The following is a 61,787-nucleotide window of genomic DNA, read 5'->3' as shown; positions in this document are numbered from 1 at the left end:
CAGCTGTCAGGACAGGAGACAAGGGTGCATTGTCCTGGCGCTGGCACAGCCTGGTCTGAGGGGGAGGGGAGACAGGCCTGCTGGGTGTGGGGTGCTGCCTGGCCTCTGCGTCCCATGACCCACAGTCCCCCATCTGTGCTGACCATCCTCCCTGCCTCTCTGGTTTTGAGTCCCTGCTCTCCACCCTTCTCCCCTGTTGTGTGGGCAGGAGGGATAACCCTACTGCCGGTACTGAGACCCTCACTCAGGATCTGGGCTGGGCGTGGGTGGGGGGAGAGGGGGAAGGACAGACGGAGGCAGAGAAGGGGGAGCCAAGACAGAGCCAGCTTTATTCAGGAGAGAACACAGGGCTTCGGCCCCAGCAGAGAGGGGGAAAGAGACCTGAAAATAGAAGATGAGAAGGAAGGGCTTGGGGAACAAGTAGGCAGAGACAGAGACGGAGAATTAGAGAGAGGCAGAGAGACGGAGAGATGGAGAGAGACAGACGGAGAGATGGAGAGAGACAGAGAGATGGAGAGTTGGAGAGAGACAGAGAGACGGAGAGTTAGAGAGAGGCAGAAAGATGGAGAGTTGGAGAGAGACAGAGAGATGGAGAGAGACAGAGAGACGGAGAGTTAGAGAGAGGCAGAGAGACAGATGGAGAAACACAGGCAGAAGGAGAACACAGGGAAAGTCAGATACAGAAATGGAGGCAGAGAGACGGAGAATTAGAGAGAAGCAGAGAGACGGAGAGTTAGAGAGAGGCAGAGAAAGGGAAAGATGAGAGACAGTTATGGAAAGAGAGAGAGAAGGGAATCAGGTCAAGAGAGAAACAGACACATTGAGGAAATGTGAAAGATGGAATATTGGGCTGAGAGGCAGAGATGAAAGGAGAGAAAATCAGAGAGACAGATGGAGAAACACGGGCAGAAGGAGAACACAGGGAAAGTCAGATACAGAAATGGAGGCAGAGAAAACAGAGACAGAGACAGATGATATGTTGGGGGGCAGAGATGAAGAAACAGGCAGAGAGACACAGAAGGAGAGAGAGGATGGAGGCTGTGGAAGGTGGAAGGAACCGAGTCAGGAGAGGCAAGTGGACAGGTGGAGAGACACCGGGTGCCTTGTGGGCCACCACGGCAGCAGGACCCTCTCACCTGGCCTTGGTGTCTGCGCCCCCAACCCCAGCCCAAGCCCTGCAATTTAAGGGGCACCATAGGGGCGGGTCCTGTCCTTATCCACACCTTATCTGGCCAGACCCTGGCCTTGCAGCTAAATTGAGCCTCAGCTGTCAGCACAGCCAGGAGCAGCTGTACGGGCAGCTGGAGTACCAACCCTCCCCTTTCTATAGCCTGTTCCTCAGGCCCCTGGAGGTCAGCATGGAGCCCCATGTCCATGGGTATCAGGGAACCACCAGCTTCAGAACAGGCCTGATGAGGCATGTTAGGGCCAAGGGTGCTCTCCTCAGAAGCAGGGTGTCAGTGGGGCACCAAGTCAGCACTAAGGGCAAACAGGAGGCATTGAATGGGTGTGCAGGCCTGCACCCTTTCCTCCACAGGCTCCCCATTTAATACCTTATTTGGTCACCTGGGATGTCACAGGCTGCACCACTCAGGCCGAGAATAGAAACACCCAGGGAGTCCTGGCAGCTGTCCCCTACCCGGGACTGGACAGGCGACAGGTGGGGCGGGGGTGGGGGTGGACAGGAAAGAGGGAGATAGAGGCAGAGAGAAGGTTAAGAGGCCCAGAGATCCAGAGAGACTTCAGAGCCATGGAAAGAGATGGGGAAGTGCGGTGTGCTGGCACACACTTATAATTCCAGCACCTGGTGGATGAGACAGGAGGATCATGGCAAGTGTCTCAAAAATGGGGAAAGGGTGTGCGTGCACACACACATACACACGGGGGGGGTGTGTGGAAGTGTTAACTTGGACACATGGAGAAGGACAGAGAGGAGACCCAGGGAGGGGATGGGAGGTTGGAGAAGACAGGCCAGGGGCCAAGGGTGGGGTACTCCGGCAACCCAGTGTGTGTTTTCCACATGCTGCCTTGGTTTTTACTTTACAACTTGCCCTTTGACCTCAGAAGTCTTGGGGACCAGATAGCAGCAGCTTGAGCCTCTGCCTTACTAGCATGGTGCCAGGATGTGGCCTTCATCCCCAGATGAATTCATTACCAAGAATGGCTGTCATACCCCAGTGTGGGCCCTTCCTCACCGGTAATCAATATCCTAGGTCCCTGTCCCATCAGCGGAGGACAATCTTCCCCTTTGTTTCCTGCATGCCCCAGGGCTCAGGGCCAGGTCCTGCCCCCCCCCCCCCCCCTCGCCCCATGCCATCACCTCCACTGCTTTTTCTGGTGCTCCTATCTGGGCCCTCCTGCTGGCTCCAGCCCTCTTCCCCTCTGTCCCAGATAGGCCTGTCTGTCAACACCTCCCCAAATAACTGGTGACGACAGCAGGCCTGCGGCACTCTGGGGCCATCTGGGGCCCTCCAAGTTTCTTGGCCACGGCTTGGGTGACTGCGATGGAGACACCCCTCTTCTGCTTCAGTCTGTCCCTCACCTCCTTCAAGGCTGAGCCAACCAGACCTTTTCAGGCAGTCCAGCACACTGTGGGAAAATGGCAGCTGCTGTGGCAATTTCCTGAGGTTGCAGTGAGGAGCCCCCTTCCCCAAGCCCTAGTCACAGCTTCCAACAGCTCATGCTGGCTCCCCCTGTTGGGGGAGGGGGTCAGAAATTCTAAATGGGCTCCACTGGGCTGGCCTCCTGCTTTTTAGGACCATGTGACTTCACTTGGTCACCCTTCAAGTCCAGTTGTTCTGGATGGAGGCTGGTTATAACCAGTCCTATCTACTGCCCAGCATCCCCCTCTTCCCCCCTCCCCCCCCCCGCCACCTGGGAAGTCAGGGTCCAGGGTCATCTTTGGGAACTACTTCCTCACTGATGTTCTAAACCTTAAAGAGGAGTGATCCCTGCTCCATCATATGTCTCCCCTACTGATTTTGGGAGGCGACATGTCGGTCTCTGGTTTCTGTCTCCCTCTGGGCACTGTGACGAGAGCAGTCCCCTGTAGCTCAAGCATAGATAACAAAAAAGCAGATTTATTGAGGCAGCAGCGATGGGGGGGGGGACTTTGGGTCAGGGCGCAGGCCCCTCCTAGGCACTGGACACTCAGGACCGTGGTAGCAGGCAGCTGGTCACAGGCACTGGGTCAGCTCGTGTTCAGCCAGCAGCCGGCCTCCTCCACCTCCTTGGTCACCACCAGTAGCACCTCGCACAGGCCCTGGGCCAGGGCAGCTGCCAGGAAGGCCCTGAAGGAAGACAGGGAGACAGATCTGGACAGTGCAGGCAGGCCCGTCTCCTTGCAGGGGAGTTCCAGACTGGTCTCAACCTGCCACTTCCTTCACCGCTCACCTGACACCGTCCTCATCCCCCAGGGCTTCAGGTGCCCGAAGCTTGGAGTCCAGGTTATAGTAGACGCCATTCACCTGACGCAGGGCCACCCAGTGCCGGCGGCGCAGAGGCAGGGACAGCAGCCCCAGCGACACAGGAGAGGGCAAGTTCAGGATCAGGCCTAGCACCTTGGGGAGGGCCAGCTGGCACAGTGGTCTGGGGAGGGGAGGGACATGGCATGGAGCCCCAGAGGCCCTTGGATCCTGCTTCCTCTCCCAGAATGGCCACCCATCCACCCACCCACCCACCTGTTACTTCCTACCTGCCGAGCCCAGCCTTGGCCTTGTTTAGACAGGGTCTCGGCATCCCAGGTGTGCCCACTACAACAGTTCATGGGATGGAACCCCAGCCTCGTACATGCTGGGTAAGCCTCTGTCAATGAAGCCCTAGCCCCTCAACTTTTTGTTGTTTGCCCTTTTGAGTCAGGGTCTCCTTGCGCAGCCCAGGCTGGCTTCCATTCGGTTTGCCTTGGGTCAACAGGCTGGTCTCACTACTCGTAACCTAATTTCCGTCTTTCCCCACCTCACCACGAGCCCCTCATGTGGACCTCACACCACCCTTTTGACTGGCACCAAGTTTATCAGTTCATTTATTCCCGTCTGCCACAGCCACCAGTTCTCCCCTGGAAAGAACCTCCCCCATCTACTATCAAGCCACCCTCTGCTTCATCCCCCACATGCAGGGCCAGGGCAGCCCACAGCCTAGGCCCTACCTCCTCCTGTCCCACCACACAGCGGCCAGGCCCAGGCCCTGCAGGGCAGCCATGATCACGTTGACATCATAGTTGCCGGTGCCCAGGAGGCTGCGATGGGGGTTCAGCCGGGAGTCTGGGGCTAGCCTGGGGGCAAGGGGGAGCAGAGCCAAAGTTGGAAATTCTGGAAAGGCCTCCACCTTCCCACACAGCAGAAACCCAGAACCTGACTTCTGACTCTTCTCTCTCTTCAAGTCCTGCACAGCTTATTGGACCCCAAGGCCTGTTTTCCCTCTTATCCCTAATGCCGGTACTCTCAGCCTGGATAGAGCTTTTGTCTCTTTTCACCCAGAAGCCTTCCCAGTGTCTAGTCTCCCCCGAGCCCACCTCCAGGAGCCTTGGGCTGTCTTGCCCCCTCCTCCTCCCACCTCTCATGACTCCCAAGGGCCCTGAACAAAGTCCCTGCCCTTCCATCCACCCTTCTCATCATGGCCTCTTTCCAGACTGGCTTCAGATGTCCTTTCTTCTGGGAGAGGAGTCATCAGACAGAGCCCCCGAATGACAATGCCGTTCCTATCACCAGATCTGAACAGCGCCTCTTTCATTTGGTAATGCCCTGCTCTGCTCGTTCATGGCTCTCCCTGGTGTCCGTCTCCTCCAGTGGCAAGTGGGCCTTGCATGGCTATTCCCAGCTGTCCCTTGTGCCCAAGCCTCCCCTCTAGCTCTCTCCAGATGTGCCCTGTTGTTCCAGAGAGCAGTGACACGGAAGGACTGTATCCCCAGCCCCTCTCTTTATCACATCTGCCTCAGCTCTAGCTGTTCAGCAGGCTCTCGGCATGAAAGAGCTGGCTGCAGGGGAGAGGAGGATCTTACAGAGTAATCTACAGATGAGTGTCTTCTAACATAAATCTACAGTTTGAGGATGTTGGGTGAGCGGCAGTGAGAAGACAGAAGGGCTGCCTCTGCATGCGGGCATGCGTTGCAGGCTGGGGTGTCTGTGTGTCTGCAGAAAGGACCGTGAGGTGTATAGGTGGGAATAGGAAGAGAGTTTCTTAAAGTGATAGCAGAAATTCTGAGGGGCATCCAGGTGACCAAGAAAGAGAATACCTTGTGGTAACGGGGGAGCAGCCTGTGTAAAAGTTCAGAGACACCACAGCGGGGCCATTTGGGGCCAAAGAGAGCCATGAAGGATGAAGCTGCAGAGAGGCAGGCAAGGGCTAGAGCATCCAAAGCCTTGGGGTTCAGGCTGAAGGGCCTGGGCTATTCTCTAGGAGTGCAGGGGACCCACAGAGGGACAGAAGCAGAGGAGAGGCTGTGTATAGGACTGACAGGAGGAGAAACTCAGCTGGGGGCAGGCTGTGAGGAGCGGCAGGTGGAGGAGCAGGCAACAGCTCCGGGATCTGAGCCCTGGCCCTGCTAGTGCTCCAAGCAGGCTCTCCTGCCTCTCAGCCCTGCTCTTCCAGGGCCAGGACCTGTGGCTGTCACCTCTTGCAGATCTCGTCTGCAGCCTCCTGGCTAAAGAGCCGCTGTTGGAGGACGTTGTTGAGAGCGTGGACGGCACACAGCTCTAGTCGCTGCCGTTCGTGGTACACTGAGGGTGGGCTCGGCCGCGCTTCCGGGGCCTGAGACATACCCTCCTCGGCTCCTGCTGGGGTGGAACAAGGAGACGGTGTTAGGGACCCGGGAGCTGGATCAACGGCCACTGAGATGGGCACTGGGGCCAGCTTGGGAGCACATGAGGTCCCTGACCCTGCTACCTAACAGGTCTCCAGAACTAGAAGCATCTTCATGCCCCAGTCCTGGGGGAAAAGAATCTTTCCTACTCACTTGGTAATAGAGACCCATCCCCACTACATGTCTCTAAGCAAAAAGGTACGAATCACCGTAACCTAGCAACGGAGTACCGCCCCTTCTATCCTTAGGAAACAATACTTTTTGGTTCCCAAGCAACAGAGGACACCCCACCCCCTTGAAACCTGGTCCATTTTTCTGATCACCTAGTGATGGAGGACTCCTCCTTTCTCGTCTCTGGGTAACAGGGTCTCTTCTGGTCGCCTGGCAACGGAAGACTTCCCCTCGTCAATAACCAGCGCTCTCTCCCATCACCTGGCAACAAGGCCCTGTCCCAGTCACTAAGCAACAGGAGCCCCCTCTTCCTGGCAACCTGGCATGTTCCCACCCGCCTCCGTACGGGACTCTCCCGGCCCTCACCCCGTCAGTCTCTCTGCTCCCTGGGACCGACCGTTTTCGCATTCCCTGGGCAGCCGTCGGGTGGTACCACGCTGACTGGGCAGGCGGGACGGACTACAGCTCCCGGCGACCTGTGCGCTCCGGACTGCGATTCCCGAAGTTCTCCACGGGGCGCCTAAATCGGACGCACAGACCGGAAGTTCACCGGGGACGCGCTGCAGCGCGGAACTACAATTCCCGTCGAAGGACGCAGCCAGTTCTCGTGTACTCCCCAGGGCCACTGCTGCCTAGAGGTTGCTGGGAAATGTAGTAACTATGGCTCTCGCGATAGCTTCCAGGAAGTTGGTTTGTGTGTGTTTGCTCATGAACTCGCAGCTATGCCATCACACACAGTGTGTTGAGGCGTGATGTAATTTAGGGGAAAGGAACCAAAGAGGCCAGAGAGAACAGCGGGCAGAATTCTGATGTTTACTGAGACACATAGGGGTCGAGGTGACAGCAAGGGCAGTGTGGGGAGAAGACTTGTCAGCAGAGGTGGATCCCAGGTCTGGAGGGGAGCTGGCAGCAGCCTGTGGGGAGAATGAAAGACTAGAATGACGACACAGATATGCAGGCGGCCATGGCGACCGTGGGCTTTGGAAATCGTAGTGTAGTATAACCCAAAGAGGATATTCAGAAAGAGGCGTGGGGTGTGAATGGAGAGACAAGAGTCTGAGACTCAGGGAGAAGTTGAGCTGGGGAGAGACCCAGAAAACCTGGGAGTGAAAACTAACGGTGGGCAAAGACAGAAAACGGGTGGGACACCAACAAGTTAGTTCTGCAGAATACAAAGGCCAGGGGACCCTTGGAGGAGCCTGACCGCACCCAGCAGGCTGTGCCAGAAGGCTGTGACGGTAGCAGAGCCGGTGACAGCGCCAGGCTGGGCTGGGTTCTCCCTGTGGGTGTGCACGGTGAAACGGCGGCCTGTGGGGCCTGGGGGGCCGTTCAGCTCCACGTCCACCACGTGCATGTCTGTGAGGCTGCGGCCGGCAGAGAAGGAAGGGTAGTTAGTCCATCTGGCCTGACACAGCTGGGCCACCTACTTCCTTTGCTCACCTAAGGTCAGCCACAAGCACCCCAATGACACCGTCGAAGCCTAGACTGGGGGCAGCCAGGGCAGCGGCTGCCATGGTGTTAGAGTTTCGGGGGGCCAAGGGGCAGAGCCCACGCACAGGACCCTCGTAGAGTACTGTGCGGGGCCCGCTGCTGTGTGCTGCAGCCAGGGATCCCTCCAGCCGGAAGCCGTCAGGATGTGTGGCCATGGTGACTCGAAGGCTCTGGAAGCAGTGGTAGGGTCAGGAGTCTGAGACTCTTACATGTTCCCTCGGTTGCAGCCACGATGGTTCTCACCTGGAGGCCTCCGGCTTCATCCAATCTCCTAATGTCTTCAGACCCCCACAGGGCTCCTCGGGCCACAAACACAGTGTGACCCCAGTGGTTTGAAGCCTCCATGAGCCGCTGCTCTGTGGTCTGGTCAGCCAGAGCTGAGGGAGACCCCACCTTGGATGGTAGAGAGGGAAGGCCAAGACAGAACACTGTGGTAGGGCAGGATACAGCCACACAGAAAAGGACTTGCTGAGGGGTGAGGAGGCTCACCAGGAGGTTAGCGTGGCGCAGGATCTGTACCCCTGATTCGTGGATTATATTTGGATGAGCCACTTCTACCACCAGGTCAGGGTGCCTGGAAGAGGAGACATGGAGGGCCTTGGAGAAGAATCAGGTCTCCTCAGGGTTTGGAGGAAAACAGGATGGTGGGTGTGTTGGTGTTTATGTGCTCTGAGCCGCAGAGAGGGGAGGCAGATAGAAACTTTGGGAAGGCTCCTACTGTGCTGTGGGCCACTGACCTTTCCTCAAGAGCAGTAAGGTCTTGGAGCTGCAGGGCAGGGGGCACGCTCCCTGCCATTCGTCCAGGGTCACGGTTCCATACAAAAACAAGTTCTAGGCCCAGTTCTGTTCCCTGAGCCAGAAGGCGGGACACAAGGGATTGTCCTGCAGAGAAGGGGAGGGCTAGAGATCCAAAGAAAGTAGAGACTCCTCCCCACTCAGGGAGCTGGAGAGAGGGGTGGGGAGAGAGAAGGGAAGACAGATATGGGGTGGGGAGACAGACAGAATCCCAGAGAGAAAAAGAGAGCCTGAGAGAGCTACCCCAGAGACCGAGAGAGAGAGAGAGAGAGAGAGAGAGAGAGAGAGAGAGAGAGAGAGAGAGAGAAAAACCAAAGAAAGGGAAGGGGGACAGAGACCTAGAGAGACACACAGAGACAAAGACAGAGACCCAGAAAGAGACATATAGAGATGAGGCCAAGAGGAGAGATAGTAGAGAGAGATACCTTAGATACCCAGAGAGAAGACAGCGACCTAGAGAGAGGCAGATACCGCGACACACACACACACACCCGATAGACAGAACTGGAGAGAGGAATGCCCAGTGAGCGGGCAGGGCAGAAGGCAGGCTGGGCTGACAGATTGGGGTGAAAGATGTAGGAACAGAGATGTTTCTGGACTTTAGGGATGGGGCCATAAAAGGAGGCCCCAGGCTAGTTCTGACTCACCTAGGCGGCCATAACCTACCACCCCCACCCTCTGAGGGCCTCCAGGGACCATTCTGGTGGCTCTGGCCTTGAGCACGGTGACAGTGACGGTGATGTCCTGATGTGGGAGATCTTCAGTGCTATGCTGCCTCTACCAGGCAGAGGCAGTGAATGATCTTTGGAGTTTGACCCTTGACCCTTTCCACTGGAGCCAGAGGGAGGGAGCAGGATGGTGGGGGTGGGGTGCTTCTCTGTGAGCCTTCTGCTCTCCTGTGCTGGCTGGCATGGTGGCTTGGGAGCTAGGCCTGTGTGGTCCTGTGTGCCCACTACCCACTCCACGGCCTCCTGTGCAGCCCACACTCTTCCTCCCTCATGTTCAGTCCCCCCTCCTCAGGCTGGCCAGCAGGTTGTCATGGAAACTGCAGTTTGCTTGGGATAGGGGAAGAACTGGGGACAGGAACCACCAGGCCCCTTGCAGATCTCTTGATCTCTTTTTTGTCCTAAGGCCCAAGTGGAAAAGTCTGGCTGGAGTGTCCTGTGGTCCTCCATGCCCTCAGGCCTGGTCAGAGTCCTGCCCCCACCCCAGTGTCTGATTGCCCTTGAGCTCACCTTAACTGTGCTGTTCACCACTCATCCTCCCCCCCCACCCCCCAGGCCACAGTCTCCTGCCTCTTTGTATTCCTGGTCCTCTGCCCCCCCTTCCCTCCCCATGTCCCATCCATGAAGAAGGGGTCTGCATAGCTGAGGGAGTTCCTAAGTGCTCCCAGGATGAGTCCAGCCACTGCCTGGCAGGCTTGGCATGGGACATAGCAGGCTGCAGCAGGCCAGCTCCCTGCCCCCATTGCCACCTGGTACAGCCGCAGTGTTGTCATGGCAACCAGGATCCTAGCCGAGATGGCTGCGGAGAAGGCAGGAAAAATGGAGAGAGAACCCAAAGTGCATGCGCAACAGTCCTGTCCCGGCCTTCATCAGCACAGAGCTGGACAGGGAGATAGGGCCAGACGCCTGACAGTTGTCAGATAAAGAAGCCACTTAGCGCCAGGGTGGGGTAGAGGACAAGATGCAGTGGGAGTAGAAACATTGGGAAGAGGTGGAGACAGGGGGAAGGGGACAGGAACACAGGGTGAAAGGAGTTGGGGGGCTCCTGCTCTCCCATCTCTGGTGAAGGTGTGCACCCTGGGGCCTTCAGTGCCCACAGGCCAGGTGTCCATGTGCTGTATGACTGGCTCTGGCTACCTCTCTGCCTTCCTAGGCCTCCTCAAACTTCCTGGGCAACCCTAGCTCTCTGGAGGCTGAACCTTGGACACGTGGGCCACTCTGAGGGGTCACTGATGTCCTATTCCAGCAGCACCCAGACCTGGCCTAGCTGCATATTTTCCTCCTTGGTGACTGCAGACCCTGCAGGGGACTGCCCTCCATGCGCCCTGGTCTGCTTACAATGTGTTTACATGTGGCCCAGGCCTGCTTATTTTGTGTGCGCTTCCCTTGTACAGACGGTCTCCTGACTAGCCAGGGATATGTGTGAAATGGAGGAGCCTCGCCCGGCGGTGGTGGCGCACGCCTTTAATCTCAGCACTTGGGAGGCAGAGGCAGGCGGATCTCTGGGAGTTCGAGGCCAGCCTGGTCTAGAAGAGCTAGTTCCGGGACAGGCTCCAAAGCTACAGAGAAACCCTGTCTCGAAAAACAAAAACAAAACAAAAAAATGGAGGAGCCTCTCCTATGGGGACACAACCACTTGCTCAAGAGTGTCACCAAGAAAGTTCTGTGGCGGCCCTGACTTTCAGATCATCAGTGTGGCCTTCCTGAACAGCTGTGTCTGCAGATGGTCCCCTTGGGGAGGCTCTGCTGTGTTGCAAGCCCATAAACTGTGATGCATTGCTGCTCTGGGGAGTCACACATGCAAGGCCCCAGTAACTGGGAGAGGCTGGGACGGAGCCCAACCCTGCCAGCACCGTGACCTTGGCCTTGCAGTCCTCAGAACCCCAATATCCCACAGTTCTGTTGTCCCAGGCATCTGTGGAGTTTTGCAGTCCTAGGTCCCTTCTGGGTTGTTCTCTCTCTCTCTCTCTCTCTCTCTCTCTCTCTCTCTCTCTCTCTCTCTGTGTGTGTGTGTGTGTGTGGTGATGGTGGTGGTGGTGGCAGGCACCAGAGTGAGAACAGAAAGACAGCCACAGAGATGGAGACAGAGACACATAGGAGAAGGGCGGAGGCGAAGTCCCCAGCACATTCCGGGAAGGGCAGCCAGGAAGATGGAACAGCGCTGCTGTGTGCTGGGTGAACTATTCCTCTCTGGGATATGGGGAATGGAGAGTCCCAGATCTCTAATTTTGGGGTGCCCACTCCCCCTCCTGAGAGGACAACATCGCTGGTCCCACCCACAGTGGCTTTGTGCTCTGTTTGTTTTCAATACTTTCATGACCAAAAAAAATTATTTTTTTTACTTTTTCCATGTTTTTTTTTTTTTTTAAAGTAATTACAGAGCAGGTAGTGATTGACGCAAACCTCCCTTCAGTATCAAAAGAGTCTGTGGGGCGGGTGGGGCCGACCAGGGCCGCGAGTGGAGCTCGCTGTTGGGGACACTGTCGGAGTTGCCCCCTGGGCTCTGGTGAAGTTGTCTGTCTCTTGTGTTTTGAGTGTGGAGGAGTAGGAGGGAAGGACAGGCGTCAAACTGCAAAAAAGAAAGAAAAAAGAAAGAGCCATAAAAGGAGGGTTGGGATGAGGGGAAAGGGTACCCCTCGAAGAAGCTCCTCTCCCCTGGAAGGTGGCGGGCAGGGCAGGTGGGCAGAGGACGCGGCAAGGCGGAGGGCGGGGCCACCTCTCCTGATCTCCAGGTCCTTTCCTGTTGCTGGATGGCGGGTGCCGCCGGGCTGCGCGGCAAGCAGGAGCATCCCCGGCAGGCGTCCTGCGTCCCTGCCTGCCTAGGTTTAGATTTGTGTCTCTTGCACATTCTCCTTGGAGCCACTCTTGAAGAGCAGAGGTTCGTGGATGGAGTTGAGGCCGGGGCCCTTGGCCCCGCACCCTCCTCCTGGGTTGCCGCCGTAGTGTGCCTTGAAGGCGGCCGCCACGTAGTGGTGGTGGTTGAGGTGGTCTCGCTCCAGCGCCGGAAGGGCCAGGTGGCTGTCCCCGCCCACGCCCGCGCCTCCGGCTACCGCAGCGGCCGCGGCCACCGACACGGCGGAGGCGGCGGGAAGCTCGTCCTCCACATTGATGATCTCCACAGTGCGCGTGGGCCCGTGGTGCTTGTGCAGCTGGTGCTGCTTGCGCAGCTTGTAGAAGGCCACCAGCATCACAGCGGCCATGAAGGTGATGGCCACGAAGCAGCCAATGATTATTTTGGTGGTCTTCATGACGTCGTCTAGGTCCTTAAGCGCATTCTCCGTTACGTCCGTGATGGGCACCGTGAACGCCTTCTCCGTGGGCCGCGAGGAACGTGGGGCCGGCGCTGTGGTGGACGCCGAGGCCGGGGCTGCGGCATCAGGCCGGCCACCGCCCCACGCTCCGTCAGTCGTGGGCCCCGGGGGTTCCTTTTCTGTACCCCGGGGCTGCTGGGACTCCTCACCCGGCTGTGTCTCCAGCGTCTCCACGGTCACCGTGGTGAAGTAAGTGTAGCCACCCGCGCCCCCGGAACCGGCCCCACCCCCGGGACCCCCGCCCCCGGCCCCCCCTGCAGCCACTGGGTCCACAGCTGACACATTAAGTGTGGCTGAGGCAGTGGTGTTTCCGGCCGAATTTGTGACCATGCATGTGTACTGGCCCGTGTCCTGCACGGTGACATTGGTGAAGTTGAGCGTGCCGTCGTGCAGGACCGAGATGCGCACGCGGTAGGAACCATGCGTCATGAGCGTGCCGTTAGGTGTCAGCCAGTTGACGGAGGTCATGGATGTGCCTGTACGGCACTTGAGTTCAGCCGCCATACCCTCGGTGACATTGAGGTCTGTGGGTGGCTCCACGATGACTGGGGCGTAGCAGGTGAAGTGTGACTGGTCCAGCTCACCGATGTAGCGGCCCTTGAGGCCAGCGGGCGCGTGGCAGCGTGCGCAGCATGTGGTGTTGCTGGGTACCGTCTCCTTCAGCCACCAGCTGAGCCACAGCACATCACAGTTGCAGTGCCAAGGGTTGTGGTTGAGGTGGACGCGCTCCAGGCGGTGCAGGGGCGTGAAAAGGTCGTGTGGCAGCGACATCAGGTTGTTGTGAGACAGGTTCAGCTCCTCCAGCGACTTGAGGTCGTCAAAGGCATTTCGCTCGATGGTGGCCACTTGGGCGTGCATCAGCCACAGCTTGCGCAGGCTGGTGAGGCCCTGGAAGGAGCCGGGGCGAATTAGGTCCAGCCGGTTCCCCGACAGCTCCAACTCCTCCAGGCGCACAAGTGCTGTGAGGTTGGGGATGTCCTTGAGGTTGCACATGCCCAGATTGAGGTAGCGCAGGTTCACCAGCCCCTCGAAGGCCGCCTCTGATATGTACTCCAGCCGCTTGAGCTCGCCCAGGTCCAGGCGGCGCAGTGAGGGCACGCGGTTGAAGGCATAGGATGGGATGCTTTCGATAGGGTTGTTGCGCAGCCACAGCTCCCGGAGCTTGGACAGGTACTCGAAGGCCTGTGTGGGCACCGTGGTCAGCCGGTTGTCGAAGAGCTCCAGTGTGTTGAGACTAGGCAGCCCATTGAAGGCGCCCACCTCGATCTTGCGCACCAGGTTCTTGCTCAGCTGCAGGATCTCCAGGTGCCGGAGGTGCTTGAATGTGTCTGTGCGGATCACCTGCGGGGAGACTAGTGTCAGTGCGGCTGACAAGCTTGGGAGCAGCAGACCTCTCCAGTTCACAGCAGGAGAATGAGACTCAGCAATCAGTATGTGTTGCTAATGACAAGACCCGGGGGCCTCCAAGATGCTGGACAGGGGCTCTGTGACTGAGCCGTGTAAGTCCTCACTGGGGGACTGTAAGCCCTTGATCTACACTGAGCCACGCCCCAGCCCCTCACTGGGGGGTTCTAGGCAGGTACTCTACCATTAACCTTCCCAGCTGTCTTTTTATTTTTCCTTTGGAGACAGGGTCTCATTAAGTTCCTGAGACTGGCCTTAAACTTGATCTTGGTACTTCGGGCTTCTGACTAACTGGGAAGACAGGCCTGTGCCTCGGCGCCTGACTTTCCACACACTCCTGTCTCTCACCCTTCAGCAGTGCTGTAATTCCTCTGCTTCCACATGGAGGAGGCTTGCTGGGTGCTGAGCTGGGCGGGCCCGGCCCTCCCTCTTGTGTGTTTTTATGAACAGATACGGAAATGGAGGCTGTGGAGGTAATGAACAGCCCTGTCTGGTCCTCTCTCCCAGACCTGCCTCCTCTTCCTGGCTACGGGACCTGTCACCTGACCATTGTCCAAGGTCAGTTCCCTCAGGAAAGGAGGAGGCAGAGGCTGTTAACCACTAGAGACCGTGCACAGCCTCAGGCTGTTGGAGTCCCTCGAGCACTGGCTTCTCCTCACCTCAGGGTCCCCACTGTTGCTCACATGGGCTTGGAGGGCAGTCCACCCCAGGGAGCGGAGTCCTGGCTACTACCCCAAAGCCTTCACTGAAGTGCCACCTGCAGCAGCCTGGGAGGCCCGCCCTCAGAGTCTGCACTTTATGTATCGTCCTCTCCATTCCTATCCCAGTTCCTCTCCCCCCTCATCTCCCCACCAAATCCTGCAAGGGTGTTTAGACCCACAGACCTGTCCCCGCCCTGCTCAGCTTACTACACTATTCTACACCACACAAACTGCACACATAGAGGACAGGGACACTGATGTCTCAAACTTAAAAAAAAAAATGACACAGGGTCTCATGTAGCCTAGGTTGGCATTGATATCAAGATATCACAGGGTGTGATAACTTGAATTTCAAATCCTCCTGCCTTCCCTTACCTCATGTAGAGATTACAGGCATTCACCAGCATTTGGTTTATGCAGTGCTGGGGCTGGAACCCTGGGGCTTACTGCATGCTAGGCAGGCACCCTGAATCCTTGCCGAACGGGTCCCTGTAAGAGCCATGGCACTGGCTTCAAGCACGGCATCCTCCATTGCCATCACCTTCCTTCCCCTCTATGCTCTCTTTATTGCATGTTCTAACGAGCTCCCCAGAACTACTCACTCCTCCTCGGCTTCCAAGTGCTAGCCTAGTTCCTCTCCTGGTCAGCTCCCAACCCTTCCATGCCCAGATCAGGGCTGCCTGCTCTGGAGGATGTCCTGGCTGTATCCTCCATGGGTGGAAGGTGCCCACGTGGCTGTGTGGCTCTGGGCTTATGAGAGCAGAGCTTCCCTCTGCAGCAGAATGAGTTTGAAATCATCCCTTCTGAGAACTCCTGTCTGGGACACCCTCTCTTTCTCGGTGCTGGGGAACCCAGGGCCTGGAGGGCTCTCCAGTTCATCTGATCACAGAGCCACACCCCATCTCCTCACTGTGTTAAGGGGGTGCTCTGCCACCGTGCCACACCGCATTTCCTGAGCACAGTTCTAGAAATGCTGTGGTTTTGAAAGGGGAGAGAGCTGAGCTTGGTGGCTCATGCACATAATTAATTCTAGCACACAGGAGTCTGAGGCAGGAGGGTTATTGTGAGTTTAAGCCATCCTGAGCTATGCAGTGAGACTAAGTCTTAACACCACCTGCACTGTAGCCCTTAAGAAGGAACCCCAGGAACCCCCACTCACTGCGGTAGGTTCAGTGGTCAGAACCTGGACTGAGACCTCAAGTATGAGGGACAGAGAGAGGGGCTGTGGAGGGAAGAGGCTCCTCGGGGAATGCTCCCTGGAACCAAGCCTGTCTGGCACCAAGTCAGAACCACAAACAGAACAAACATTCACAAGCCTTTCTTTCTTATTGATGAGAGTCACCTGTACTCCTATTGAGGAGAAACAGCAAGGAAAGGAAAGTGTGAGAACAGTTCAGTTGTGTTAGCCATTCAACACACATCCATTCATCCCCTTCTTCCTTCTTTGAGAGATATTTAGTGTGTAGGAGTGTTTATCTGCATGTGTGTATGTGCACCATGTGTGTGGTACCCACAGAAGCCAGAAGAGGGCATCGGGTCCTTTGGAACTAGATGCCGGGAACTGAACCCGGCTCTCTGCAGTAGTGGCAAGTGCGTGTGAGTGTAAAGCCGTCTCTCCAACCCTCAAACTCCTTTTCTATGTGTACACAATTGTAGATGATTAGACTTTAAGCTCTCGAGACTTTGTGGTTCGAACTAGCCTTGACCTGGAGCCAAGCCTGCCATTTTGGCTTCCTGAGTAGCTGGAAATACGGGTGCATGCTGGGATCACCAGTCCCCGTTGATGGGACTGAGAGATGTTGGGAGACGTGTAAAGCCCACATCTGGGTGTTCCAGACATTGTGGGTCCAGAGACCAGGAAATGATGAAGCTTGGACCCAATAATACATGTTTAATACATTCAGTGAGGGCTGGAGGTGTGGCCCAGTGTTGGTGAGCCTCCCCAGGGTCCCCCAGTGGGGCTGGGCATGTGGTTCAGTAGTAGAGCCCTTGCCTATCATATGTGGGGTTCCGTGTTCAGTGGCCAGATAAAACAGTGACTGCAGCCACAGGAATACTTGGTTATGAGTTTTCGACTCAGCAAATCATGATGGATGCTTGTCCTGTGTTTCAGCCTCTGCTTCTTCCCTAGCACCTTCCCTTCAAATAAGTGGCCAGAATTATCCAAGGTGCAGTTCTGACCTTAGTGACTTCGGTGTGCATAAAGTATGCATGCATGTGCTTGTGCGCGCGCGCGCGCGCGCACACACACACACACACACACACACACAGTGCCATCTGCTGGTCATACTCTGTCTGGGTTTCTGTATCCCTCCTGAGATGCTTTCTCTCTGCTTTGTGTAATTCCCAGGAAAGCCATTTGGTATCTACTTGCTCACCTACCCCAGATGGTTCCACTCATCCCAAGGAGTTTTTACTAGCTCCATTATATTGGCTGCCTCTGGTTTGATATGCTGTAACCCTGTCTGGACTGTGAGCCTTGTGTGGAGACCACGGCAATGAGGTCCGCACTTAGAGCATTCGGTGCAATGCCTGGGTTGCTGAGCCGGGTCTGAGGGCAGACGGAACCAGAGAGTAAGGCCCCCATGATGGGTAACATAGTCAGTTTAATAGAATCTAGCCACCCAGGAGACAAGTCTCTGGGTACACCCATGAGGGGGTTTCTAGACTGGGTTCATGAAAGTGGGGAACACCATCCTATGGGCTAGGGGCTCTTGATGGAGTACAATGGAGAAACTGAGCTGAGCACCTGTGGACTGGCTGCAGTGTGACCAGGTAACACTCCCGCCGCCATGCCTTCATTGACATGCTGGACAGCACCACCTAGAACTGTGAGCCAGAATAAGCCCTTCTTCCCTTAAGTTGCATTTTTCAGATAGTCTGAGATAAAAATAAGAAATGTCATCAATACAGACCCTGGCTAGGCAGCACCCAGGTGTGTGAAGTCCCTGGGGACCAAATTTGAGTGTGCTGATGCCTGCTACCCCAGCACTTGGGAGCCTGAGGCAGGAATGTGAGTTACTGGGTAGCCAAGAAAGACCTCGAACTCCTGATCCTCCTGTCTCCACCCTCCACGTGCTGGGGTTCTAACAGAGAGCCGCCACACCTAGTGGACACAGGGCTGGGGACTGAACTCAGGGCTTCACTCAGTCCCAGTCCCACCTTGAAGTCCCAGCCCCTCCCATGCTTGATGCCATCACAGGAAGGGAAGCAAGGGTCTAAAGAGTGGAGTCAGTTGTCTTGCTTCCTCTCAGAACCAGGCTTGCCCCATGAAGAGCAAACCTCATGTATGGTAGGCCAGCACTCTACCAACTGAGCCACAGCGCCAGCCTCCCTCTGCCCACCACCTTAAGGTGGGGTTGCCATACAGCTCTTGTTGCCCCGGAATCCAGGCAAGCGGCACCACGCTGGCTGACTTATGGATGTCTGAGAGGTTTGTGTCACTCTGGGCCTTCCCTGGGGACGGATGTAAACAGGACAGACACAGTCCTGACCTTGCAGAGCCTGTGGTATCTAATCACCCATTCTGCTGGAACTGTGGAGAGATCTGCCTGCCTCTGACTCCTGAGTGCTGGGATTAAAGGTGTGAGCTACCTACCATACCTGGCTTAAATGATTTATTTTGAAAAAAAAAAAAATTCCTCATGCTGTGGCCCACCATTTGGGTTTTAGTTCATTACAGGCGCCGTCAAGCTAACACCAAGAATGGCCATGACGGTAGCCTTGTGACATTTCCATCGCCCTATCAGCTGTGTGACAATTCCTGACAGACCCCAGGGCAATGGACTCGTGGAGCAGGGAGATGCGGGGTTTGGGGTGACAGACCCCAGCTAGCCACAGCCATTCCCGCAGTCCTTTAGCAACACGTGTGATCCTTGCCTGGCTCCTTGCCAGGGCTAAGGACTGAGTGGGCACTCAAGCTAGGGAGTCTGCCTCCAGCCCCCACTGCAGCCTGGCCGCCTTAGGGCACTGCGCATGTCTGGCAGTCTGTAACCAGTATTGGAGCTGAGTGAATCGCACTGTGTTCTGCTGGGGCTTTTAAGGAAACAAACTGTCAGGAGATCCTTTATTAAAAATTTAACTGTGGTAGGAAAATGATTAAGTGGACGCTCATCCTAATGCTATTATGATAAATTGTTTTCATACGTCCTGAATGTAATGAAGCGGGGAAACGTTGAGCAAGCGTATGAGGGTTATGGTTGGTTTTTTTTTTTTTTGACACAATTTTTTGTTTTAAACTCTTAAAAAATACTGGATTGGAGATACTCAGGTAAGTACTGGCCATGCAAGCTTGCTGTCCTGAGTTTGATCTCCAGAACCCACCTAAGAATATGGACGCATTGGTACACTTCTGTAGCTTCAACACGGGAGATGGAGGCAGGCTGAATGAGGCTGAATGGACAATCAGTGTAGCCAAACAGGTGAACTTCAGGTAAAAAGGTGAGAGGGAGAAGGAAGACACTTGATGCCAACCTCTGCCTCCACACATACACACACACACATGCTACAACACACACATAATACAACACACAAACACACACTGCAGTACAACATACCACACACACACACAATAAACACACCATACAGAACACACACATACACACAAACCACAAACATACCACATATACACAACATACTACACACACATACAAAATACCACATCCCCCCACATACAACATACCACACCATACACACCATACCACACACACCACACACATATACACACACACACCACATACCCACACATACACATACATGCACAATGCCACATACACACCACATATATTCATACACTACATACACAACACACACACATGCACACATACCACACCACACACACAACAGACACACACATACACAACAGCGTGTACGCACACACATATACCCACACCACAAACCCATACCTACACATACACAAACACCCCCACAATACACACATGCATCAAAAAAACAAAAACAAGAACACCCCAGGTGTTTTGATGGCGGCTTCTGTGTTTATCGTTGTCCTTTGATAAGGTGCCTTCTTTTTCCTCAGGGACTTCTTTGGAGGCGATTACACAGCTGAGGCCATGAATTGGTACACGATTGGCCACCAAGTCCCCCAGGCCAGAATGGGCTCTTTCCCTCCCGCCATGGACTCTGAGTGCGAGGGGAACGTGCTGAGAAAGCTGAGCCCTGATTCTCCTTCCCGATCACCTCGGTGTCTCAGTGTGCTCTGGCTGTCCTAAGGAAGAACTTGCAGGGGGTGTGTCCCCGCCTCCCTTCCTCTCCAGGGCCATGAGGAAGCATGCTGGCACGGATGACTCCCAGCCTGTACTTCACCCATGGAGGTGGAGCCTAAGTCCACCCAAGTGAGGAGTAGGAATAGGTGACCCTGAGGCACAGAGGCCATCGGGTGCTCAGGAAACAATTCTACATATTCAGCATAACAGCTGCACGAGGGTGATGGGACAGAGGTGTGGGCCACCATGGCCTTGTGGCTCTGACAGAGGGACCTGTTATCCTCACTTTGCCCAGGATGAAGCTGAGTTCTGGTGGTTTCCATACTGTGCCCAAGGCTACGAGTGGCCCCGGTATGTTCCTGGACACAGAGCACATGGGAACCGAGGGGCGGAGGAGCTGTGGGAGGAAGAAGGTGCCCATGTCCTGAAGGGACTCTCAGTCACAGTGTTTAGAGGGTCAGGGCATGTTGTCTCCTGGTTGTAGTCCCAGAATGCAAAAGGATTATGGGAAGTTGCGGTTCAGTCTGGGCTGTAAAAGGACTGCCTCATCCCTTCCCTCCAGCAATACACACTGTGCAAGTTTGAGGACCCAAGTTCAGCCTCCCAGAACCCACACAAAGCTGAACAAAGAAGAGCTCAGACCACCACACACTCAGTGATTCACGACAGAGACCAGCCCCAGACAGAGTGGAAGGGAGCTCCAGCTCCAGTGTGTCCTCTGACCTCCACCTCCACTGTGCACTGCAGCACTTGGGTGCTTGTAGTCATATGCACGCGCGCGTGCGCGCACACACACACACACACACGCATGCAAGATGCAACCCCTCTCGAAAATGTGTTTCCAAATTGCCAACAAATTGCTAATATCCTCATTGCATGTACAAAAATGATAAATAAGCCCCCCCTCTCCACCTACCCCCCCCCAACAAACAAAGCATACACACAGACCTCAGCCTGGGGAAGACACAGCTGATAGAACATTTGCCCAGTTAGCAGGAGTCCAGAGTTGCACTTCCAGAACCCACATCAAAAGCCAGGTGTCACCAGTGGCAACTGTCTGTCCTGTCAGGCTGGCGATCCCAAGAGCTCACCCTGACAGCTGAGCACCAAGCCAGCGAGAGACCTCCTCACAGGACATGGTTGCTACCTGAGAAATGGTATCTGAGGCTGTCCTCTGTCCTCCACACATGCATGAGCACATATAGGAACAGGATCTCTCTCTCTCTCTCTCTCTTTCTCCCTCCCTCCCTCCCTCCCTCCCTCCCTCCCTCCCTCCCTCCCTCCCTCCCTCCCTCTCTCTCTCTCTCTCTTACACACACACATACACACACACTAGTCAGGGAAGCTCAGTTGACTGGTGAAGTGTTCACAGAGCCAGAGCATGCACAAACCCCGAGTCCATCCTCAGCACCACATAAATCAGGTGTGGTAGCACTTTCCCGTCATCCAGTCTTTGGGAGGTGGAGGCAGGAGGATCAGGAGTTCAAGGCTATCTTCTGCAACCCAGCCTGAGATAAGTGACATCTTACCTGCAGTAAGAAAAAAAAGATGGAGGAGAAGAAAACTCCTAACCCAGCAAATAGCTCAATGAAGGAGACAGGTGTGTGGCCCTTCCCCAGGCTCCTCAGACGGCGATGGGAAGGGGTACCCACCCAACCGCAGATTCAGCCTCTGCCCCCCTTATCTACACCCATTCCCCTGCCCATCCTCCTGAGTACTGTGACGCTGGCTCGGCATCTGCTCCTTCCAAGTACTTTCTGGTTGCAGAAAGTAATAAAGGCTTTCCATGAACAAATATTTAGAAAACAAAACACCATTGGAAAAGTTAAATTCTCACAAAGAGCAACACCAAAAGAGAAGCATGGGTAGTATTTTTGTGTGTTCCTTGTGAAATGTTTCTTTAAAAGATTTATGTATAGCTGGGTGGTGATGGCACACGCCTTTAATCCCAGCACTTGGGAGGCAGACACAGGCATATTGTGAGTTCGAGACCAGCCTGGTCTACAGAGGGAGTTCTAGGACAACCAGGGCTATACAGAGGAACCCTGTCTTGAAAAAAAAACCAAAAGATTTATTTATTTTTAGGTGTATGGTGTTTTGCCTGCATGTATGTATGTATACCACATGTATGTATACCACATGTCCAGTGCCCACAAAGGCAAGGACATGACGTCAAATCCCCCTGGAACTGGAGTTCCATGTGGTTGTGAACTACTCTGTGGGTGCTGGGTCTTGAACCTGGGTACTCTGTAAGAACAATGCTTTAAAAATTTTTAACTAAAAGTCAAGCGGTGGTGGTGCACAACTTTAATCTCAGCACTCAGGAGGCAGAGGCAGGCGGATCTCTGTGAGTTCAAGGCCAGCCTGGTCTACAAGAGCTAATTCCAGGACAGGCTCCAAAGCTACAGAGAAACGCTGTCTTGTAAAAACAAAAAACAAAAACAAACAAACAAACAAAAAAAATTTTTTTTTTTGATTTTTCGAGACAGGGTTTCTCCATAGCTTTTGGTTCCTGTCCTGGAACTAGCTCTTGTAGACCAGGCTGGCCTTGAACTCACAGAGATGCGCCTGCCTCTGCCTCCCGAGTGCTGGGATTAAAGGCATGCGCCACCACCGCCCGGCCAAACAAAAAATTTTAACTAAAACTTTTTTATGGGTGCTGGAGAGATGGCTCAGCAGTTAAAAGCCCAGGCTGCTCTTCTAGAGGACCCAAGTTAATTCCTGGCACCTACATGGCAGCTCACAATTATCTATAATTTCAGTTCTAGGGGTCCAACACCCTCACATAGACGTGAATGTAGGCAAAACACCAACGGACATAAAATAAATGGAATAAACTATAAAAATTTGTATGCATGTGTATTTTGCTTGCATATATGTATTTGTACCATGTGTATGCCTGATGCCCTCAGAGGTCACAAAAGGACATCAAAGTTGGGAGGTTGTCAGACACTATGTGGGTGCTAGGAACTGAACCCGGGTCCTCAGCAAGAGCAAGTGCTCCTGACAGCTGGACCATGTCTCCAGTCCCACGCCCTGTGAAGTTTTAAAATGTTAACCCTAGGGGATCATTTGGAGTTCCTCCTTGTATTTTTCGAAAACTCAGTAGTATTGCTTGAGATGGAGTCTCGCTATGTAGCCTACATTAGCCTGGCAATCCTCCTGCCTCAGCCTTCTGATTGCTGGGATGTCAGCTTTGTAGCCCCATACCTTGTTAAATATTTGGTGTCATATATGGGGCATTCGGAGGTGTCTCACGAACTCCTTTAAGACCCCATTAAAAACACCTATGCAGAATCTACAGGGAGTGTGCTAAATCCCCCCAGTTGGAGCCGGACAACAGCCAAGGTGGGAGCATGGGGTAACTCCTCCCTGGGTTTTTGCTAGGCCATGTTCAAAGGGGAAGGCTTTGAACCTTCTCTTCCCTCCCATGGTGGCTGGGGGAGGGACAGCTGCATGTGGCCTAAGACCAGCAATTCCCCCTCCATGGCGCTCTCTCTGCAGAGCCTGGGGACAGTGCATGCATACACGAGGACTATGCTCAAACCCCAGCACTCACATGAAGAACTGGGTGTGTGGCTCACGCTTGTGATCCCAGGATAGAGAGATGGAGACAGGCGCATCCCTGGGGCTAGCTGGGTAGCTAACCTAGCTAATTTGATGAGTTCGAGACCCATGAGAGATCCTGTCTCAAAAATGAGGTGGACAGCTCCCAGTGGATAACAGCCGGGGTGGAATTCTGAACACACACACACACACACACACACACACACACACACCAATATGCACGCACGCACACACACAAAATGAGAAAAGAAAAAGACCTACAACTTCCCCAAGTGTGGTTTTTGTAGCTGGGGAGTGGGTATGTGGGCCACCAAGGGCAGTTCTGAAGCAGTTAGGGTAATGAAGGAGACAGACATGGCTGAAGGGACATGGGGACAAAGAACCAGCTTCACAATAGTTGTATTTGCATAAATTAAACACACACACATACATACACAGAGACACATGCATACAGACACACAGACACATGCATGCATACACACAGACACATGCATGCATACACAGAGACGTACATGCATGCAGACACACAGACACATGCATTAGTAGGAAGGCAGAGACTACCATGATTATATGAGGGTGGTTGTGGGGCAGGAGGGAGATGGGGATGGGGGAAGGGAGGAAGAATGCTGCAGCCCAGCCCGGTGGAGCAGCCCAGCCCGGTGGAGCAGCCCAGCCCGGTGGAGCAGCCCAGCCCGGTGGAGCAGCCCATCCAGGTGGAGCAGCTCAGCCCAGTGGGGAAGCCCAGCCAGGTGGAGCAGCCCATCCAGGTGGAGCAGCTTCCGGAGAAGAGGAGGGGATGGAGGGGTGGCTGTCCAACCTCTGCCTCCCACACTCCAACTGCTCCAGGGCCTGGTGATCTGTCACTGGGCCAGAGTAGCCCTGGGACTGCAAGTTCTGTTAGGTGGTGAAGTCCAGCCCAACTGGACAACTGGGTACCAGTGAGAAACTGCTGATTTAAGAAAAATAAAATGCTCTGGATTCCACCCTCAGCACCGCAAACCAACCAACGTAAATAAAATCAAATCAAGTGAGAAGAGCCACTCACTGTCTCTGCCCTGTGGCAGAGGCTTTCCCTGCCACCTACACACACAACCACGGAGTTCAGATTTTAGAGAATACTGTCAGTACCCTTGGAGTCCCTCCAGTGCCCAGAGGGGTTTGTTTTCACAGGAGGGTGCTGTGGGGACAGGGGCCCTATTTAGTGGAGGGCAGTGCTCTGGGTCTGGGCCCCATCTTCCTCATATCTGCTGAGTGCCTGCTGCTCTGCTCTAGGTGCTGGAGATGTGGCAGGGAATGGCGGAGTGTGCCTGGGAGTGGTGACGGCAGGTGACAAGCCAGTCACCAGGCAACTGTGTGTGCGGTCCCTGCGGATGGTCTGTTGAGTGTGTGTGTGTGTGTGTGTGTGTGTGCGTGCACAGGGCCAGGTATATGATCAGATAGCACCGCTGGGCAGTGCTTCTCTGATCCTGCACTCTGATCCAGCAGGCACATACAGAGGATGTATAGGGGAGTCTGGGGCAGCGGGCAGATGTGGCATGGACATCTCCACTTGCAACTGAGAGATGCATAGCCTTTTTTCTTTAGCGCTTGCTGTCACCATGCTGATACCCAGGAGCAAGGCAAGCAAGCCTCGGACGGAGCCATACTGCCCACCTCCCCAGCCCCTCCGCCGGTGTTTATCGTGAGTGTACAGAATTCCAGCACTTGGGAACCCAGCCATTTACTAGTCTCTTCTTGATGACAGGGGTGCTATGCCTTTATCAGACCACACTAGATACCAGGCCTGTTGGTCCATGCATTTAGTTTCAGCACCTTGGAGATGGAGTTCAAGGCCAGCTTGGGATATACAATGAGAATTTCAAAAACTGCAACCAAGCCAAATCTAGTGGCACAGGCCTGACATCTTAGGTTCTTAAACAGGCAGGAGGAGGATGAAAGTCTTGCGGTGTGCCTAGGTTAGAGAGTAGGTTCAAGGCCAGTCTGGGCAACTGAGTGAAAACCTGTATCAGAATCAAAAGTGAAAAGAGGGCTGGGGTGTGGCCCAGTGGTAGAGCACCTGCCTAGAATGTTGGAGACCCTGGTCCCTTACCAATACTGCAAAACAAAAGCCCAGCAATGACAGGTCTGAGAAAAACCCAAGCTCTAGGCATCGCAAAACACCGTGGCTCTCACTTCTGAAAAGAAAGCTGGTGGAGGCCACGGTGGGAGGAAAGAGCTTGATGCACAGGCAGGAGGACCATTATTGGAGATGCACAGGTGGGAGGACCATTGTTGGAGCTCCAGCATCAGCAGAGAAGACAGGCATGGGGTGCACATCTGCACCCCAGCACTGGGAGGAAGGCTGGAGGATCCCTAGCTGAGTGATCTGTGCCCTCCAGTTCAGAGAGAGCCCGCTTCAGAAAAACAATGGCGAGTGATTGTGGAAGACACCTGACATCTGCGTGCGTGCGCGTGCACGCACGCACGCACGCACGGAAGCAGAGGACCCCCTGTTAGGCAGGCAGGACCCTGAGTAGGTGCTGGGGATGTCGGCTTGGGAACTCCAGACAGGAAGGAGAGCTATCTGAGCCTGTGGGACTGCGAGTAGCTTTTGTCTCTGTATGTTTATCTAAGTGTATTTTCTCGTTAGGAAAACTAGAAAATTAATTTGTATTCGTTCTGTAATAAATAATTAAAAGACACATTTACATAAGCCCAGAAAGGTATGAAAACAAATGTAAACAGGAGATATTTATATCTAGGTGGTGGGATGTGATGATTTTTTTTAAAAATATGGATAATTAAAACCGTTACTTTTTTCTTTTGTTGTATGCTGGTTCGTTGGTTGGATGTGACATACAGTCTCTCCGTGGGCCAGGCTGGCCTGGAACTCACTATGTGGTTCAGGCTGGCTTTCACCAGGCATCATGGGTGCACAGTGCCATGCTCAGCCTGCATTACATTTCAGCTCTGGAAGGCTGGCCCTTGAGAGCAGCTAGGCCCACGGGCCTTTCTGCTTTGGATCTCAGCTTTTAAGGCAGACCGGTAGACAGTGGCATGCAGGGCCCCTAACTGGTGACAGAGGAGAGTGTTCTGATTTCTATTGCGATGTTTCATCCTTTGATGATGTCCATTCTGTGGCAGGAGGTCTACCCTAGTGAGGGGCATAGACAGCGCAGCAGTCAGAGGGGTGCAGACACAGATGTCAGTTATTTCTGCCAGTGTGCTTCCTTGACGTCTAACTGCACCCCTTTAACTGCTGGTGAGGGGGACCTGGAGAAGAGAGTGACAGCCTCAAGAGCGGTGGTGGCGCTGGCTCTCAAGTTTCTCTGGTTCACCCATCCTTGCTTCCCAGCCATTCAGAAAGGGCCTGGTCCCACCAGCCCTCCCCCAGGGTTTCCATTCTTCCCAGAGTATGGCTCTCCAGGAGAGTTATGTGGGGGCGCTGATCCCTCTGCTGAAGATGGACTGTCTGGGACCTTCTGTGAGGGGGCCCTCCTCTCTTCTAGCGCACAGGAGGCTGGAGCAAGAATGTCACTGCAAGTTGGGGACAATCTGGGCTACAGAGCAGGCTTAAGGTCAGCCTGAGCTATGGAAAGAGTTTCAAACCAGTTGGAGATACAGAGTGAGACCCCGACCTTATCTCAAGCAAGCAAGCAAGCAAGCAAGCAAACCAATAATAAGAGAAAAACAAAACCCAAGAAACAACCAACAACAAAGTCCTCACTCGGGTGAGCCTGGTGTCTAATAACAGTTGCAGACATTTGGAAACGGTGGCCAGGGCACTGCTGAGCATCCTGCAGCACTCAGGACAGCTCCAGCTCAGCCTGAGGTGGGAGGCAGCTCCCAACAGCCCCAGCCCCACAGCAAGGGGCAGGCTGTGCACCAAACAAAGACAGCTAAAGTCACTTGCAGCCCCTAGTAACTACTATGTCAGTGCCAGCCTCGGTCCCCACCATTCAATCAGCTCCCCAGGACCCACTTTCTAGATGAGGCGCCGAGGCTTGCTGGGAGTGCCCGTCTCAAGCCAACAACAGCGAGGGTGAGGTGGTAGGACCTCTCCTGGCCATCTCAAGGCACCCTGTCCTGTGGTGTGAGGGCGTGGCAGGCACCCCAGGAGAATGCACACAGCCTGCGTGGAAATACATCGCAAAGGTGGGCTGGGCGACGACGCGAGGAGCTGGTGCGCAGGCGCCAGGAACTCCAGGTTGAGAGGGATGGGGAGGGAGGCAGAGGCTTACACCTTTTGTACTCTGACCCACGGTCCAACCAGCGATGGAGGTGGACTCACCTGGATGCTGTTCTCTTGCAGGTTCAGGTAGCGGGTGTTGACAGGGATGCTGGCAGGCACCTCCGCCAGCTCCCTCCGTGTGCAGATCACCCTGCTGGCCTGGTTGCTGCAGGAGCAGGCTGCCGGGCAGGAGGTGGCTGGCGGGGACCCTCCTCCAGCAGCTGCGGTCACGGCCACACCGCCCCCACCGGCTCCCAGGGGTGGGGAAAGGAGCCACAGGAGCAGAAGAGCCCCGTGGGGCCAGGACATCCTACCAGGCGGCAGCAGGGGACACAGGGAACCACGGGTGTGGGCTTGCGCCATTCTCAATGTTCATACTCCGAGGGCACGCTGGGGGGCTGTGGGAGGAGAGAAGATGTTGGCCATTAAGTGTCAGGAACTCAGGTTGCTCGAAACTCTGACAGAAGCCCCCACCCCTGCCCAGAACCAAAGATACAGGGACCTGGTCTGTCTGTGCTGGGCCCATCTTCTCCTGGGCCATTCTGCAGAAAGAATAACTGAGGCCGACAGAGAACATTTGCACCCAAGGTCACTTGGTCAGTAAATGGCAAAGTCAGCTAGATTGAAACTTAGATGTTGCCAAGCCTGGGGGTGCAGGGCTGCTTTTTCAGGGGCTCAGGACGCGAGGCAGGAACACAGAAAGTTCCAGACTAGCCTGAACTAGAGAGTACATCCAAGGCCAGCCTGGGCACCACTGTGAGACCTTGTTCAAACCAAAAAGATGACATGTAGCTGAGTGGAAGAGCACATTCACAGTGTCCAAGCCCTTGGCCCCATCCCCAAAGCTTATTTTTTTTTTTAAATTGTCTTTGCATTGATTTAAGTTAGACAGGTAAGTATGTAGGGATGGAGGGACAGACAGACAGAGGCAAAAGCTCTGCCAGGGTGAAGCACAAAGCTGACCAACTCCCATCACACCCATGCACACCCCTGGGAGGCAGCCTCCCACCTCTCTGCCCCTCCCCTAATGTCTCCTCCCAGGTGTGACAGCACCAGCCACGGGCCCAGCGCTGGATTCCCTCCTTCCCACCCTGGACCATCCATCACTCCTCTCGGGCCCTGTCCTGGCCTAGACTTAGAGGAGAGGTAACCGAGAGAGGTCAGGAGGTGGCTGGGTTCTGGGAGGAGGTGGACCCTGTGCCAGCACAGTTGGAGACCACGGGCAGTCTTAAGATTGCAGGTGCTCCGAGGGAACAGCCTACGGCGGGATCTGTGCCAGCAACTGTCGCAGGATGGAGGCTGAGAGAGCTGACCGAGTGGGAAGGGGCAGTAGGGACCTCCATGTGTGTCAGTTGTCACTGCCCCCATCCAGCTTGTCCCTTGCTTTCCCTAGCCTCAGGGGGGAGGGACGCAGGCTAACCAAATGGCGCGCAGGAAGGACGGTACCTGCAGCCAGCACAGCAGGCGCCCTTTCTATGCATCAGCCGCTCCTGACTGGAAGGCGGAAGCTGCTAGGTTGTGTGCCAGGCCATCTCAAGGCCCACTGGGTGGCAGAGGGGGGTTTGCCTCTGCCTTCCAATGTCCCCCTCCACACAGTGTCCCCGAGTGCTCACACACATAGTCCCGTGAGACTGGAAGGGGGTCCCCATAAACACGATACCCACCCACTCACACAAACAGCAGGGACAGACACACCCTCGCACATGGCCTCTCCAATCCATGGACACAGGGCTGCCCCCCCCCACGCAGGTGTGCATGAGCGCGCGCACGCGCACGTATACACACACACACACACACACACATTCCTGCAGCCTCCAAGATTTTAACCCAGATAGAAATGTGTGTGTCGCTGTGTGTTTGAGCAAGTGTGTGAGGGCAGGAAATGGAGACAGAGATGGAGACAGAGAGACAACGAGAGATAGAGAGAGACAGACAAAAAGACAGGCAAAAACCGGGACAGAGATAGGCAGAGAGAGACCATGACAGAGACCGTGACAGAGAGCAGAAACAGAGAATTAGACAAAAAGAGAGACAGATGGAGAGATGGACAGAGAGACTAAGCTGAGATAGCCTGGTACAGACACAGGGCTCCGCTGCCTCAGAGCCGGTCACCAGGCCCTGCCTGCACTGGCCTGTCCCAGCAGGGGCTGTGGGGTCTTTGTTCCCACACGTGTGGTCAGTGAGCTTTCTCCTCAGTCCACCCCGGGTCTACTGTCCCCAGTTCCTGAGACTCTGCTGTGACCAGCCCCTACCCTCTAAGCCTAGGAGCTGCTGCGGTGCTCACTGAGCCCACCATCCCCCAGGCCAGCACCCGGGTCTCCTCCCCCACCGAGACTTCTGCATCAGCTCCCTCCTTCCGCCTCTCCTGCCACCACCTCCTTGCCCTTGTCTCCCTGCTCCTAGAGCAAACACACTGAGGGACACTCACCCTGGTGGCTTGGCTTCCGACGGCCTTCTCTCTGTGCCCCAGGCCCCCCCTCCGCATGTCTGCAGTTACCCCGAGGCCACCCCAGCTTCCTATTGCTTCCCGTTGAGCTTGTGCTGGGGGGGGCGCAGGGGCTTTTTGGGTCTCCCTGCACCCCCCCCTCGTCTGTCGCCCTTCCCACCCTCTAGGGAAGCCTGGCCTTCTTCTCTTGACCACCACACTAGCAAGCCCTTGCCTCCTCCGGTCCTGTACCCCCCACCTAGTCCACCCCCCCCACACCAGCTTCCTTTCTCTCCACTCGCAGACCCAGCCTCGGCCCCTCTCCCCAGCTCCCCAACTCTGTCTTGCCTCCCTGAGGACCACCAGACCCCTCGTCTGTCTATCCTCCTCCTCCACGGCCCCGTCACCCTGTCATTGCTGGGAGCCTGGCTCGGTCAGGTTCCTGCAGTCTGTCTGTCCTGTCCCTCTCCCAGCTCTGCTTCTCTCCCTTTCTCTGCGATTACGGTTTCTAGTCACACGGCAGTGCAGAGCCCAGCTCGCTCCCTCCCCGCCCCCTCCCTCCTTCTTTCTCTCCTTCCAGCGGGGAGGGCGCTCCCTCCCTCTTTCCCTCCACCCTCACTCAACTCCCCCCTCCCGGCTAGCTCAGCCAGGGGGTGGCCTCCCCCTCCCCCGCTAATCAAAGGCTCCGTTATCTAATTAACCCGTTGGTTCTGGGCAGTCAGGGAAGGTCGGGGGAAGCGGGGGAGGAAGGTTGGCGGCTGTGCTGCCAGGGGAGAGGGCTTTGGACTGTGCCAAGCTAGAGCCTCGTGGCACACACACAGCAGCCTCAGCTGCAGAACCAGGCTGGGCCACATGGACTCCATGCCACTGGACCAAGATGTCCCTCCTGCATCCTCAGGGTCCATCCTGGCTCTAGGCACCCATGTGTCTGCTCTAGGACCCCCACTTCCTCATACAGTCACTGATTCGACCCCGTTTCAATATATTACCCAATCTATGCCAGTCAACTTAGGCCCATATTACCATCACCCTGTCTTTCACTTGGGGCCAGCACTCATTCTTGCCACAAAGAAAGCTACCCCTGGTGCTCCTCATCTACAGCCTGACAGCCACCTCCGGGTGCCCTCTGCAGAACAGGCTGGGAAGCTACTGCTTATCCACTTCATGTATCTCTCCTATCCATTCTTCCTTCCACTCTCCACACTACATTCATCTACCAACCACGTAGACTCACCCACCCACTCCCTCATCTGTGGATCCATCCATCCAATCCACACACCCACACTACTCATCTGTCCGTCATTCCATCCACTCTCCATATATCTATCCTTCCATCCACCTGTCTATTCCTCCCTCTTTGTCCACCCATCATCCATCCGTAAATTCACTTATCTCTGTAACCATTCATCCATCCCTTTAGCTATCTCTCCATTCTTTATCCATTTATTTGTTCATCTATGCATTTATATCTCTCTAACCATCCATATATGCCTGTATTCATTTATTTCCCATCATCCACCCATCCGTCCGTCCGTCCATCCATCCATCCGTCCATCTACCCATCCGTCCCTTTGTCTCTGCCTATCACATTCCTCTATCTAAAACCTGTTTCTGAGGCCCGTACTATGTGCCAGGCACCGAATCAGATGCCAACAAATGTTTATGCATGGGTACAAGGCTCGCAAGTGAAAGTAGTGCCACTTAGAGCTCTGCGTTGGATTCCCGAATCTGCCTTTTCTTCATCTGGCCTCAGTTTCCGAGTTCTGGTGTCCTCCACTGTGAGGATGCTAATACAGGTGACCTCCCGGAGTGGCTGGAGGTGGGAAGAGTACTGAACATAGGCGCTCCTTCTCCACACTAGAGAGCTCACGCTACAGCTCAGCTCACGCGCAGCTAGCTCCTGAGCTGACAACCACCTCGATCTTCCTGGACTTCTGTTGTCCTCCACACTGTGTCTGGCTCCACAGGTGGCCAGAGGGACCCTGTTAACACAGCAGCCAGATCCCACCCTGTGCTGCTTAGGGCTCTCATACAAAGGTGAAGCCCCCACTCCTCATTCGGCCTCTGCTCCGACCTCGCTAGGAGGGCTGAGCACCAGCCTGGGGGTCAGGGGCGGCTCTGTGGCTGCTCTTCCCTCTGCCTGCACCCTCTGTGATGTCGCATTCTCAGTGGACGATGCCCGGTGCCTTTTCTTCCTCCCTCTGTAAGCTGCCATCTGACCTCTCAGACCACATCTACTGGAAAACACATTCGCCGAGAGTGGCGGCCACGTCTGCTTTGGTCTCTGGTTTTGAGACCTGTGACGGAGCCTGGTACGCCCAGCAAGTTCCAGGTGAGAGAAGGGATGGACACGTTGCTGTGGACATTAGGCTGTGCACATTTTCTGGGTTATATCTCCGCTTCTTGTCACAGACACACCTGCCAACCAGTCCGGGTACACTGTAAGATTGCTCAAGTCAGACACACCAGCCTGGGACATCCTCCCACCTGAGGTCTTCACCTGTCCACAGGAGGTCACTGCCTTTGGCTGAACATCTGTGTCCCATGTCTCCTTCCTTCCCTCCCTGCCACAGTGCCACCTGGTTTGCTAGATCCCAATACATTTCTGTGCGATTATTATTCTCCAAATAACTTGTAACTAGGGAGTCTCGTCCTTGCTTGGAACCAGAATCATGGAGCTCCTTGCTGACCAAACTAGAGCAGCTGGAGCACAGGCTAGCTGCTTTTTCTGAGTGTGCACCTGAGCTAGTTCCAGGCACAGGCTCACCGCACACAGCAGCACCCCCAGGGTACATTACCAGCACAGACACAACACCCTTCTGCAGTGTTTCTTGAGGAAAAAGCTGTTCTCTGGGCAGCAGCCCTCTCAGAACTGAGGCCCAGATAGGTCTAGACACTGGCTCAACGTTGACTGTAGAGTTTAAAAAGAAGCTAGGCATAGAGGCACAGGCTTGCTATCCTAGCTATGCAGAGGCTGAGTAGAAAAATGGCAAGTTCAAGGCCAGCCTGGGCAACTTAATGAGATTCTGCCTTTAAAGGGGGGGGGGAGGGCTGAGGCATAGCTCAGCAGTAAAGCACTGTCTAGACTACACCAGCAATGGGCTGGGGGTGTGGCTCAGTGGTAGAGCTCCTGCCTAGTCTGCAAAAAGTCCAAGGTTCCATTTCAAGTACTGCTAATGCGTGCGCGCGCATGCGCGCACACACACACATGCATGCACATGCACGCACATACACATGCGTGTGCATGCACACATATGCACACACGCATGCACGCACACACATGCATGCACACACACACATATATGACTTAGATGAAAGTCCCATGGGTAACGTGCTTGTTGAGTTCCGTTGCCAGAAGCCATGTAAAGAAATTAGACTTGGTCACCCCAGGACTGAGAGGGTGGAGCCGGGATCCTTGCGCTTGCAGTCAGCCAGTCTAGTCAAATACCTGAGCTCTGGGCCAGTGAAAGACCTTGCTTTAAAACAAGGTGCATGAGGTTGATGAGGTGGCTTAGTGGGTAAAGCTGCCTGCAGCTTGCCTGGGGATCTGAGTTTGATGGAGGGGGACAGACTTCCGCAAGCTGTCCTCTGACCGCATGTGCACACGCACACAATGACAAACAAATGCTAAAAAAAAGGAAAACCAAAAACCAAACCCAAACTATAAAAAACTAAATCCACAGTGCGGATCTGAGGAACACCGAGGCTGACTTCTGGCTTTCACAGGTCTCTCTCTCTCTCTCTCTCTCTCTCTCTCTCTCTCTCTCTCTCTCTCTCTCTCTCACACACACACACACACACACACAGACAGACACACAGACACATGCCATCCAGGTTGTCCCAGAATCCACCTACTTGGCTGGGCTCGCTTACTAACAAGCCTATGGATCCTCGGGGAGTCATGGGACTCCAGAGACCACAGTGGTAAGTCCCCCAGAGGTCACTGGGGTGGAAGCCAGCCAATGAGTCCACCAGTAGCCAGCTACAGCCCTCTCCATCCTTTTTAGTTCCAGGGTGCCCAGCATAGCCCGTGGGGGTCAGCCATGGTCCCACTTACAGATCTCAGGTGATGCAGACTCAGAGGGTCTGAGACACTGGCTATGGCCAGGCAGGACTGTGACTAGGGACCATGCCCTGGCCAGACCTTGAATGGGCAGAGCCTGAGGAACAGAGAAGTCAGACAGCTGAGCAGGATGGAGTGGGGCTGAGGACAGAGACTAGAGATTCCTAGAGTCAGGTGCTCAAACAAGGTGCTAAGCCCTCATCGACACCGCTGCCGCCCAGCCCAGCTCAGGGACATGTCTTGGGCACAGTGCCTGAGAGGATTCAGGCAGATGGCAGATCAGAACTCAGGGGCCCAGGAGAGGCGGGGTGAGGAGAAAAGGGGGGCAGGAAGCACCTGTTGGCCACACTCCGGTGCCCGAGTCAGGTGAAGACAGGAAACTGTTGTATGGTAGCAAGAGGGATGGAGGCCGGAGCTAAAGGACAGGTGGGTGGAAAGGTGGCACAGCCGGACAGCGGAACACTTCTTCCTAGACAGCAGTCATAAGCAAGGCTGGGGGAGGGGCAGAGGCATGGGCTCAGGGCAGGAGGAGATAAATGCAGACCTGTCCCTCTCAGCCACTGCATGTCCCCGTGCCCAGGGCTCTCCACACAGCCCTGAGCATTGGTGCTAGGAGCCCAGGGCCACTCAGGTGTCCCCAGCACAGCTAGTGTCCACAGCACACAGTGATGGCCTATCTGCAGCAGGAGCTGTCTTCCCTTCAGAAAGCCATGGCAGTGGGCCTGGCTTTGCCCTGGCTTCTCCCTGCCTTGGGCTATGATCTCCCCCAACTCCGCTGTCTGTTCTGGTGACATGTCACCAAGCCTCTATATGTAGCAATTTCCTGGTCTCTCATCTGTCAGACTCCTATGGGAAGGTGACAGGGAGCAGATCCTTGACCTCTCCTCTCATGCTGGCATCTGGGTTCACACCACTGAGTACACAGGGCAGAGGTACACCACACTGACTCGCACGAGAGTATGAGCCAGGGTGGGGTCAAGAGTGTGCAGGAGTCTCCTCCAGTCAGGTAGGGCTGTCCCAGCAGAAGCCAGGAGACCCAGGGCACAAGCCAGAATGCAGTGATGGGAGGAGGACATGTCAGGTGGAGGGACCCAGGTGTGCAGAGGGACATGCTGTGTGCATGTTGTTCACACACTCCTCTCTGGTCTGTGGAGCCCAGCTTGAGTGCAGAGGTAATGAAGGAGGTGGGTGCTGGCTTCCTTCATCCCAAGCAGGCTACTGGGAACAGTTACAGGGAGGGACAGGTAACTGAGCCCTGGGGAACATCTCTTTTGCCTAGAAGTCAGAGCTGAGGCAAGGGGAAGAGGGGGCTGTGTCTAGAGCTGAGGTGACAGGAGGGTGAAGGACGAAAAGACAGTAAACGAGCAAAACCAGCAGCACCAAGAGACAGAAGAGGCGAGGAACAGAATAACCATCAGGGAGATACACAGGGCATGCAGCTGCGCAAGGGTAGAGACGTAACCATCGGCCCAACCTTTGCTGTGCTGGGCAGTTGGGACACACAGCCCAGCAGAGAGGCAAGAGACTCAGAAAAGGAAGATGAAGCCTGAGTTTGTTGGTTCAAGCCTGACCTTAGCACTCAGGAGGTGGAGGCAGGAGGATTTCTCTGAGTTCCAGGCCAATCTTGGTTGTATAGCAAGATCCTGTCTCAACCCTTTCTAAATAAGAAACAACAAACAAACAGGCTGGGGGTGTGGCTCGGTTGGAGGGCGCTTACCTAGCGATCAGGAGCCAGTCTGTTCCATCTGAATAAACCACACAGGGAGGCATGGCACGCGCCTCTTGCCCTAGCTTGGGAAGGAAAGGCTCGAGGGTCAGGAGTTCAAGGTCATTCTCAGCACTACAGGGAGTGTAAAGTCAGTCTGGATTGCAGAAGACCCTGCCTCAAAATAATAGCAAAAAGAAAAAAATGTGGCAGGCTCTTGCCCTGGGCTGTCATCAATCTGGCCTTGCTGTCCTTCCCTCACTGCCTCTCCTGGGCATGAACGAGCAGAGAGCTGGAGGTTAGGGATGGGGACTCAGCAGCAAGGCAGGGACCTACCTTCTACGGAGCAGGGCAACTATAAAAATCCTATCACAGCCCCGTCCCACAGAGTTCTGGAGTGACAGAAATGTCCCAGCTCCATAATGGAACCTGGGGACCACCAACCACAGCTGGCCACTGTGACTGCAGGCTGAGCTTCAGTTTGAAATTCTCCTGCCTCAGCCTTCTGTGAGCCATGATGATGGGCGTATGCTGCCACACCCGGCCTGAGTTTGTCATCCAGATGAGGAGGATTTACATGTGGTAGCAGGAAAGACGGCTTGGTGTGGCCGACCATGGCGGAAGCCATCTCTATTTCAGTTCCCATAGCATGGTGGGACATGGTCTCCTGTCCTACCCGAAGCCCATGCGGCAGAGCCATGACAGCCCAGTTTGCTGTCATTCTGAAGCCTGGTGGTGTGGCCAATATGTATGAGGACACCCCCACACAATCCAGGCTTCCAGACCCCTCTTCCTGTGATCGAGAGGAAATGATTACACCTGAAGCTTTGGCAGGAAAGGCCACTGAAAGCATGGTTATTGCTGAGGCCTGAGCAGGTGGCCTCGACAGTCTCTTGAGAAGGCTACTGGGCCTGTTTCTGGGTTATGCGCTCGTATTTTCTGTGGAGTGCTGTGCCTAGCAGCTTGTTGGGCTGCTCCATATCCTGTCATCAACGTTTGGCAGACAGGGGCAAGAGAACTGGCAGGTTTGAGTCAAACTTGTCTCAAAGAGAAGGACAAACCAGAGACAGCAGTGACAGTCAGGAAAGTCCGAAAGACCTGAGAGCCCCAGCAGACTTTTCCAGACACACATGAGCATCCCAACTGCCTGGGGCTCCTCCATGCAGGCTCCAAGGATGAGGGTTCTGTGTTTCCTAAAATGGCAGCCAGAGGCCATCAGTATCGCACACCCCCCACTATCCACGCCTGCGAGAGGAAGAATGAAAGCCCCCACCCGCTGTCCAGGGCAACGGGAGGCTGTGGCTCAGTGTAGGCTGTGTTTGAACTTAACCTGCCACCATGTGTCCCTGGAAAGGGGTGGACCAAGGCCTTACCTGTTCACAGGGGACATCCTATTTCTTCAGTGGGCTCCTGATAAGACCTGTTTGTAAGTAAACACTTTCCTTCATTTCTCCGACTGTCTCCTGGGAGGGAGAGGGGGTGTGTAGGAGCCCGATGGAGCCCAGACTTAGTGACCCCTCCCTGACAGTCTATAAAGATGACACTGTTTGGTGGACATTCAAGATGACAGGCGCAGTGCAGGCCCTCGACAGTAGCTTCATTCAAACATACCATTCATATCTATTTCTTTATTTAGGTCTTACTACGTGACCCAGGCTGACCTCAAGCTCATGGCAATCTCCCTGCCTTAGACTCTTGGAAAAGTGAAGACTCTCGCTGGGGAGAAACACAGCTTTCCCTCATTCCATGACTCGGCCCTTGGCCCGTAGGTAATTCCATTATTTCCGAATGAGCAGAACTGTCCATTTGTTGGAGAGTGGATCCCCTGGAACACAGTCTGGGTCTCTTCCTACAAGAGACCCCCAACACACAGACTGTCAAAGCTCAAACCTCCACCACCACAATCAGCCCGAGCATCCAGCCCTCTCGGGGTTTATGGGCATGAGCAAACGAGAGACAGAGAGCTCCAAGTTATGGGACCTTCCTGCTGTTGTTTTAAGCATTGAGGATTGGGGCTGCTGAGGTGGCTTAGCAGGCTTAGCCATACCTGAGGAACTGAGCTCCATCCTGGAGCCCATGGAGTGAAAGGAAAGAAAAGACACACACCAGCTGTCTTCTGACCTCTACATGAACAATCCCAATAGCTAAATACATATAATAGTTAAATGTAATAAAGTATTAAGGGGCTGGAGACATGGGTTCAGTGGCTAAGAGTAATTGCTGCTTTTGAAATGGACCCAGGTTCAGTTCCTAGCACCCCCACGGCAGCTCCCAACCATCTGTGTATGTTATGTCTGCATATATGTCCACATACACACGTGAATCTTAAAAGAGTATTAAGCACTAAGAATTGACCTCAGGGCTTCTTGCCTATAGGCAAGCATTTTAACACTAAGCCACACTCCCAGCTTCACTTACTGGTAGATTCTAGACAGGTATTCCACTGTTGAGTCATGTGCCCACTGGGAGATTCTAGGTAGATATTCTTACCACTGAGCCACACCCCAGTCCCTCACTGGGGGACTCTAGGCAGGGCTCTATCACTGACCACACCCCAGCCCCTCACTGGGAGATTCTAGTCAGGGGCTCTACCTCTGACCACACCCCAGCCTCTCCCTGAAGGATTCTAGGCAGGGGCTCTACCATGAAGCCACACCCCAGCCCCTCACTGGGGGATTCTAGGCAGGGGCTCTACCATGAAGCCATGCCCTCAGAACACTCTAGGTACTTGTTTTACCTCTGAGCTATGCCCCAGTCCTCTTTTTAATTTTTTTCTGGATTAATTTTTACTATTTTGTTTTGCCAACATGTATGTCTGTGTACTACACTCATGCTTGGTGACCAGGGTGGTGGTAAGCCTCAATGTGAGTGCTGGGAATCAAATATAGGTCATTTGCAAACACAAGACATGCTCTTAACCACTGAACCAGCTCTCCAGCTCAAAGAAGGGGATATATTTGTTTTGTTTTTGTTTTAGAGACCGAATTTCTCTTATGCAGCCAGGCTGGCCTCAAACTCAGAGATCTGCCTGCCTCTGTTTCCCAGGTGCTGGGATTAAAGGGTGCCTCACCACCATCCGTTCAGTCCCTCCTCTTTTTTGTTATCTTGAGACAGGGTCTTGCTAAGTGGTCTAGAGCAGCTTTGAATTTGTCATCCTCCCCCCTCAGCCTCCCAAGTGGCTGAGATGACCAGTCAGTGCCACCAGGCCAGGATAAGATTCTTAATGTCTTTTTAGAAATCCAAATGTCCACGACTTTCCCAACTCTGGGCCTCTGATCTGCTGTGTAAAGCAGAGGTTGCAGCTGACATGGCAGTCTGCAGGGTGGGGGAGGCCACTGGGAGAAGGCACCTCCTATGTATGGGCTCCAGTTTCTCCTGTCAGACTTGACGTGATGGCAGTGTCTCCCTTCTAGGGTTACTACAAGAAGTGGAGGGAATCCCCATGAATCTTGGCACAGGGCTGGCTCTGGAGGCGCCCCCGAATGCTGCTATGACTACACCAGGCTCATGTCCTAGCCAGGCAAGAGCAGGCCAGCTTCCTTCTGCTCCTCCCCCAGCGCCCCATGGAGCTTCCCACTTTCCCTGCAGAGTCTAGACAAGAACTCCCTCTGGGACTAAGCTCACAAAGCTGGGACCTTGCTGCTGCCCCAGCTCCTCACAGCTCTGGGATGGGCTCCTGCCTGTTCTATACCACAGCCCTCCTTGCCCATCTCTAGGTCTTTGCAGCTCTTTCATCTCCACCTACCATGACAACAGCCTAGTGTGTGTTTCCAGGCAACAAGGGGCATCCTGCCACTGTAGTTAACTCTCTTGCCATCCTCTGCCTGGCAAAACCACCCTAGCCTCAGGACCAGGAAATGAAGGCAAAAGGCTTCTTCTCAGCAGGGAGGAGGCACCCTGAAGCTTCAACCTAAGCATATGTTCCCTACAGGGCTCCAGAGAGAACATGGGTGAACTAGTACAGGCTGGCCATGGTCACCTCAGCAAAGGGCCCAGCATCTGCCCCCTGACCTAGCGGTGAGACCAAGTGACAATCTTCCTGTGTCCCCAGGGCTCCTGTTCTCCAATCCCACTCAAAGATACAGTTGTCCTTACCCCCCAGGGAAGCCTCGCATGCCACTGGCGTGAGCTGACACAGGGAATGGAACTGTTGGGTGTGTGGTTGGTACCCTGGTGACAGTCAGTGGAGGAAGGCAGATCATACATGACATAGTAGCTTCTTGCAGGGCTCCGGGCAGATCCCAACCTTGGGAACCTGCACGTGGGCACTTCTCCAGTTAAGGGCTCTTTCTGTCCTTGGCACAGGAGGTGGCAGCTTCTTTCCCTGCCCCATCACTTCCCTCTCTTGCTCTTTAAACACCTGTTGTTTGGGGATAGAGTCTCACTACGCAGTCCTGCCTGGCTTGTCATAGGTGCACCACCCTCCTGGCCAGGCACAGGGACAAGTCAGGGACTTGGGAGACCCCAGAAAGGAAGCAGAAATGGGGGCTGGACCTCCCAGTGCTGGCACCAGAAAAGGCTGACAGGTATCCAGGAAGGTGCCAGCCCCTGGAAAGAGAAGATAGATGGAGGCAAGGTGACGCCTAAAACCTAGCAGAGAAGACGGGGTGGTCACTGAGAAGATGGGGAGGCCACTGATGCTGGGGGAGGAGGCCCTGATTGGAAAGTATGGTCCAAGCCTGAGCCAGGGCATCTATGCAAGAGGCCACACAGAGCGTCCTCTGCAGCAGAGCAGCTTCCACGTGGACTCTGATGTTGCGCCTGCGCTCTGCCTGCCAGCTGTTAGGGGCCCTTGGAGCCTGAGGTCTCACTTCCACTGTCCTCTGGTGTGACAGATCTTGGCAGAGCTCCCTCCTGGCTTCTGGGGTTTTGAGGGGCACCTGCTGCCAGCTCCCTGACCCTGGTGTCCCTCTAGCAGTGACACCCTCCCTTCAATTGCACCCCACTGCCACAGTGTGGTCAGTGGGGTTACTCATCTCTACAGTTACTGTGGGTGGGGCCGGCTTCAGGGCCTCCTTCTCTGTCTCTCAGAGGAACATGTGCGCAGGAGGGCCTCTGCCTTTGTCCTTCCTCCAGGGCTCTGTGAGCACAGGCTTCCAAGTGTGGGGACGTCTTTCCTGGTGTGTGTGTGGTGACTGCACACTTTCCTCTGGGCTGATTTGGACTTTTCTCTGCTTCTGGGTGGCAGAATGCTTTCTAGTTCTAGCAGAGGGGTTCATGGGTCTCAGTCTCCCTGAGTCTGTGGTTCTGGGTCTCTGTGCTGGCTCAGTGGGAATCTGTATCCCTTCCCATCTCCCAACTGAATTTTCCCATAAGGGAAATTAACCCTTTGTGTGGTGTGTGTGTGTGTGTGTGTGTGTGTGTGAGAGAGAGAGAGAGAGAGAGAGAGAGAGAGAGAGAGAGAGAGAGAGATTCTGTGATTCTGTGCAATGAACTCTTGTATGTGTGTCTGTATGGAAGTCATTCCTCACTCTGACTCTGACTCTCCATCTCTGTACTCCCTTTTGAATGACTCCCAACAGTCTCTTTTTGGTTTCCCTCTTCTTCTGTGTGTATCTGAATAATCAGGTGGCTGAGGACCAGAAAGAATCAGAGAAGGCCCAGGGAGAGGAGGCGGCAGGTGGGAAGGGGAAGAGGAAGCCGAGAAATGCAGCCGTGAGCACGGAATAGATGCTCCAAGGAGAGCAAGGAGGGAGACCCAGCAGGCCAAGGTCTTGGCGGGGAGGAGCCGTGGGGAGGGGTGCTGACCGCTGCCTGGATCGGCTACTACCAGCTGCCACTGTAGCCCAGAGTTCCTGTCTGGCGCTGCGCGGCAGGACTTGGGATGTGAGGCGCATAGCAATAGGTGGTGGTGTGGAGGGAGGCGCGGCAGCAGCTCCCAGCTGGGGAGGGGGCGAGGGCCACTGCCCAGCTGGGGTGCTCCCCGGGAGGATTCCCCAGCCTAGGGAAAGTCACCCGAAGCTGCAGGGCAAGGATGGGTCAGAGGTGGGAGTTCCTAGAGAGGAAGGGGTGCTCAAGAACATTGAGGGACTCAGAATCTAGCAGGGAGACTGGCTGGTCCCCTGGCCCAAGAGGTGAGTCCGGGGAAACTGAGCACGGAGACCAGGGAGGGATCCTGGACCGAGCCTGAGCCTTTGGCCTAGGGTTGACAGTTTGAAGAAAGGAGAGGGTTCTGGAGAGAATATGAGGTCTAGGGGAGGGTGGGATCCGAGTACCCTGTCTGTGAGGAGACCGGAAGACAGACTTTTGGGGGAAGAAGGGTCACAGAATGGGGCTTCCAAAAGATCTGGGTTGAGGAGCCAGCCAGCAAGGTTAGGGGCTTATGGCAAGGAGAAGAATGGGGCCTAGAAGAGCACAGGCCCAGCTGGGTCTCCAGGAAGGAGGGTGGAGGGACTCCGGGGGGTAAAGGGTCGGAGATGGGCCGGATAAGGGGGAGTTAGAAGGCCTCAGAAGAACAGGTGTGATGGAAGCCAGCAGTGACTGGGAGGTCCCCTCGAGAGAGAGATAGCGCCGCCGAGCAAGCAAGGGTCCCAGGGAGACGTGTGCGAGGACCGCAGATTTGAGGACCGATGCCGGTCAAGGAAAAGGGGTTCCTGAGCGGAGGGAGGGGCAGACATGCAGTCAGAGGGAGAAGGATCGTTGATGGGGAGTGGGATCTGAGGCCGCCTCCCTCTCCAATCACCCCCTCTTGGCTTTCCCATGTTCACTTCCCAAACTCCCCGGTTCTCCCCGGTTGCCACGGCAACCGCTCCTGCCAGGCACGGTCACCAAGGAAACCCCGTGCCCGCCTCTCCCCCTCCCCATCGCCCGCACGCCCCCCGGCGGCGGGGAGGAGGGCGTGGGGGAGCAGTCTCCCGCCCCGGGCCGCAGCCGGGCAGCCAGCTGCGGTCGCCCAGCCTGGGGCGCCGGTCCAGGTCCCGGCCCGCATCCCGGGTCTGCGTCTCCATCCCATCCGGCCCCATCCTGGATCCGCGTCCCTATCCATCCCGGCCCCCTGTCTTGCCTCGACCCCGCGCGCTGCGCTCCGACTCACCGCGGGCTCCGGGCTCCCGGCGAGGGGCGGCATGCCCCGCGGGGTCCGCTCGGGGCGCGGGGCCTGGGCCGGGGGCGTCCTCGGGGTCGCGGCTCCGCCCCCGCCCGGCCCGCAGCCCGCCCGCGCTCCGCGCTCGCCGCCTGCCAGCCTGGCCGCCGCCCGCCTCCGCCGCGGCCCCGCCGCTCCCCCCACCCACCCCCCCAGGCCCCGGCCCGGCCCGGCCCGGCCCCCGCTCGGACGGTGCGGCAGCCGCCGAGAGCAGCCGAGAGTCCCGTGGACGCGAGCGGAATACTGATGCTGGTGGGGAGCGGGAGGAGGAGGGAGGAGAAGGGAGGGCGCCGAGGGGGAGAGTGGCCGGGGAAGCTGGGGAGGGAGGGCAGAAGAGGCGGCGAGGAAGGGGGAGGGGGCACGGGGAGGGAGAGGGGAGAGGGAGGATGGAGGGAAGGGGAGCCAGAGCCGAGGGGGGGGGGAGGGAGCAAAGGAAGAAGGGAGGGAGGAGGAGAGGGAAGGAGGAAGGAGAAGGGAGAGAAAGGGGAGTGGAGAAGAGAAGGGGTGCTAGGGGAAGAGGGAAGGGAAGCAGCGGTGTAGTGGAAGGAAAAGGGAACTGGGACTCGAACTTGGAGAACTCCAGGACCTCCAAGGAATGGATGGGATGGAGGGGACCTGATGGGCGCTGCGGGGGTGAGGTGGGGAAGAGGGAGGCGGGAAATCTGGAGAGCAGTGGAGGAGACGCGGTGTTTGGGGGTGGGGAGGCCGGGAAGGAATGGGGTGGGGGCAGAAAGAAAGCCAAAGAAGTGTTGGGAGAGGGTCGGGACGAAGTCGGAAGGCTGAGGGTTGAGGCTGTCACCAAGCCAGAAGGAAATGGCCTGACAAGGTTGCCTGGAGAGAACTGAGGCAGGAGCAGCGGGTGGGTGGCGCAGAGGCCTGGAGGAGGCACTGGAGCAGGCGAGGCTTTGGGAAGCCAGGACAAGGCGGAGCGTTTCTTGAACTCCTCATCTGATGAGAAGGATGGAGACTCTGCTCAGTTTTATTCTAGGAAGGGATTTGGAGGGAGTTTTTTTAGGGACGGGGGAGGGGGTCTGTCTTGGGCCAGGCGACCGCGAGGGAGAATGAGCAGGGGTGCTGGTTCTGAGCTCCTGCCCCAGACCTCCGCAGTAGCCAGGGCGCCTGCAGAGTAGAGGCGAAGCCCAGCCCCCTCCACACTCTCACCTCCCAGGTGCAGGCAGAGGGTGCTGGGACACACAGAGAGGTGTGAAGCTGGTGCCAGCCTAGGGGAGAGGGGGTGGGGCAGGATGCCTGGGAGAGGTCACTCTTCACGTCCATGATGTTCTCACCTCCTCCCTGCTCCCCCCGCCCCCTCCCCAAAGGCTGGGCATTGAGGAAGGGGCTTGAGGCAGAGGGACCCAGGAGGACTGAGAAGAGATAGTTTCTTCATTGGCAACCAGATACCGCCCCCCCCCCCCACTCTACCAGTGTTAAAGGTAGGCAGGAGTTTTCCCTATCCTTGATTCCCATCTCCAAGGGGGGTTGGGGAGAAACCTGGCTACTAACTTAGGACAGGGAAGGCAGGAGAGAATGAAGATCCCTTCTCTCAGGCCAGGGTCCTTCTCCAAACCCTCAGGGAGTCTGAGCAAACAGGAGGTTGTCGCTGCCTTTGGAACAAGCAGCAGAGGGCTCAAAGCCAGCCCTCGGAGTTGGAAGGAAGGGGCCCCACAGACATTTGCTGAGAGCCCAAACCTAGAGCTCACAGAGGGGGAGGTCATGGGTGAATGCCTTAGAAACAGCTGGGGTGGGTACTGGGGGACACACAAGAAAACCAAAGAGAGAAGGACTCAGTCAGAACCAGAGCCTACCTGGTGCCTGGCAGTGCTGACATCTGGTTAGGAGCCTGGATGAGGGATGCTTGGTGAGACCCAGGGTTCCCGTTGGCTCCACAGACTCTCACCTCTCTGCTGGGGAACAGGGCTTTCCGGTTTAGGGTCAACTGCCAGGAATGTGGGTTTGTGGAGGCTGAAGGCCCGCGGTTCCCCGCACACCTAGCCAGTAGCTGCAAGAGGGTCCCGGGCCCAAGCCAGAGTTCCCTGGGAAGCTTCTGGAAGGTTCTGGAATCTCAGGTTTGCCTGTCTGGATAGAGGAGAGTGGCTCTCATTGCTAGAAGAGGCATGGGCAAGCCCCTGAACCTGGGCGGCTCACCCTCTAGGGAACAAGGCAACTTAAGGCCTCTTCTAGAATGTTCACAAGCCATGAGGAGAGCAGCTAGCGAGGCTGAAGAGACTCACAGGCTGAGGAGGTGACTGCATCCAGGCCTGAATGCTGAGGAGGAAGTAGGAGCAGGCAGGAAGGGACCATCAGATGATAGCAATGGCGGGGTGTATTTCTGAAAGGCTAAAAGGCTGGAGACAAGAAAGGGCAGGAGGAGCGGAGCAACCAGGACAGAGTCTAGACTTCGCAAATGTGACATTGGCCTCAATGCCACCGGTCCCACCTCAGCTCCACCCTGATGCCTGAGCTAACCTTCAGCCAAGACTAGTCTTGATTAGTGGCAACCTTGAAACGGTCTCCTGTAGCCCATGGTAGCCTCAAACTCACAATGTAAAGGAAGATGGCCTTGAATTTCTGATCCTCCTGCTTCCACTTTCCCAATGCTGAACGACAGCCATGTGTCGCCATGCGTGTTGCTGGGCATGGAGCCTAGGGTGGCAAGCGTTCTGGGCATATGCTCTACTGGTGAGTCATAGCCTCAGCCCTTCACTAATGGCTTCGGGATGGCATCGGACATAGAGAACCTATGTCAGGTGAGTCATGGCCTCAGCCCTTCACCAATGGCTTTGGACATAGAGAGCCTATGTCAGGTGAGTCTTAGCCTCAGCCCTTCACCAGTGTCTTCGGGATGGCTTCGGACATAGAGAACCTATGTCAGGTGAGTCTTATGGTTGGGTTTGAGAAGCCCGCCCCCAAGGCTCATGCTTTGAACATCGGGTCCCCAACTGGTGGCACTATTTTGATGGCCAGCAGAAGTGGGTCACTGGGGTTGGCCTTTGAAGGTCTGGCTCTCTGTTTCTCAGTCCCTGCTATGTGACCAGCTTTAGCCTCCCGCCTCAGTGTAGGTATCCTCTCAGGAAACATGGAAAACCCTCAAGATCAGCACCCCCATGATGCACTGAAATCCCTCAGCATTAGCCCGCCCCCCCTCCAGGGCGCAAGTCCCCAACCCCAGCTTCCCCTAGGACTCACTGAAACCCTTGGAAACCATGAGAACCCCACACCCTCGTTGTCAGTCAGGTACTTTTGTTCCTGAACCATTACAACAGCTGTGTAGTAGGAGACAGTGGCAGTGATCCTTCAGGCAACAAAGGCCTGAAGATATACACAATCTCAAAACACCAGGCTGGGGGCGTCCAGAGGATTCAGTGCCTGCGTTCCTGCATTCGCTCCCAGGCCATGGAAAAGACACTGTGGTAGTGGGTGCACCAGCAGTCCCAGCACTGAGCAGGACGACCGGAAGATCCTCAGGGCTGGCTGGGCAGCCGGTTCAGCAAGAAACCCTGGCTCACAGCAAGTGGAAGGCTAGAGAGCTGGCTTGGCGGTAACCGCGCTCTGCTAGAGGACTCTGTTCCCAGCACTCACATGGCAGTTTGTGACTGTCTCTAACTCCAGACTCAAGAGATTTTTTTCTGTTTGTTTTTCGAAATAGGGTTTCTCTGTAGCTTTGGAGCCTGTCCTGGAACTTGCTCTATAGACTAGGCTGGCCTCAAACTCACAGAGATCCGCCCGCTTCTGCATCCCGAGTACTGGGATTAAAGGTGTGCGCCACCACTGTCCGGCAGTCTCAAGGCATTTAATGCTCTCTCTGCCTCTGAGGGCACTAGGCACTCATGTGGTGCATGTACATACGTACAGGCAAAACACTCATATATAAAATTTAAAAATTAAAAGCAAAGAGCAACTGAGGAAGATATTTGACAATGACTTCTGGTTTCCACATGCACATGCACACAACTATACATACACAAGCCTGCACACACACATATACACACCTGTGAATATATGTACAAATACCCACACCTACATAGACATACACGCACCTACATATGCATACACGCACACAAGCCTGTGCACACACACCTACACCACATGTGCAATGCACCTACCTGTACATACACACATCTGCACATACATGCACACACATACTTGCATGTATGCACATCTGAAACATACGTGTACATACATGCACATGCACATAAACACCTGCACGTATACCTGCCTGCACATAAACACATCTGTCTATAAACATACAAGCATGTATTTGTGCACACTCATATGCATGCACAAACATGTATACACACATGCACACAAATGAAAACACAACAAGGGCAAGGCAGCTCATAATGCCAGCCCTCATGAGGTTGAGGCAGGAGGATAGAGAGTTTGAGTCCAGACTGAGCTATGTATCAGGACCTGTCTCCAAATGCAATATCAAAAAGATATAGGGAGGGAAGGGAAGACGGTTCAGCGGGTAGAGGCTCTTGTCATCAAACCTGGCGACCTGAGTTTGAGTCACAGAATCAACACGGTGAAGGTAGAGAAGTGACTCCTAGACGTGACTCTGCCCTCCGTGTGTGCACGTGTGGTCTCTCTCTGCCCTCCGTGTGTGCACGTGTGGTCTCTCTCTGCCCTCCCTGTGTGCACATGTGGTCTCTGCCCTCCACACACAATAAATAAATGCTTACTGATTAACAGAAATAGCGTGACCTTTGAGCCCGTGGCCTGGAACCTTTTCACAGTGAGATCAGGAAGGGTCTGCAGCTTCTGCTTCACTTGCTGGGCTGCTGTCCCGCGCGTCTTTGCCAGCTTCCAAGCTGATAGACTTCCCAAGGCTGCCATGCCAGGAGGAAGCTCAACCTCCCATAGAGAGGCCCCAAGACCTCAGCCCCCCCTTACTCTCGCCTCTTAGCACCCACCAAAGGATGTCAAGGGCCAGAGCTGCTCAGCTGAGCCCTTCCCTGATTCCTGACTTACAGAAAGCTTAAGAGAGAATGAAATGGTTTTGCTGTTTGAAACTGCTAAGTCCTGGGTGATTTGTTATACAGCGGTGGGTTACTCCTGTAATGAGGGATATGAAACACTCTCATTTTATCCTGGGCCAATGGGAAGCCATTTTCAGGGAGTGCAAAGTGTGGCTGGAATGAGCCGGTGCACCACCTTGAACTTGATTTTCATATATTTCCTACAAACCTTGGGGAAGTGGCTGCTTCCTTCTCTAGGGTAGAGCAGATACCAAGTAATCTAGAGAAAACTTCTTCCTTAGTTAGGGTTTTTATGGCTGTGAAAAGAAACACTATGACCAAAAAGTAAGTTGGGGAGGAAAGGGTTTATTTGGCTGATGTTTTCAGATCATAGTCCAGCATTGTAGGAAGTTGGAACTGGAACCTGGAGGCAGGAGCTGCTGCAGAGGCCATGAAGGGGAGCTGTTCACTGACTTGCTCAGCCTGCTGGACCACCAGCCTGGCCAAAGCAGAAGGCCCTTGCTGAGACGCAGACACTGACAACTCAGGGCCTCATGAGTGAGGGGAAATCCCAGGACCGCCATAGCAGCGAGTAGCTGAGCCTGACGTACCCACAATGTCTTCTGGAACACAGTGTGAGACGGGTTTCATGCCATGGGCATCCACAGTGTCTGGCAGTCAGATAACAGCAAACGTGAAAGACAGGAGCATGTGCCTTCCATGCAGACCAGCATGCCAGTCAGTGGAGAGAGACCCAAGATGACCTGGTGTCGGGACTGAGAGGCATGCTGAGTGTGTAAGGTCTTATAATGGGGAGCAGCGGTGGGAGAGGGGGAATCTCAGGCGTGGTGAGTATGCAAGGGCCTATAGGGGGCAGCAGTGGTGCAAAAGGGAAAGTCTCAGGCATGGTGAGTGTGCAAGGACCTACAGGGGCAGCAGTGATGCAAAAGGGGGAGTGTGCAAGACAACTGTGCAAAGGCCTTCAGGGCGGGGCAGCAGCAGTGTGAGAGGGGGACTCTCAGGCATGGTGAATGTGCAAGGGCCTACAGGGTGAGGCAGCAGTGGTGCAAAAGGGAGAGTCTCAGGTGTGGTGAGTGTGCAAGACGGGTGTACAAGGGCCTACAGGGCAGGGCAGCAGCAGTGTGAGAGGGGGAATCTCAGGCATGGTGAGTGTGCAAGGGTCTACGGGGGCAGCAGCCATGTGAGAGGGGAAATCTCAGGTGTGGTGAGTGTGCAAGGGTCTACGGGGGCAGCAGTGGTGTGAAAGGGGAAATCTCAGGTGTGGTGAGTGTGCAAGGGTCTACGGGGGCAGCAGCAGTGTGAGAGCACATAATGAGCTGCAGCGATGAGAGGAAAGTCCTGTCCTCACACACATGTTCACACACACGCTTTTGGAAAATAGCAAAGGAAGAAACTATTTCAAAACCACTTCACAGGGCACCAGATCCCAACGCCCAAACCTGACATCATGAGAAAGGAAATTATAGATCAATATCCCTCATGGGCACAGATGGGAAAAATCCTTACTAAAACACTGGAGATCAAACGGTAATATGTGAAAAGGTTAAGACATTGTGAGTGAGGGATTAGACCCTGAGCAGTGTGTGCTTAACATTCAGGGAGCGATGGGTGCAAGTCAGCCCTGAGCACAGGGAAGGGAGGCCCCAGCAGACACGGAGAACCCCCAGAACTGTTCTTACCCAAGGAACACACACAGGAAGCCTGACGCCATCTGCAAAACCACATTCTAGAACAAACATGTAGAAGAAAGGTCAATGGGACAACTTAAATTATAGTCAATGGAATTAATTATACTAGCTGAAGATGAGAAAATTAAGTCCTGCACACGTAAGGAGTGCACAGAAAGTTCTAACAAAGGGCGCCATGTTCACCATGTGCCGTGTTCATCGTGTGCTGTGTTCACCACGTGCCACAGCGCCTAGGGGGTCAGAAGAAACAGATGCCTGCAGGTTGGAAGATATTACCACCTGTGGACTTGGCACAGCACCCACCGCAAGCCCAACATGCTTCTTACAGAAGCCACAGGTTCAGCACAAGTCTGTGGAAACCCAGGAGTCTTGAGCAGCCAGGACAACTTGAGAAACAACACCTGACAAACTATTTGATTTCAAACTTAGCTGGAAGCTAAGAGCTTGGGGAGCGTGGCTTTGGTATGAGGACAGATAACTGAGTGGAGAGAGAGCTGTACGGACCCATGTTTTATAATTCATGATTTGTTTCGAAAGAGAGTCAAAGCAGGGCCAGCAAGATGGCTTGGGGAGTGATGGTGCTTGTCTAAATGATCAATGGGACGGCAGCCTGGGGCAGGAGACGCACGCACAGCTCAAGGTTAACTTTAAGCCCTACCTCCTACGTGAGAGCTCACTCAAGCCATCAAGCTCAGAGAGTAACCATGGGAATTCTACCGTGTGAGGTAATAGACAGGATGTGGAGGCTGTTCCCAGGCAAGTCAGACTCAGTGAGGTCTGAGAACACGTCATACAAAAATCACAGTCCATAAAAATTCAAGACCCAGTCCTGAGGTCACGTCCTCAACCCAAATGTGTGGGACACTATGCATGCAGATCATGAAGCAAATTTTCCTTAGTGACAGCATGTGACCATCAAGTCAGTACAAACGAGGGTCAGGACCCTAAAGGGGCTTTTCCAAAAACTGTAAACTGGTAACAGACACAGGAATGCGGAGAAGTGATGTTCACCGGGCAGAGCCACGATGATGGGAGTGGACGAAGGTGAACATGGTGGGCCGGGGGTGCAGGTCAACAGATGGCCAGTGAACTGTGGTGCCTGGGTACAGGACACAAACCATGGAGCAGAATGAGAAGATGAAGGGACAAGCTGGGCTGTGGAGAGCAAGGGCGTCAACACCACGAGCAGCTCCTGCGGACCAACAAGTAAAGACGAGCAGACAAGACACCCAGACATTTCACAGAGAGCACAGGTGAGGGACTGATAAACACTCTGAAGGGTAGCTGAGCCGAGGGCCGAGGGTTAGAGTCCTACCTCTCATGGCTTTTCCCCAGCACTCGAAAAAGAATCAGTACATGAAAAGAAATTTTAAATGGTTGTCTTAGCTTCATTTCTGATTGGAAGAACAAAATAGGCTGCCAAAAGCAACTTCAGGGAGGAAGGGTCTGCTCAGCTCCCAGGTCCAGGTTATAGTCCATCATTGCAGACAAGTCAAGGCGGGAGGAGTGTTCAGACCACTGTCTCAGCTCTGGTACATAGGGGAAGGAGTGTTCAGACCACTATCTCAGCTCTGGTACAGAGGAGGAGTGTTCAGACCACTGTCTCAGCTCTGGTACATAGGGGAAGGAGTGTTCAGACCACTGTCTCAGCTCTGGTACAGAGGAGGAGTGTTCAGACCACTGTCTCAGCTCTGGTTCATAGGGTCTAAGATCCTCTTGCCCAGGGAATGGTGCTGCCCACCGTGAGTGTGTTTCCCACCTCAGTTAACACAACCAAAACAATCTCCACAGGCATACACATAGGTCATCCTGATCTAGACAGTCCCGTGTTGTGGCTCCTTTCCCAGATGGTTTTAGGTTGTGTCAAGGTGACAGAAGTCACCATCACAAAGGTGTTCAACGTCAGATTGAATCACAAGAAAACTACTCTCCACGGCAGACGGACCAATGAAGACAACAACAGCAAATGCTGGGGTGCTCACACACTGCTATGTGAGTGTGCAAGGAACTGGAGTGTTCACACACCGCCGTGGGAGTGTGCAAGGGACTGGAGTGCTCACATGCCGCTGTGGGGGTGTGCAAGGGACTGGAGTGCTCATACGCCGCTGTGGGGGTGTGCAAAGGACTGGAGTGCTCACACACTGCTGTGGGATTGTGCAAGGGAGTAGAGTGCTCACTGCTATGGGAGTGTGCAAAGGGGTGGGTAGGAAGGCTCCTGGAAAAACTAAACACTAGGACCTGGGTTCTTACTCCTAGGTATTTTCCAGAAAAAATGAAAATACATGTCTTCAAGATCCACAGAGGACTCGGCAACGACAGCTGGAGTGTGCTTGGTGGATGAAGGTCTATTCATATCAGAGAATACTATTCAGAAGAACAGTCGCTCTGGAATCTGTGTATGCCTATTCCTAGGCTGACACCATCAGAAAGCAGGTTAGATGTACAGCAGAGGAAGGGTGGATTAGTTTCTCACTTCTGCCAGAGGAAGGGCTTATCTACACCTGCAGTTTGAGTACAGTCCATCATGGTGGGAAAGCCTTTGCGGCAGGAGCATTGAGGTGGCTGGTCACATGGGATCCACACTCAGGAAACACGGAGAGATGGTTCCTGGTGCTCACTCAGCTCAGTCTCCCCTTTTTATTTAGGACCCCAACTCATGAGATTCTGCTGCGCACAGTTGGGGTGGGTCCTCTCACCTCAATTAACCCATAGGAACTGCTTCAGAGACCTCTCCTAGGTGACCTATTGATGAGGTGAACCATGTGTGCTGTGCCCACGAGTGGCACCTAGAGCAGGAGGAACGATGCCAGACAATCACCTGCCACAGCACAACAGACTCCAGACACCGAGCGAGGAGGGTCATCACAGAAGAGGCCCCACTGAGACTCGGGCTGTCCTTAGGAAAATGGTCTGCATGAGCATGGGAGGGTTCTGCTGACACCCCCTCCACCTATAAAAGTCGGCTGATGGCTGAGGACATAGCTCAGTTGGTAAAGTGCCATGTGGGCATGGGATCTGAGTTCAGATCCGCAGCACAGCACCGCACAAAATCTGGGGGGAGGCGGAGACAGAAAAATCACTTGGACTTGGTGGGCGCCTGTCTGTAACATGAACGGCCAGGTCTGTTTATCTTGTTTTCTGCCCTCCCACCAGGTCCCCCACAACTGTTTAGCCCCAAAGAAAATCACACATAGGTCTCCATAAATTATAAGCTGATTGGCTCATTAGCTCTAGCCTCTCCCTGGCTAACTCTCACATCTTGATTAACCCATTTTTCTGATCTATGTTAGCCCTGTGGCTCAGTACCTTTTTTCAGTGGGGCAGATCACATCCTGCTGCTTCGGTGGTATGGGCAGGAGTGGGGGGAATCAACTTCCTCCTTCCCAGAATTCTCCTGTTCTCATCACATCATTTTTACTTTCTGTCTTGTTTTCCCACCTACACTTCCTGCCTGGCCAATCAGCATTTATTTAAAACATGATTGACAGAATACAGACAATTCTCTCGCAATACCTGTCTAGCCAATGGCCGAGTTCTAGGTTTAGAGAGGGATGCTGCCTCAAAATACATGCACACATAAATAAATAAATGAGCAAGGCGAGGAAAATATTGGACGTTTACCTCTGACCTCCACAGGGCTGAACATATCTGCACACACAAAATTTTTAAAAAAGAAATATGTTGCTGGACTATACAGCGAGTAACCTGTGTTACTTTCATTTTATTTTAACCTGTGTTTATTTTATTTCAATGGGTGTGAGTGTGTGTATGTGTGTGCAATGCCCATGGAGGCTAGAGGAGGGTATTGAATCCCCTGGGACTGGAGTTACAGATGTTTGTGAACTGTCTTTTGGGTGCTGGTCCTATGGAAGAGTAGTAACCAGTGCTTTTACCACTGAGTAATTGTTCCAGCACCCTGTTTGTATTTTTCTCTGTGCAAATTATAACATTTTTTTAAAGGTTTGTGAAATTTGTAGGAAACTAGATGGACCTAGAAAGACAATATTAAGTAAGGTGACTGGAAAGAAAGAAGGAAAACAAAAACACATTGTCCCTCATTTGGGATCCTGGCCATAGTACAGGCAGGTGTGAGTGTGGGTAAAGCCTAACACTTAGAAAGGACACACACACACAACATACACACACACCACAATACCACACCCCCACACCACACACACACCACACACACCACACACACACACACCATACAGACCACACACACACCACACACACACTACACAACACACATACAAAACACACACACCACACACACTCACATACCACACACCACACATCACGCACACACTCCACATATACAAAACACACCACACACACACCATACAGACCATACACACACACACCACACACACTACACAACACAGAACACACATACAAAACACACCACACACACCACGCACACACACCAGACACAAACACACCCCACACCATACACACACCACACACACAGCATACACACACACCACACACACAAAACACACCACACACACCACACACACACACACACACACCATGCACACACACGCACACACAGATCAGATAGTAAGGGAGGAACAGAGTGCAGGTAAGAGAGAATATGGAAACTATTTTCCTGGTCGTTGGTTCTGGGTTTGCTTTTCCTGGTAGATCAGTGGTGTCTTCTGTATAGTGAAGTAGCGGAACAGTCTCTGCATGCCCAAAGGCCCACGAGTGTCCTTCCTCCAAGGTCACGGCTGTGGCAGTTGGACCCTCTCTGGGCTCCACTGCCATTGGTGCAGCCAAGTGAGCTGTGGCAGATCCCCAGCTCGCCTGTCCCATTACTACACTTAGAAAAGACAACGTGGAGCCGGGCGGTGGTGGCGCACGCCTTTAATCCCAGCACTCAGGAGGCAGAGGCAGGCGGATCTCTGTGAGTTCGAGGCCAGCCTGGTCTACAAGAGCTAGTTCCACGACAGCCAGGACCACACTAAGAAACCCTGTCTCGAAAAACCAAAAACCAAAAACCGGGGAAAACCAAAACAGGATGATGTCTTCCTGGTATATTTGTTTTGGGGATAGAATTTTGTAATGTGAAAATTTCTTCTTTTTTTCTTCTAATTAAAACAATATAAAATTCTTCTGTAATAGTTATTTAGTATTTAAACTGTATTGCCGTACATAAAATAAACTATTTTTTTTAATTCTTCTCTCATACAATACATCCCAACCACAGTCTCCCTTTAAAGTATGGCTTTTAATTTTTTTTTATTTTTTGGAACTGGAACTAGCCTGGAACTCAAGAGATCTGCCTGCCTCTGTCTCCCAATGGCTGGGATTAAAGCTGTGTGCCACGGCAGCCTGGTAAAATATTTTTCTTAAATAAAAAGGTGTACTTTTTCTCTTTCTAGGACTGGGGATAAACTCTTGTTTATCACCTGAAAGGCAGAGGCAGGAGGATCAGGAATGTAAGACTAGCCTGGGCTACGTAAGACTTGTCTCAAAAAATAAAAAAGGTTTCCTTTTTAAGAGTGTGGGTGAAGAGATGGCTAAGCCGTAAAAGCACTTGTTCCTAGGGAGGACCTGGGGTCAATTTTCAGCCCTCACATCAGCTCCCAACCACCAGGAACTCCAGTTCCGGGAGATCCAGCACCCTCTTCTGGCCGTCATGAGAACTGCGCCCACGTGTGCTCTCAGTCACATTTTAAAGAAGAGTGCTCAGCATGGTGGTCTTTATACCAGCACTTTCCCTGAGCTGCTCACCACCTCGGTTTGGAGGCAGGGTCTCTCACTGAACCTGCTGCTCACTGGCCAGGCACCTGCTGCTCACTGGCCAGGCTGGCCGGCCGCAGGGCTGGCCTGTCTGAAAGGCAATGTTTCCACGGTGCTGGTGTCTGAACTGGGTCTCCGTGCTGAAGACGTGGTGCTCGCGCGCGTCCCAGAGCACTGGGCTCGCCTGTATCCTGGGGCCTCCCTGATGCGAATGTCCACGCGATACATCCTTCAGAATTTCACTCTAATGCCAGACAATCCTCTGCCTCATGACTAGAGCAGGCCAGATAATTAGGTTGTCCCCTCCAGCTGGTGATGCCAGCCATTTGGTCATTTCCTTCCCCTGTAAACACTACCGCATTGGCTGTCCATGTAGACCCCCAGGAGTGGGATTCGGTACATTTAAGGATGTGGACATTTTTCCTTTGTGTGACATGGACTGCCATATCGCTCTCTGAAAGGATGGTAACCTCCCCAGTGCTGGGATGACAGTGTGTGTGTGTGTCCCTACCTGGTGCTGGGATGACAGTGTGTGTGTGTGTCCCTCCCTGGTGCTGGGATGACTGTGTGTGTGTGTGTGTGTCCCTCCCTGGTGCTGGGATGACTGTGTGTGTGTGTGTGTTTGAACTTATGTTTCATCCTCTCTTTGGCCCCCACTTTAGCCTTTGGAGAAAGCTTGTTGATCTGGTAATTCAATTCATACATGAAGAAACTATTCACAGAACAGAGGCAGGCAGATCTTTGTGAGTTTTAAGGCCAGCCTGGTCTACATAGCAGTTTCTGGGCCATCCATGGCTACATAGTGAGACCCCATCTCAAAAACAAACAAACAAAGTGAACAAAACAAACAAACAAAGTCAAACCAACCTAAAGCAGATTTGCGAGCCAGAGACCCTGGTGTTCTGGAGAGTGGAGGGTCACTGACCTCTGGGCAGGCCTCTCTGAAGCAGTGACGGCTGCACCCACACACTTGCCCCTGCTCTTGCACAAGGCTTCTCCTCTACTGAAACCCCCACCCCAGTCCCCTCTCAGATCGGATTATAGCTGAGAAGGGGCACATGCAGGGCCCAGGCCTGGACCGATTCTCAGAGCCCTCCCTGGTTACCAGGGAAGGGGTATTGCTTTGGTGCTGGGGTTGCTGTGGGGAAGAGGTGCCTGCAGATGGCCGTGGCCATTTGCTGGGCTCATGGCAGTTGCACATACTCCATCAAGTTATGGGCAAATTCAGTCCTTATTCTTCTGGCTAAATCTCAGTCTGGGAGCAGGACTGATTGTAGACCAAGGAACGCCCATTTGACTTAGAGGTTTCTGTCCAAACCCAGGCTGTGAACACCGTCGTCTACTGTAATTTGTGAGTCAGCTGCTGTTCTGGCTGGAGAATGAGGAACATAGTATGTGTGGGTGGTGCGAGGCGTGGAGCAGAGCCTTTCCCACATTCATAGGCTCTCTCATACTCAGCCACCTCTAGCCCTCCAGTGGGAAATTCTAGGGGGCTCCACCACGGAGGTAAAGCTAAGCTCACGGAGGAGCAAGCGCTCTTCACTGTTGAGCCATTGGTCTCAGCACAGAACTTCTCCCTCATCTTTAGTCACTGGGATGACACACCTGTGCCACCAGGCCTGGTGAAGGGTATATTCACGATCACAGCACTCAGCTGTCTGACTGCCTGAGGCAGCCGCTCCTGACGCGGGTCATTGTCTGGAGATTTTCAGTTACTTGAGCCAAGAAATAGGTGTTGTCCCTAACCTAACAGTGAGCACTGGGGCTCTGTTGCTCACAGTGCGAGAGAAGGGGCTGCTGCTGTAGATGCACACAGACCACACACACACGCACGCACGCGCACACACACACATTCACCTGTCTGCCCATGCTGTGTACTGCCGTCTTGTTCACAAGTGTGAGAGAAGGGGCTGCTGCTGTAGATGCACACAGACCACACACACACACGCACGCACGTGCACGCACGCACGCACACACACATTCCTGTCTGCCCATGCTGCGTACTGCCCTCTTGTTCACAAGTGTGAGAGAAGGGGCTGCTGTTGTAGGATGCGCACATACACACACACACACGCACGCACACATGCACACACACACGCACATACACACTCCTGTCTGCCCATGCTGCATACTGACCTCTTGTTCCCCTCCCCGGTTTCAGTTGGCACAGGATCCCACAAAGAAAGGGCAGTGACAGTGGCACCTGTGTGTTTCCATGGAGACTGCCTAGACATGAAGTCAGAGGATCTTGCCCCATGAAGCAGAGAATGCAGAAGTATTTTAGTGTTTATTTATTTAAGTTAGTTAGTGGCAGGGTATCACCACGTCGTCTAGACTGGCCTCTGCTTTATCATCTTCCTGCCTCCGCCCCCCGAGTGCTGGGATACAGCTGTGTATCGTGTCCCTGTCTCAAGCAAGTGTGGCTGCTGACCCTACCTCTTCTTCTGACCCTGAGCAGGCAGACAAGTCCTCAGGGAGACCTGAGCAGTGACATTCACGGGGGCATTATTTGTCATTGACTGGAAACCCTGGAAATCCAAACACAAGGCCTTCTGGGATACCACTGTCATTTTTTTTTTATAAAGCATGGACAGAGGTCTTTAGTCTGAATACATTTTTTTCTCCCTCCCTCCCTCCTTCCTTCTTTCTTTTCTTCCTTCCTTCTTATTTTTTTTTTTCAAGACAAGCTTTCTCTGTGTAGCCCTGGCTGTCCTGGACTTGCTCTTTAGATCAGGCTGGCCTCGAACTCACAGAGATTTGCCTGCCTCTGCCTCACAAGTGCTGGGATTAAAGGCGTGGACCACAAAGCACCTGACTTCACCTGGACGCATAGATATGGATATATATCACCAAGTACACAAACATGAGTACAATCCATTATTACTTGAGCAGATTCTACATGAAAATATGTGTCTAAAACCACAAATGTAGGCATTTCCTCTGTGGACACTTACCTCTGACCTCCATGGCTCACCCTCCCACATACATACAGCATACACACAATCATACACACACACCACACACACAGTTACACACATACATACACAGCACACACAATTTAGAGACTCATTGTTAGAAAGATACACTTGCAAAGTAAGTTAACAAAGCCTGGATCCAGTCAACACCTCTACAAGCCTTTTGAGGAACGGAGGACTTCACTAAGGGAGGATCTGTCCCCAAACCCACGGGTCAGCTGTTCTAGCAACCAGCAAGACCCAGATGTCCTCGCGGACTGCCCCTGACTATGGAGATGACAGGCAGCATTTTGTGAATTCTGCAGATCTGAACTCAGGTCTTCACACACAGCAAGTGCTTTATCCGCTGAGCCATCCCTACAAGCTGGGTCTCGAGGCCACACACAGTCACCAACCGACTTCCAGTTCCCTTTGTCCTGAAGTCATTGCTCTCTCAGCTGAGTGTGAACTCGGCCTTGTGTGGAAGCAGAACCCTTGGCTCCCCCCCCCCCATCCTCTAAGATGCCAAGGATTGTATAGTGCCCACAGGGTGGACCCGCTGATTTCTCCTCAGTTACACTCAAGTCTTGTGAGACCTGCAGTGCTCTGAAGGTAAAGGGAAAGCTACCTGGCATTGTTAATCGCTGGGTGGCACCTCTGGTCTGAACCACCCGCCAGCCATTACGGCAGCTTCAATTACTCCTTCCTCTCAGCTTTGCTTAGCTTTTCTTAGCCCTAGTTGGCATTATATGTTCATTGTCCCCAGCACGGTGGAAACTGGCATGGTCACACGTTGTACTCCGTGCTCTCTTCCCAGCTCCTATCATTGTATATACGGCCAATATGTGTTGAAAAAATCAAACAAGAAAAGAATCCCCACGTGCTTCTGCACACCGTATGGGCCACAGAAAGAAGTCCAGAGATCAGAAGTCTATGGCAAATCTAGCAGCTGGATGGGAAGCTGACAACGCACCTAAGTGACTCAAAGAAGAGACTCGGCATCCTGGGTTCTGGGTGCTTCTGGGGAGCTGCCATGGGTCTTGCTGGGGACGCAGCCGTGTTCAGAGCTCCACTGTCTGAGTTTGTTTCACTCTGCTCTTCTTTCTCTGATGCCCTCCTCCCTGACTCGGTCCTGGTCTCCCCGTGTCTGCCCACCTCTCTGGACCCAGTGCCCTCCTCCCTGACTCGGTCCTGCTCTCCCCGTGTCTGCCCACCTCTCTGGACCCAGTGCTCTCTCTCCTCCCTGACTCGGTCCGGCTCTCCCCGTGTCTGCCCACCTCTCTGGACCCAGTGCCCCACTCCTCAGCTAGTACCCTGGCTCCAGCGTCGTCCCTGTCCTGTCCCTGCCCGCTCTGCTTTGTTCTTTTGTCTTTACCACCGTTGCCTCCATTCTTACCACTGCTATCTTCTCTATACCGTGGTTATCGCCTGTCTTCTGTCTCTGGCCTGCACCTTCTCCTCTATCTGGTCCCTTTATCTCTGTCACCTTTATCACTGCTTCCCTGGTCTTGGTTGATTCTGTCACTGCCCCCCCCCACGACACTGGTCTGCTTTACGGCACTTGTACTCCTCTGATGTTACTCTCTATCTTGTTAATCTCTATCTTGGCCTTCCTCGGTCGTTCCTTCCTCTGTTTCCCCTGACTATCCTCTCTCCTTGTCAACACCATATCTGACTCCATTCTGTTTTTCCTCTGTCCTGACCCTGTTCTTAGACCCTACCTCAGTGCCCTCCATGTGTGACGGGACTTTATCTCTGTCTCTTCCATCTTCTTCCGGCCTCTGCCGTGTCCCCGCTGCTATCATTGTCTCCCTGTCACCTCCTGCTTCTCTTTGTGGTTTACTGTGCCTTGAATTCCTGTGAGCTGTGCCTGTGGGGGGGTCTGTGTCTCGTGGCTTTCTCTTGGAGTGCCACCGTCAGGCATTTGGTCTGGCTATCCCTATCTCGCCTCTCACCTCACTCCTCATCTTACACTTTCCCGCCTTTTGTTGGAGAACAAGCACATGGGATCGTGGGCGCATGCGCAACAGCACTGTTTTTCTGGGGGTCGGGGGAGGGAAAGCTCACGTGCTTCAGCTTGCTGCCTTGGCCACTACTGACGTCACGGAGAATAGGTCCCGCTTATTGGCTGTCTTTCACTAGGGAGGTGACCATGCGTTGCCAAGCGCCAGGCGCTAGCAGAGACCTCTAGACACTGGTGTCGTCATGGCAACTCTATTATCCAATCGAATTCTCGCGCTATTTCCGCTAATCTGATTGGACAACTCTTGCCTTCATGCCCGTTTCTGATTGGATATTAAAGAATTCGGGCGCTTCCCTTCAGTTTTTCCTGGCTCCTGGCAGTGAGAGGGGCAAGTGGGGACTACAGTGACTAGAGTCGCCAGGGAGTGTGAAGAGCGTCGGCCATGACACCGGAATTCGGCCCGAGTCAGCTGACCAGGCCGCCTGTCTCACATCCCAGTGCCTCCCGCCAGACAACGCTCGGCTCTTTGGCGATTGACTTCCTCTGTCCTGGCTACCTTGGCACGCCGGGGCCTTGGTGAACTATCACCAGTAGGAAGAAACCCGTGTGTCCAGGAAGTCGGGAGCCTGTTCTCCAGCCCTGAAACATGCAGAGGACGTCATCAGTGTCTCTTCTAGCCATGTGACCAAATGTAAACACCTCAACTTGGACCTCTGTCTAGACGTCTGTCGTTTTTGCCTAACAGCTGTTATCTGTGATTTTCTTTTCCATTAACTGATTTTTTAAAATTATCCAGTTGTAGGCTTTTAGGGAATAAAATCTAGTGGAACTACAGAGAGTTTCATTCACCCCTCACCACTTCCCTCCCCAACTTCCGCCATTATTAATATCCTCACAGCCATGTGAGACTGTAAGGCCACAGTACAGCCTTGTGTTGGGCGATCTCCGTCAGTTTGACAGGATCTAGAGTCACCTGGAAACAAGACTCTAGCCAGGTCTGTGAGGGGTTATCTAGGCTTAGTCAGGCACTGGCCACGCCCTGATTAGGGTACTTGAGGTGAGAAGACCCACTCTAAATGGGCGGTACTATCACATGAGCTGGGTCCCAGACTGAATAGAAAGGAGAAGGGTAACGGAACACAGCCAGTCGTCTCTCTCTCTCTCTCTCTCTCTGCTTCCTGCCTGTGGTTGCAATGTGACTCACAGTTTAGCTGCCTCCACCCTAGCTTCCCTAGCAGAATGGGCTGTGCTTTCACGCTGTGATAAAATGAACTCTTCCTTCCTTAAGCTGCTTTCGTTGGTAATTTGGTTCCAGCAGTGATAGAGTAGCAAACACATTTTTCTGTTGCTGTTGCCTGCAAGCTCTGGTGACCAGGAATAGAGCTGCTGCAGACAGCTAACATGTTTCAGCTCTCTGGGTTAAAGCCGAGGTAGGCAGCTGACGATCAGGTACCGGGATGCACTTAGCTCTTGCGAGAAAAATGTCAAAGTGGCCTCAAAAACAACTGACTTGGCACCCCACCTGCAATGCATTTGTGGTGCTTTGTGCCCTCACAAGTGTTTGATGATATTGACTTCTTGGATTTGGGACTATGGCAGTTTGAATGGGAATGCCACCCATAGGCTCGCATACTTGCATGCTTAGTCCCCAACTGATGAACTGTTTGGGAAAGATTAGGAGGTGTGGCCTTGTTGGGGGGGTGTGGCCTTACCGGAGGAGGCGTGGCCTTTTTGGATGAGGTACTGTGGGTTTGGGCTTTGAGGCTAGTGTCCCTCCCTTCATCCCTCCC

General features: G+C 54.1%; 3 protein-coding genes across 13 annotated transcripts; all 3 read right to left on the bottom strand.

The window, feature by feature from the left end:
• Positions 1–3,053: 3,053 nt before the first annotated feature.
• Josd2 (Josephin domain containing 2) lies at positions 3,054–6,494 on the bottom strand. 10 transcript variants are annotated; one of them, XM_057761143.1, is made up of 6 exons: positions 6,366–6,494; positions 6,121–6,229; positions 5,609–5,771; positions 4,145–4,270; positions 3,394–3,588; positions 3,054–3,290 (listed from the first exon to the last, which is right to left on the bottom strand). In XM_057761143.1, the coding sequence occupies exons 3-6, from the start codon at positions 5,752–5,754 to the stop codon at positions 3,191–3,193; spliced, it is 567 nt and encodes a 188-aa protein (XP_057617126.1). In that variant the 5' UTR covers positions 5,755–5,771; positions 6,121–6,229; positions 6,366–6,494; the 3' UTR covers positions 3,054–3,190. The 10 variants fall into 10 exon arrangements, with proteins under 10 accessions (XP_057617126.1, XP_057617124.1, XP_057617123.1 ...); XM_057761141.1 differs by having other exon boundaries at positions 5,609–5,768; positions 6,121–6,178; positions 6,335–6,482; XM_057761140.1 differs by having other exon boundaries at positions 6,121–6,178; positions 6,335–6,481.
• A 344-nt stretch (positions 6,495–6,838) lies between these two features.
• On the bottom strand, positions 6,839–8,984 carry Aspdh (aspartate dehydrogenase domain containing). Its single transcript, XM_057761092.1, has 7 exons — positions 8,902–8,984; positions 8,197–8,341; positions 7,949–8,033; positions 7,703–7,852; positions 7,409–7,629; positions 7,178–7,332; positions 6,839–6,882 (listed from the first exon to the last, which is right to left on the bottom strand). Exons 1-7 carry the CDS (start codon positions 8,951–8,953, stop codon positions 6,839–6,841), a joined length of 852 nt encoding a protein of 283 aa, XP_057617075.1. The 5' UTR covers positions 8,954–8,984.
• A 2,314-nt stretch (positions 8,985–11,298) lies between these two features.
• On the bottom strand, positions 11,299–42,765 carry Lrrc4b (leucine rich repeat containing 4B). Of its 2 annotated transcripts, none has more exons than XM_057761039.1 (3): positions 42,621–42,765; positions 27,455–27,792; positions 11,299–13,631 (listed from the first exon to the last, which is right to left on the bottom strand). In XM_057761039.1, the coding sequence occupies exons 2-3, from the start codon at positions 27,755–27,757 to the stop codon at positions 11,805–11,807; spliced, it is 2,130 nt and encodes a 709-aa protein (XP_057617022.1). In that variant the 5' UTR covers positions 27,758–27,792; positions 42,621–42,765; the 3' UTR covers positions 11,299–11,804. The 2 variants fall into 2 exon arrangements, with proteins under 2 accessions (XP_057617022.1, XP_057617021.1); XM_057761038.1 differs by lacking the exon at positions 42,621–42,765 and adding an exon at positions 29,823–30,069 and having other exon boundaries at positions 11,300–13,631.
• Positions 42,766–61,787: the final 19,022 nt, after the last annotated feature.

Source organism: Chionomys nivalis (assembly GCF_950005125.1).
Source record: "Chionomys nivalis chromosome 23 unlocalized genomic scaffold, mChiNiv1.1 SUPER_23_unloc_1, whole genome shotgun sequence".
Taxonomy (NCBI): domain Eukaryota; kingdom Metazoa; phylum Chordata; class Mammalia; order Rodentia; family Cricetidae; genus Chionomys; species Chionomys nivalis.
This window is presented reverse-complemented; position numbering and strand designations above follow the sequence as displayed.

Coding starts and splice junctions, on each gene's coding strand:
- Josd2 (XM_057761140.1), bottom strand. CDS start 6,376: ATGCGAAAACGGTCGGTCCCAGGGAGCAGAGAGACTGACGGG. Junction 5,772..6,120: donor GAGGAGTCCTCCATCACTAG/GTGATCAGAAAA, acceptor GTTCCACCCCAG/CAGGAGCCGAGGAGGGTATG. Junction 3,589..4,144: donor GTGTGGTGGGACAGGAGGAG/GTAGGGCCTAGG, acceptor TCCCCTCCCCAG/ACCACTGTGCCAGCTGGCCC.
- Aspdh (XM_057761092.1), bottom strand. CDS start 8,953: ATGGTCCCTGGAGGCCCTCAGAGGGTGGGGGTGGTAGGTTATGGCCGC. Junction 7,853..7,948: donor TGCGCCACGCTAACCTCCTG/GTGAGCCTCCTC, acceptor CTACCATCCAAG/GTGGGGTCTCCCTCAGCTCT. Junction 7,630..7,702: donor ATGAAGCCGGAGGCCTCCAG/GTGAGAACCATC, acceptor CACTGCTTCCAG/AGCCTTCGAGTCACCATGGC.
- Lrrc4b (XM_057761039.1), bottom strand. CDS start 27,757: ATGGCGCAAGCCCACACCCGTGGTTCCCTGTGTCCCCTGCTGCCGCCT. Junction 13,632..27,454: donor TGCAAGAGAACAGCATCCAG/GTGAGTCCACCT, acceptor GTCTCCCCGCAG/GTGATCCGCACAGACACATT.